Source organism: Schistocerca piceifrons, chromosome 3, assembly GCF_021461385.2.
Source record: "Schistocerca piceifrons isolate TAMUIC-IGC-003096 chromosome 3, iqSchPice1.1, whole genome shotgun sequence".
Classification (NCBI taxonomy): Eukaryota; Metazoa; Arthropoda; class Insecta; order Orthoptera; family Acrididae; genus Schistocerca; species Schistocerca piceifrons.
This window is the reverse complement of record NC_060140.1, coordinates 561,000,543-561,072,631: the sequence shown is the minus strand read 5'-3', so window position 1 is coordinate 561,072,631 and position 72,089 is coordinate 561,000,543. Positions and strand designations below refer to the sequence as shown.

Here is a 72,089-nt window from a genome sequence, read left to right as displayed (position 1 = left end):
TATGAACTGAAAACTCTAAGATTCACGAGAAACTGCTCTGAAATTAACCTGAACCGACAAAATAGTGTATATATTCTCTGAAACTTCAAAGGAATTAGAAAAAGTGACAAAATTTCGTGAATCACACACAATACTGTTAACAATCGCATCAACACTGGGGGGTTTCACCATACATCTACACACTTTTGAGTATAACCAGTGTCTCTTAATACTACGACTCGTAGCAATACAATATCAAAAAACTTTTATTACTGCGTAAAGAGTCACTACGTGATTTGACAGCTGACATTTGTAATTCCCGCTCACGTCAGGAAAAGCACCAATACGGGAATAGCAGCTTTTAGATTATTGGTCAGAACGCAAGCAATTATGGTAGTTGCCGTAATTTTCGCGCGAAGCCATATTTCGCGACAAAATACTCTTATTAGTTACTGTCATATATCTAGTCTCATAACAATACATAAAATAGCTATAATAATTTTGACATGCAAGGAGAATTAGTCCTAATGAGAGGAAGAAGTTTATATTTACTAGTGTTTCAACAATGACTACCAGGCAACTTTTAATTCACTGATTGTAATTTTATTTTCGTTACCAGAAAGCAAACAAACTAAACAAAGAATCTAATTAAACAGAGTCTGTAATTCTTATACTTTTAATAGAGAAAGAAAGTTTCTAGGTCAGGAGATAGCGTTCAGCGAAATCCCTTAGCTTTTTGTTGCATACGAAGCGTTGCGTTCGGCAGCACGATGTCGGCGGGTTACGATGATGAGAGCAGGATACAGACAGTTCCGCTGGTTAATCTTCTCCTGCGAAACGCAAATACAGTTCCGGCACAGTGGTGATTAACAAACCACAGGACACCAGTATACGAACGTTGTAGACATGTCCTCTCTTTCAAAGTACATGACGTAGACATCGCTCGTTTTTAGCCACAAATACACAGTTCATAGAATTGTTCATGTATGTGAAGCACACCGTAAACAATGTCCACTCTGTTCTCGCATTTCAAACTTCTACCACGTCACTGAAAGCCATTTATATTGCACAGTTAATTAGTCTTCACTTTCATGGCTTGATAGAATGTGATATACAACAGTTCCACCACCCAAAACCAATACCAGCAAAGTTCATTCGAATAAAGGCACAGTTCGTGTCGGCCACAACAAAGTAATGTTAGCGGCACTTTCACAGTCCGGTTTATTTGCTCTTAAAGTTCGCTGGCGATGGCATAACATACCGCAGTGGTAAAGAGAATTAACAATCTGATAGTTCGGTATCACTGTCCATACAATTACGTATGCTTTTCATGGAACACAGTACTATTTTTCCCGCGCACGCTTCACAGACACGCCGTCCACCATCCCCTCTACTATGCAACAACCTTTCAACTCTCGATATCACTATCGCTGTCCCCTGTCTGTAGATGTTATATCGTTATCGTAAATTACATAAATTTATAAATGTTATTCACTGCATTTTTCACAATTAATAATATTCCAAAAGAGAACTATAGAAACTTTACCATATGTACAAAGCAAGAAACATATTTATCCATTGGCAAAGGAAATAATCACAATTACATCTTTACATTTAAAAACCACAGTAGAATGTTATATAATCACTATTAGAAATGACCATATGAACAAAAGAAAAAGAATAGAAATCTAAAGAAAATCACGAAAAAAATTTTATATGCGTAATTAGCAATGCCTTCACAAAGTACCACAGTCTTCAATTACGATACGAAATGGTTGCGCGTGTGCGTTCTCTCGGTGGTTTGAGACTTAACGATATTCAAAGGAAAGTTTCTTTGTTATTTGTTCGCCTTATTAAAAAAAAAAAGAAAAGGCCAGTACGTGCGGGGGACCAGCACGGTGACAGGAGAGGCAGTGTAACTAGGTCTCGTGATCCGACGCCTCCACCCAGCCTGAAGCTGACTGCGTCCTATCTTTCCTGCCGGTTGAAGCATTTTCTGTATCTTAAAAAAGTATGGAAAAAATAAAAAAAGCAACAAAGCGTGTGCCTGGAATCCGAGGTCGGAAATAAACGATGACAGTGCTTGGTGGTCGCTCGTTGAACCAGTGTTCCGTTCCGCCATCTAGCCAACATAAGAAAGGGATAGCGTCTTTGATTAATAATCAAAACGTTACAGGTCCAAGGGTTGGAACCCAGTCACTGCTTAAATTTTGAATAAAAATCATAGGCAATGGCGGCTGAAGTCCTCCAGTAGGAAGTGTTACTGTCGCTCTGCCAACGGCCTTCTCGAAGAGGACGAAGGAGGGGTACAGAGTTTCTGGTCGCTTTCTTGTCGTTATGGCGGGAAACTGACCCAAAAAGGAGGAAGAATGAGCAATAATCAACGGCTAAGGATGCAGAAGGTAATGGAAACCACTGTGTCAAAGACTCATACTGTATATCCACCGGACATGTGCCCTGTAATTGAAGAAGTGTCATGATGATCTCTCCACTGACAAGAGATTACGGATTAGTTCCGAAAGGGGACAGCCAATGGGGAGGTGAACATCAGAAAATGACTGAATAACCAACTAAAGGATGGCATTCTAAGAGTTGAAGCACGGAATCCCAGAAGTTTGAATGTAGGAAAGCTAGGGAATCAGCAAAGCGAAATGCAAAGGCTCAGTCTAGATATCATGGGGACAATGAAATGAAATGGAAAATATTTCTGGCCAGACAGCAGCAGCAAACTGTATAACCGGAGAAGCATTCATCATGAATAGGAAGGTATGGCAGAGAGTGTGTTGCTGTGAACACTCCAGTCCTCATGAGGTTCGACAGCAAACCAACGCCGACAAATGTTGTTCAGTTATAAATGTCGACATCGAACCAGAAGGTGAAGTGGTAGAGAAACTGAAGCACGTGACGATACTGAGCGGGTAATTCAATAAGTAAAGGGAGATGAAAATCTAATTATCATGGGGAATTGGAACGCAAGTGTAGTGGAAAGACTAGAAGAAAAGGTTACCGGAGGGAAGGGGGCTAGGCACTAGGAATGAGAGAGATGGAAGATTAACAGAGTTCTGCAATAAATTTCAGATGTAACAGCGAATGCTCTGTCCAAGAATCACAAGAGGTGGAAGTATAACTGTGAAAGACCCGGAGACGCGGGAAGATTCCAAATGAATTACATCATGGGCAGACAGAAATTCTGCAATCAGATATTGGATTGCAGGACATCTCAGAAGCAGATATAGACTCAGATCGCAGTGTATAAATGATGAAGGACACAGTAAATTTTAAGAGAATCGTAAGAAGGAAACACTGTAGAATTGGGTGGGATACTGTAGTACTGAGGAATGGTGATACGTGTTTGTAGTTCGCTAAGGATGTGGATACTGCGATAAGAGATATCGCAGTAGGCAGCTCAGTTGAAGAGGAGTAGACATCTCTAAAAAGTGGAATCACAGCTGTTGGACAAACAAACATTGGTGCAAGGACGCTAATTGGGAAGAAACGTTGGGTGGCAGATGAACTACTTCAAACTGATCAACGAAAGAACAACGCACAAAAATGTTTTTGGAGAGACAGGAATACATAAATGCGAGTCACATAGGAATGGAATAACTGGGAAGTGCAGAGAAGCTAAGGCTAAATGGCTGCATGAAAAATGCAAAGAAATCGAAAAAGACATGATCGTCCAGCGGACTGACTCAGCATACAGGTACATATAAATCTACATGGATACTCTGCAAATCACATTTAAGTGCCTGGCAGAGGGTTTATCGAACCACCTTCACAATTCTCCATTATTCCAATCTCGTATAGAGGGTGGAAAGAATGAACACCTATATCTTCCCGTACGAGCTCTGATTTCCTTTATTTTATCTTGGTGACCGTCCGTCCCAATGTAGGTCGGTGTCAACAAAATATTTTCGCATTCGGAGGAGAAAGTTGGTGATTGGAATTTCGTGAGAAGATTCCGTCTCAACGAAAAACGCCTTTCTTTTAATGATTTCCAGCCCAAATCCAGTGTCATTTCTATGACACTCTCTCCCATATTTCACGATAATACGAAACGTGCTGCCTTTCTTTGAACCTTTTCGGTGTATTCCGTCAGTACTTTCTGGTAAGGATCCCACACCGCGCAGCAGTATTCCAAAAGCCGACGGACAAGTGTAGTGTAGGCAGTGTTCTTAGTAGGTCTGTTACATTTTCTATGTGCCCTGCCAATTAAACGCAATCTTTGGTTAGCTTTCGCCACGACATTTTATATGTGTTCCTTCCAATTTTAGTTGTTCGTAATTGTAATACCTAGGTATTTAGTTGAATTTACGGCTTTTGGATTAAACTGATTTATCGTGTAACCAGAGTTTAACGAGTTCCTTTTAGTACTCATGTGGATGACCTCACACTTTTCGTTTGTAGGGTCAACTGCCACTTTTCGCACCATTCAGATATCTTCTGATGACTTTATTGGTCGATAAACGACAGCGGTATCTGCAAATAACCGAAGACGGCCGCTCAGATTGTCTCCAAAATCCTTTATATAGATAAGGAACGGCAAAGGGCCTATAACACTGCCTTGGGGAACGCCAGAAATCACTTGTGTTTTACTCGATGACTTTCCATCAATTACTGCGAACTGTGGACCTCTCTGACAGGAAATCACAAATCCAGTCACATAACTGAGACGATATTCCATAAGCACCCAATATCACTACGAGCGCCGCGTGGGATTAGCCGAGCGGTCTTGGTCGCTGCTGTCCTGGACTGAGCGGCTGGTTCCAGCGGAGGTTCGAGTCCTCCCTCGGGCATGGGTGTGTGTGTTTGTCCTTAGGATAATTTAGGTTAAGTAGTGTGTAAGCTTAGGGACTGATGACCTTAGCAGTTAAGTCCCACAACATTTCACACATATTGTGAAGATTCACTGCGAGCCGCTTCTATGTTAGAGTGTCAAGACACTGTAAGACAAAACAACCTTCGATGAAATTAAAAACAAGGCTGGTAATGGTAATTCCACTTTTAAACGCTGAAGAGAGAGTGCTTAAACGGGAAGAATACTTTGAGAGCGTCTATAAGACAGAGGAGTCGTCTTATACTTGACACTAGAAGAAACAGGAGTAGATTTCGAACAAAGAGGATATGCAGTATTAGAGTCAGGGTTTTAAAAAGTTCTCCTGAGATCAAATAAGGAAAAGGCAATGACACCATTCCATCGGAATTTCCGTGATAATTGGGGCGGGTGGCAACCAAACGACTTGTCATGTTGGTTTGTAGAATATATGAGACTGGCGACCTACCGTCAGACTTTGGGGCAAATATCATCGACGCACATCTGAGCATCTCAAGAGCAGGTAAGAGCGAAACGTATCGCACAATCACCTTAACAGCTCAAGCATCCAAACAGCTAACGAGAGTGCAGAAGAAACAAAAAGAAGATTAAGGTTCTGTTATACGAGATCATTTTGGTTTCGGGGAAAGTCAAGGCAAAAAATAGGCGGTTCTGACATTGCACTTGATAATGGTAGCAAAACTGAAGAAGAATCAAGATTTGTCGAGCTAGAAATAGCGTTCGACAATATGCAGTGGTGCAGGATTTTCGAAATTCTCCGAAAAATAGGAGTTAGGAACAGCGAAAGACGGTGGTATACAATACGTACAAGTTCCAAGAGAGAACAATAAGCCTGAAAGAACGAGAACAAAGTGCTCGGATTAAAAAGTGTGCAATGAAAGGCTCCAACCCAACACTCCTAGTGTTCAATCAATATACCAAAGAAGCAATGACGGAAATAAAATAACCGTTCTGAGTGCTATTAAAATTCATAGTGAAGGTATGTTAATGATAAGATTTGTGATAACACTGCTGTCCTCAGTGAAAGTGAAGATGAATTACAGGATCTTTGAATGGAGTGAACGGTCTAATATCTGACGAATTAGAGTAACCCAAAAACGACAACAGGAATGAGAAGTAGCAGAAACACGAACAGCAAACAATTTAAGAACGAAATTGGAGGTCACGAAGCAGACGAAATTAATGAATTCTGCTACCTTCGAAGCAAAATCACCCATGACGAACGAAGCAAGGAGGACATAAAAAGCAGACTAGCACAAGCAAAAAGGCATTTCTGGTCACGAGAAGTCTACTGGTGTCATACACAGACCTTAATTTGAGGATAAAGTTTCTGAGAATGTACGTTTGGCGCACAGCATTAAACGGTAATGAATACTTGACAGTGGAAAACCGGAACAGAAGAAAATCAAAGCGTCTGAGATGTCGTGCCACGGAAGAATGTCGAAAATTAGCTGGACTGATAAAATAAGGAATGAGGAGATTTTCAGCGGAATCTGCGAGGAAGGGAACATATGGAAAAGACTGACGAGAGGACACCTGTTAAGCCATCAGGGAATAGCTCCCATTGCACTACAAGGAGCTGTAGGGGGTAAAAACTGCAGGACAATCAACAAATAATTGACGTAAGGTGTTTGTGCTCCTATGGAACGAAGATATTGGCGCAGGAGAGTAGTTCATGGTGGACCGGAAAACAAAACGTTTCACAGCTGTCGTGGTGTTAGGTACTACTGAAGGGCGGGTTAATGTACGATATAGCTTAATTCTGCGCACGCTGGCTCACGTCCATGGCACATTGGATGTTTAGAGTAGCCGTTCGCCTCGATCACCGTGTACCCGTACACGGACATATACCTTCTTAAAAATAAACGACGGGTTTCTATCGATCCACACTCCATTCTGGATTATCCAGTGCCGCTGCAATCTTAATTGACTATGTTGGGCCACCGTGATAACAGGTAAGGATTGTCTGCCAAGGAGCCACACGTTCAACAAAGAGCATTTGACGACCTTGCTCGAAACACTTGGCCGTGCTCCATCATTGCACTCTGCCGTCGGATCTGCCAAGGGTAGCCACCCACTACACAGAGCGGTCAAGCCTCTGACCTACACATTCTGAGTGGAGGGGTGTAAGCCCTACTCGCGGTTTCATCACGCCTCAGTCACTTTCGTTGAAGCTCATGGGAGTATCACGCGAACAGGCTATAGGTTTCACCGTTTCCGCGAAGCTGGTTCCCAGATGCAGGGTCATAAAATCTGACCTTATCAAAGTCACTTATGTCAGGATATTTCCCCATTTGCGGCCCATATTGTCACTAGAACGATTCCCCATTCATCTCTGCTCCGCTTATACAGAGTGTCCGGAAATTCCCGTTACAAACTTATAGAACTTTTAGAGGGGAGTGAGTACGTAATACTTTGAATAGGAAGCCATGACTGGAAAAGTGCCGTTTCCGTGCTAAATCCGCTTGAAAACACGTATGCTAGATAGATTTGCAACAGGGTAGTCATGGGGGGTGGGGGGGGGATAGTTACTTTGGATCGGCGGATTTAATTTGACGTCTTTCCCGCCACTCTGACCTGGTTCGAGCGCCATTCACGCGTTTGTGAGTGTTAGAGCAACATGGTTAAGTACACGTTTGCAACATACAGCTACATGATGCGTCTGAATGGCGAAGGTCACGGTAATGGTGGAGCTGGTCGTCGCCTTTATCGAGATAGTTCTCCACAATGTCCGACTCCATTGCATATCCTTATGGCTACAATTACGCAACGGCCTCGAGAAAGTCTATATTCACCTCCAACAAGCGTGACTGTGGTGCCCCAAGCATACACCACATAACCGAATTGGAAGAAGCCGTACTGCATCACGCTGAAGAGAACCGTCAACGAGTACACGAGCAAATTTCTTTGAGTGTTAATGAGTGAAATTGTAAAACAAGTGACGTGCTGGGTCACGGCTAAACAATTACTAGGAAAAGTGGTCGCGTTACCAATACTTTTTCAATTGGTTGTAGCACGGAAATAGTACGTTTCCGAGCATGGGTTCCAATCAAAATACTATTTACTCACTCTCCTCTACAAGTTCTAGGAGCTAATAAGAGGAATTTCGGAACACTGTATACATTCTTTACCGTGTCATGTTCCGCAACACTACCATGCGGCAATGGTCTTAGTGTTTGGTCTCATCAGTGTAGATGTAGGTAGCATTTGCCAGACATGAAGAAGCATGCACAGGATTCACTAGCGTGAAGACATGCATCGTTACAATCTTCTATCTGTAAACCACAAAGCATTAAAAACGACAGCCTGTGTGACAGACTATTGTTGTTCAGTAAAACGAAAAGGTTCTAACAGACAAAAATTATTTCCATTTTTACTACCTTAATTGTTTAGAGTCAAATGAAACAAAATGAAAAAATCGTGAAACACTATGGGAAAAACTGGAGAAGATCAGAGAAATAATACTGAAAACAAGTGAGACTTTTATCCTAATTAAAGTAATAAGTACAGAAATTAAGCACAGAATAGCAATGGGGAAAGGGGCATTGTGTGAGAAAAGGAGAATTTTTTGCAGCAATATGGACATAGATTTAAGGAAAAGGCAAATAAAATGTTTTGTTTCGTGCTGAAACGTGGACACGTAGGAAGAAAGGTAATGGCTCGAAGCTTTTGAAATGTGGTCGGACAGAGGATGGAGAGAATAAGTTGGATGGATGCAATGAAAAATGAAGAGGTACTGATAAGTGTGAGAGGGAAAAGACGTTAGTGGATGTAATAAACAGAACTAAACAAAAATGGACGTTAAGAACGAAGCAGGGGCTTATAAAAAGTCTTAGAAGAAAGAGGAGGCAAGGGAGGAAGGGATTTTAGCTCCTAGATGACGTGATGAAGGGCAGCACATACACTGGAACCAACGGATCGCATGAAATGGAGACGCAAAGGACATGATAATGTAACAGAAAACTGACGATGATGATGATGAAATTAATAAGAAGCGGAACAGATCTCCCCTGGCAGATACAGCAGATGCGGCACTGTTGCCGAAGTAACGAAAGAAATCATTCCAGATTTAAAAGACCGTAAAATATCGTAGTTTTTTTAATGATTTGCAGATGCTCGAGATTTAGTACGGACCTCGATGACAGACGCTTTTAACAGTCCCCGCAACGAATCTTCGCCTCGAAATTTTGTTGAAGATTCGAAACGGCTTCTGGTCATAAGTAAAATGTAGCAGCGAGAAACCACAATCAATACCTTCACAATGTGATAGTAATGACCATGTTACCGACGAGAGCGCTAGTAAAGCGGAGTTACTAGACACGGTTTTCCTTAGTTGTGTCACCAAAGAAGAGGAAGTAAATACTTCAGGATTCGAGTCAAGAATAACATTTCACATAAATTTTCTCAGCATGTTATAGTCTTAGGTGGAGATTTCAATTTACCAGATATAGACTGGGACACTCAGATGTTTAGGACGGGTGGTAGGGACAGAGCATCGAGTGACATTATACTGAGTTCACATCCGAAAATTACCTCGAGCAATTAAACAGAGTACCGACTCGTGGAGATAACATCTTGGACCTACTGATAACAAACAGACCGGAACTTTTCGACTCTGTATGTACAGAACAGGGAATCAGTGATCATAAGGCCGTTGCAGCATCCCTGAATATGGAAGTTAATAGGAATATAAAAAAAGGGAGGAAGGTTTATCTGTTTAGCAAGAGTAAAAGAAGGCAGATTTCAGACTACCTAACAGATCAAAACGAAAATTTCTATTCCGACACTGACAATGTTGAGTGTTTATGGAAAAAGTTCAAGGCAATCGTAAAATGCATTTTAGACAGGTATGTGCCGAGTAAAACTGTGAGGGACGGGAAAAACCCACCGTGGTACAACAACAAAGTTAGGAAACTACTGCGAAAGCAAAGAGAGCTTCACTCCAAGTTTAAACGCAGCCTAAACCTCTCAGACAAACAGAAGCTAAACGATGTCAAAGTTAGCGTAAGGAGGGCTATGCGTGAAGCGTTCAGTGAATTCGAAAGTAAAATTCTATGTACCGACTTGACAGAAAATCCTAGGAAGTTCTGGTCTTACGTTCAATCAGTAAGTGGCTCGAAACAGCATATCCAGACACTCCGGGATGATGATGGCATTGAAACAGAGGATGACACGCGTAAAGCTGAAATACTAAACACCTTTTTCCAAAGCTGTTTCACAGAGGAAGACCGCACTGCAGTTCCTTCTCTAAATCCCCGCACAAACGAAAAAATGGCTGACATCGAAATAAGTGTCCAAGGAATAGAAAAGCAACTGGAATCACTCAATAGAGGAAAGTCCACTGGACCTGACGGGATACCAATTCGATTCTACTCAGAGTACGCGAAAGAACTTGCCCCCCTTCTAACAGCCGTGTACCGCAAGTCTCTAGTGGAACGGAGGGTTCCAAATGATTGGAAAAGAGCACAGGTAGTCCCAGTCTTCAAGAAGGGTCGTCGAGCAGATGCGCAAAACTATAGACCTATATCTCTGACGTCGATCTGTTGTAGAATTTTAGAACATGTTTTTTGCTCGAGTATCATGTCGTTTTTGGAAACCCAGAATCTACTATGTAGGAATCAACATGGATTCCGGAAACAGCGATCGTGTGAGACGCAATTCGCTTTATTTGTTCATGAGACCCAGAAAATATTTGATACAGGCTCCCAGGTAGATGCTATTTTTCTTGACTTCCGGAAGGCGTTCGATACAGTTCCGCACTGTCGCCTGATAAACAAAGTAAGAGCCTACGGTATATCAGACCAGCTGTGTGGCTGGATTGAAGAGTTTTTAGCAAACAGAACACAGCATGTTGTTATCAATGGAGAGACGTCTACAGACGTTAAAGTAACCTCTGCCGTGCCACAGGGGAGTGTTATGGGACCATTGCTTTTCACAATATACATAAATGACCTAGTAGATAGTGTCGGAAGTTCCATGCGGCTTTTCGCGGATGATGCTGTAGTATACAGAGAAGTTGCAGCATTAGAAAACTGTAGCGAAATGCAGGAAGATCTGCAGCGGATAGGCACTTGGTGCAGGGATTGGCAACTGTCCCTTAACATAGGCAAATGTAATGTATTGCGAATACATAGAAAGAAGGATCCTTTATTGTATGATTATATGATAGCGGAACAAACACTGGTAGCAGTTACTTCCGTAAAATATCTGGGAGTATGCGTGCGGAACGATTTGAAGTGGAATGATCATATAAAATTAATTGTTGGTAAGGCGGGTACCAGGTTGAGATTCATTGGGAGAGTGCTTAGAAAATGTAGTCCATCAACAAAGGAGGTGGCTTACGAAACACTCGTTCGACCTATAATTGAGTATTGCTCATCAGTGTGGGATCCGTACCAGGTCGGTTTGACGGAGGAGATGGAGAAGATCCAAAGAAGAGCGGCGCGTTTCGTCACAGGGTTATTTGGTATCCGTGATAGCGTTACGGAGATGTTTAATAAATTCAAGTGGCAGACTCTGCAAGAGAGGCGCTCTGCATCGCGGTGTAGCTTGCTCGCCAGGTTTCGAGAGGGTGCGTTTCTGGATGAGGTATCGAATATATTGCTTCCCCCCACTTATACCTCCAGAGGAGATCACGAATGTAAAATTAGAGAGATTAGAGCGCGCACGGAGGCTTTCAGACAGTCGTTCTTCCCTCGAACCATACGCGACTGGAACAGGAAAGGGAGGTAATGACAGTGGCACCTAAAGTGCCCTCCGCCACACACCGTTGGGTGGCTTGCGGAGTATAAATGTAGATGTAGAACATGAGTCGGTAAGAAGTTTATGTCCTTTGGTGTAGAGAATGAACTTACGTCACTTAGTGAAGGTAAGTCTTTCATAAATGACACCATCCTTCTTGAAACCCACATTCTCAGTTGTTATAATGATTGAAAAATACCGTCTGGATCACCATTTATTTGCGATGACCAATTTCGATATGAATAGCAGATCATTGTCAGATATGGTACAGCAAGATGCATTGTAAGTAGAGATTTCAGTACTACCAAATTGCATCTAGAGCCACCAAATCTGAAGATGATCTGCTAATGTGATTAAAACTGGTTGAAAAAAGAAGTACTGAATCAGTCGGTGATCTTTATTCATTAGAAAGCAAATCCTTTTGCTCCAAATTGCATTGCAACTAGATTCCTTTCAGAGTATGCAGATGTAGTAGCTCAGTACTTAGCAATCACGTCAATCGCTGACTCGACGAGGGATCCGCACTTAAGGACTGGAAAGTTGCGCTGCTCGCATCAATACATAGGATACGAAATAGAAGTAATCCTCTGAGATATAGACACATATAATTGTCATTGATGTCTTATTGGATTTGGAACGCAGACTATGTTCCAACATTATGAAATACCTCGAGCAAAACCATCTACTCAATTGTAATTAACACGGGTACTGAAAATTGTGTTCTAGAGAAACACAAGTCGCTCTTGATTCGCACGAAATGTGCTATCGACTGTTCAGTCCACATTTCTACGTATTCTGAAGGGTTTTGACACTGTTACTCAAAAGCGGCTTATACTCAAATTGCATGACAACAGTCATTAGAAGATCAAAACGATTTACTCAATGATATCTAAAAGTGGCAATTGACCTAGAACAACAAAAAATATGACGTCTGTTACACACGTACCAAAATAATCTGTTACATTTCGCTTGCACGATACACAGACTTAAACGTTGTCAATTCAATTAAACGTATAGGGATTTCACTTACGAACAACGTAAACTGAAGCAGTCACATAGTAAATGTTTTGCGGAATGCGAAACGAATATTACGTTTTATCGGCATAACACTCAGAAGGTGCAACACATCTGCGAAAAAGGCTGGTTACACTTACGAAGGTTATCGGTCTTCTTATGGAACATTCGTGCTCGATATGAAATCGTTACGATGTAGATTCTCGGAAAAGCTATAAGCAGGGAAGGTCGTTTTGTAATACCACGAAATAGTGGCGACAGTTTCACAGGTATATTAAGGGAGTTGAGTACCAGTCATTAAACCTAAGATGTATTTCGTTACGACGACGATGATGAACAGGTTACTGGTTGACATTTCACTAGAAATTCTTTACCAAACGGAAAAATGAACGAAAAAAATCACCATTACTGCTAATCTTCATACATAAACTTGGATATCATCTTCACAATCATACTAGTAAATAACACGCTCTGGGGACGTTCTCTTGGGACGAAGATTCTGAAAGTATGTTTATGGCGCGTTCTGTGGGACGTAATTACATGCAATAACATGAAAACATGAAGGAGGGAGAGAGACAGTGTAGATCTGTTTAGTTCATAGAATTCACCCACAAACGTTGTGTAATTAGATTTGTGTTAGTAAAAATAGGCCCATTATGGCAGCTTTTTTACCCTAGAAAGTAACTTTACACCGTCTTCTTGCTAAGACTCCTTTGTTCTACTCTGTTCATTATAAGAAAAAACCTCACGTAACCATTACACTTTGTATTCTTCCGCGTTTGCTGGAACCTCATTGTATTTCGTTTCACGTGAAGTGATGTGGAATTGTCAAGTACGACAATGAGGATTCGTTTTATTCCGTACGTTACATGTACATCGATTCGGCGATGATACAGGGAAACCGCTTCTACCGGCGCATTTAACTTGCACAACACTAGCAGGCACGTGATCCAACTAAACTGCATTGCAGTGATGTGAACAGTTGCAGTAATGACGTAAAAAGAGACGAGCGGAGAACAATATAGATTTGAATCTCATTTAATTTTTAAACGGAAGGAAATAATACACGGCAAAACTCAGGCGATACACTTCTTAGGTGACCGGACGGAAAACATAACAAGCTCTCGATCTTAGCAGACATAGTATTGTAATTAAAAACAACAGTGCTGGAAATTCCTGGCTTTAACAAGGGTAATTTTTCTGCATAAGCTATGTGCAGCGTAAAAGCGTCCTACTGATTTCCCATGAAGTCAGTCGTCTGTTAATCTCTAACTCCTTCTATATTGAATCCCGAGGAATACATTTCAGTACTGCTACGTTGATAATGAGGCGATCAGCAACAGAATCCCAAGTCACCAAACAATTTGACGGGCTATTCTGCAATTGGCCATCGCTTGGCCGTGACGTTTCACAAAACTTTGTGCATTAGTTCCAGTACGTTTGGCAGCTTAAATGTTATTTCTCGTGAACTTGGCTCTAGATCAGTTCTACTGGGTTCAGATTGCAGTGGTACGGTGGCAACTATAAAAATGCGGTATTTGTACAGTTTTCCCGACACCGTGAAAATTATTGCTTTCCATGTTCCTACGACATCAAAGAACTGCTGAACAACTCTGTAGACACGTACGAGAGCGAGAAACCAACTTTGATGTAAATGAAGGAGGTAATAAAAAGACTGAAAAATGGGAAGTGTCCAGGCATAATCAGTAGAGCTCATCAAGGAAGGGGGAGATAAGACATACGAACTGTTTTCCGAATTGATAAAGGAGGTGTGGAGGAAAGAAATAATGCCAGACGATTGGATAACCGCTGCTGTATCTCCCATGTACATGAAGGAAGACAAAATGTTGACACAGAACGATAGAGAGATATCTCTACTACGCACATCTTATAAAATAACATCAAGTACTATACTGGACAGGATCAGCCATGCATTAAAGATATATTAGACACAATACAAGCGGAGTTTAGAAAGGATAAGTCAAAACCGACCAAATATTCACACTAAGAAGATACAATGTAAGAAATGGGAGCACAATCGGGTTACCTTCTGTATGTTTATAGACTTCAACAAACCATATGACAGCATAGTGGGAGAGGAGCTGTGGAGAATAATGGTATAGTGTGGGATACCGGACGAGCTGATAGAGCTAACTAAAACGTGTGTGATGGAATCAAAGTATAGAGTGAAAGTTTAGGGAGAGTTCTCAGAAACGTTTGAAGTAAAAACAGGAGTGAGACAGAGATATACTCTATCACCAACCATGTTGCAATTTGGCATGCAACACACTGAGGAATGTAACACAAGAATGTGCAGGAGTTACCATAGGGAAAAAGATGAATGCTCTGGCTTTCGTGCATGATATTGTGGTGACAGGAAAGAGCATGGAAGACCTGGAGAAAATGGAAACTGTGGTGATGGAAGAAGCTAAGAGAGTAGGTTTAATTATAAACGGAAGTAAAACAAAGTTCATGGTAATAGGAAGAAGAGCTCAGTTAGGACCAAACCATCTAACAATCAGGAATCTAACAATGCAGAGGACAGACATATTGACGTACCTCAGTGTTAACATCAAGCAACAAAACCTTATAGAACAAGAGATCGTAACGAGAATCCAAGCCGGAGTAAGATGCCTAGGAGCTATACATAACATCATAAGGTCTAAGTTGAGATCCAGGCAAGCAAAAATAAGAATGTATCAGACCAACGTCAAACCATTAGAGTGCTACGCAAGCGAGACATAGACCCTGCTGGAAAAAAAAGATGGACAGTAGACAATAAGGAAAAACAGCGAACTCAGGAAGTTGTACACACTACCTGACATCGTAGTGAGTGTGAAAACTAAATGAGGTGATACGGACATGTGGGCAGGAGAGGGTAATAAACGCAGTAATAGATGGAGAAGCCGAAGGAAGGGGACCACTATGACGGCAGAGAACGAGATGGATAATACCATGGGAAACATGCAGATAATGGGTCTGGAAGATGAAGATGCAGTTGACAGGAAGGTGTGGAAGGCAGGCCTGAGTGAGGCCAAAGATCGTCTGCGGTTTCTGTGGCCAGTAGAATTAATTATAAGTAAGTAATTCTAAGTAAAGCAGATGCTGGCACATGTGAATATTACCAAACTATCAGTTTAATAAGTCCCGGTTGCAAAATACTGACACGAATTGTTCGTACCAGAATGGAGAAATTGACAGAAGTCGACCTCGGGGAAGATCGCTTTAGATTCCGGAGAAATGCAGGAACACGCCAGGCGATACTGAACTAAGACATATCTAGAAGATAGGTTAAGGAAAGACAAACCTATGTTTGTAGCTGTTGCGGACTTATTGACAATGTCGACTGGAATGCTCTCTTTGATATTCTGAAGGTAGCAGAGGTAAAACAGAGGGAGCGAAATGCTGTTTACAACTTGTGCAGAAGCCAGAAGGCAATTGTAAGAGTCGAGGGACAAGAAAGGGAACCAGTCCTTGAGAAGGGAGTGAGACAATGTTATTCAATCGGTACGTTGAAAAAAGAAAAACTTGGAGTAGGAATTAAAGTCCAAGGAGAAGAAACAAAAAGCTTGAGGTTTCTCGATAACATTGTAATTCTGCCGGAGATAGCAAAGGACTTGGAAAAGCAGTTGAAGGGAATGGACAGCATTTGAAAGAAGTCTATAAGATGGACATCAACGAAAGCAAAAGAAGGATGTTGGAATGTAGCCGAATTAAATCAGGTGATGCTGTAATTAGTTTAGGAAACAAAACACTTAAAGTAGTATATGACTTTTGCAATTTCGCCATCAAAATAACGATAATGGCCGAAGCAGAGAGGACGTATAATGTATACTGGAAATGGTAAGAAAAGTGTTTCTGAAGAAGAAAAATTTGTTAACATCGAATATAGGCTTAAGTTTGAGGAAGCCTTTTCTGAAAGTATTTGTCTAGGATTTAGTGATGTACTTAAATGTAATAGGGGCGATAAGTAGTTTATACAAGAAGAACATATAGGCTTTTGAAATGTGAGGGTAAAGAAGAATGCTGAAGATCAGAAAAGTAGATCATGTATGAAATGAGGAGACACTGAATAGAATTGTGGAGATTTGTGGCACAGCTTGTATAGAAAAGAGGGGGGATCAGTCGATTAGACACATTCTGAAACATGAAGGTATCGCCAATTTAATGTTGGGTGGCAGCGTTGGGGTGTAAAAATCGTTGAGTGAGACCAAGTGGTGAGTACAGTAAGCAAATTCAGAAGGATGCAGGCTGTAGTAGCTATTCGGAGATGAAGTGGTTTGCAGAGGATAGAGTATGGAGAGCTGCATCAAATCAATCTACGGACTTCGCTGAGTTGACAAGCTGTGACACGGAAAATATAGATGTATGAATCTTAGGACGACGCATGCCAATGGTCAAAACCAGTTAGCCTAGTAAGTCATACCAAGCGACCTAGACCGTGTCTGTCTTCACAATAATTGGTCACAGTTGCCGAAGAGGTCTTCGGCAACACCGTGCCTTTAGTTATAAAATCTTGGTTCTTTTCTATAATTCAAGAGCGTTAGATTACAATTTCTGAAATGCTCCACTTGCTTGGCTACATTTTCTTGATATAAGGATGTCCTTTGGAAACAGCAAAAAATTATTCAAACGTATGCAGTTCAGGATTATCTCACAATAGTTACTGTGATCCACATCACCTTGAGATTCATTAAATCTGTTTATGAGCACCTTCATTGTTCATCTAACAAGTGTCAGTTAGTAAAGTGAATAGCATTAGCTGGTAGTTTTGTTGCCTCCATGACACTGGATAATGCGTATTTCAACTGCAAGTTATTATGCTTCGGATCACACGCGTTAATTTCATGTCAACTTTCCACTCGCTTGTTTCTTTTGGCTTCTTATTCAGACACTTAAGGATCGTTACCGATGCATCCGCGAATATATCTTGTGCTGGATCCACAGCATGCTCTAATGTAGTTATTATGACGTGAACATGTCTTATGTTGTGGTACAACAACAAGGTGTGCTTGCTTGTGTATTTAATTTCGATAACTGTCTCTCATATCTGAAGATGACGTCATAAAGCTTTGAAATTGACTGCAAATAAAATAAACGACAAACACAGCTGTAGAAAACTAATATGAAACTAGCCCATGTGATCCAGTAGTATCATTGCAAATCGCGTGACACCTGCTTAATGCCCGGTACAAACCTCGTCTGGAGGTTTCCATCGCCGTGGATACGGGGACGAGGTTCTGCGAAGTGATGTCATTCCCTTGCGGTGCATTGGTCAGCGGTGAGACGTCACCTCGTACGTTGTCTATCAGCTTAGCGCCACCTGCAACAGCTGCGGCACCTCTCACCTTCTGAGAAGTGGTGGAGTTGATATTACCTTTGGCGCTTTCGATTTTGCCTAAATTGGGCGCCAATTGTTTTTCTCGAACCATCGCACCGCGGAAAGCACCATTTACCAACGTGGCAGCACTAAGAAGCGTGGAGGGCTTCCGCATAATACCATAATCGGTAACGTCACCGTGGGTAACTCCCGGCGTGGCAGATGTGTTGGTGGTGTTGACCGTCTCCGACAGCAGAAGGCACAAGAACAGGATCAGACGCAGAAGCATTGTGCCATGTGAAACCGACAGCTCCGCCACACTGCAGCCGTTTGTGTGTCGCCCATTGGCGTACTGAGAGGTCGCGCGCCGCACGTCGAAGCTTTTATCCGGCTGACAGCCGCTGCATCGCGCAGGCCGCGTTGGTGGGAACGCAGCGTGAGCCGGCACCTTCATCGTCGTATGCTCCTTCCGTCCGACTGCAAGGTATGGAGAAGAGTAGGCAGGCGGAGAGACAAGAAATTTGCTCGGCCGTGAAGAAAACACGGAGCACGAGCCTCACATTGCCTAATTTCTCGTCAGGTCTTCTCTTGCACGTCCTACATCTATCTGAGACCTGGAGGGGTAATTATGTGACCTCTGGCTACGGTCCTGACGTTATGTTTTCCGGCTTCTTCGCGAAGGAAAGCGCCCGTTTTGTCCAAGCAACCTGCGTGCCAGAGACAACAGTCTTCCTTACTTGCAAATGACGTAATTCTGGCTCCGGAAACTGACAGTGAAATTACGAGATATCAATAAATTGTACCTTGCTCATTTTCGGGGACCCACTGATTGTAACACCTGTCAATGTTTTAGAACATACCTGACATTGTCAGAATAGCAGAAAGCGATCGTAAGAAGGTAATCAATTGTGAAATTTTGAAAATTTCAAAAACTTGCTATATAACTTTCAAATTTTTTCTGTAGATTGTCTCAATTACATTTAACATTAAAAATTATTTCGAAAGTAGTGACCAGTTTCGGTAGCTTAATTATCGTCTTCAGGACACATTCAGTATTATAAATGCCCTCGCAGTCTTCAGGGCTGTTGCATCGTCTATAATATTGTTATTTTAAATTTCCAGGTAAAATGTGCTATGTACAGCCGCGATATCTATGCCAGCAGTTGACACAAAAAGCCTCTCGTGAAACGATATCTATGACAGCAGTTGGCACAAGAAGCCTTCACAGCGCCGTAAAGGCTGTTTTTTATACATTGAAGCGTCCACGTAATTATTTCCGTTACTTAAAATAAAGAGTTGTATATATATATATATATATATATATATATATATATATATATATATATGTGTGTGTGTGTGTGTGTGTGTGTGTGTGTGTGTGTGTGTGTTTTGCTATTGACTACAGGTACATCTTACCTGGCAGATCTGTGCTTCAAGTTACTGACTGTAACGGAAATAATTACATGGACGCTTCAATGTATAAAAAACAGCCTTTACGGCGCTGTGAAGGCTTCTTGTGCCAACTGCTGTCATAGATATCGTGGTTATACATAGCACATTTTGGCTGGAGATTTAAAGTAAGAGTGTTGTGGACGATACAACGGTTTTGTGCACTGCGACTGCAATTATAATACTACATATGATCTGAAGATGGTAGTTAAGCTACCGAAACTGATAATTACGTTCTAAATAATTTTTTAATTATAAATGCGATTTAGACAAGATATAGAAAAATTGTTGGAAATTTTAAAAGTCTTACAGAAAGTTTTTTTTTAAATTTTTGTAATTTTAGGATTGGTTATCTGTCACTATTTTAGTTGCAACGGAGTCCACAGCGGAAAGCAATGTCTTGAATGACAGTAATCTTCCACAACGGTAGTCATAGTTGGAATTAGAATATCCTTAGCTATGTAACCACTTTCAAGTTTTTTGTCTGACTCTCTGATATACATATTTGGGTTGCAATGAAATCTGATGTATATTATATATTGTTAACATACAGATGGGTGATGAAAATTACGGATTATACCACACACAGAACATGTATAGGTAATGGACGATAGTGAAAAAACAGAATTGAAGGATATTCTCCTAGTCCAAGCTACGAATGTCTGTGTTTCATGTAATATATACAACTATAATAGTGGCAAGTGTCGTGCTGTGAACAAAGAGGCACCTACTAGAAAAGTAGCTTTCCTAATTCATACAAAATATATATTTTGTAAGCAACAGTCCCCTAAATTTTGAAAACAGTTGAAATGAATACGTTTATCTACTGCAGAGGACAGGGACTACACCAAGCCCGTGTGCAACGTGAGGCTATTATATCCTGTTTAAAATATTCAGAAAAGTATTATTACACTATTTTTATTTTTTTTCATTCTATTTGTGCCATTATATATCCTTTTCAAAACTTCAGTACCGGTCTCAGTATTCAGATATTTTCCGACAAGTAGCTCCGACCAAAAGCAGTGTACGTCTTCTGGGCTCCCGTTTCGAGACTTCGTTACCTCTACGCTACAGATGACTCAGTTTTCTAATTCTTTGACTGTACCCGACATTTATTAATTCATATTACCATTTTGATTCTGTTTCCTCTGTATTTAAAAATCTAGATTTTCCTAGTCATCTGCTGTGACTAATTTTTCATTTTCTCAGTCTTCTATTCCAAATCGATCACTATATCAAGCTAATGTATTAATTTTCCGACATGAGTAGATAAAGACTGTAGGATCCCAACTGATAATGTTTTCTTTGCTGAAGCCGAAAGGAAGAAGGTAACTATATACTCAGTAAAAAGTCATGACTCACAGTTAAATAGCATTTTAATGACTCCAGAACAAATGTTTTTGAGAATAGTTTACAAGAGAGGATACGAGACGAAATTTACAATGACTCAAATGACGAAATGAAATGTAATCCATTCCATGATAAGTTCATATCATTATTTGCAAATAGCTTTCCGCGTAAGCTAATCAGAAAGGACAACAAACAACCATGTAAAAACCGAAGGATCACTACAGGGACTGAAGTATCTTATGAAAGGAAAAGGAAAATGTATCTGTTGGCAAGAACAAGTAGAGATCCTGAAGTAGTTGCGCACTACAAAAATTACTCAAAATTACAACGAAACGTTGTTCAAAATTCAAGAAACATGCACATAAAATGGCAGTTACGAGAACAGACTGAAGTCTGTACGGAATGTAGTGAAACGAGAGAAAGGACAACCAACTACAGAAAGGGATAACATCACTACTGAACTGAAAGGAACGGCTGTAATTGATGAGTCATAAGTAACAAATATATTTCATAATCATTTCTTGAATATAGTACAAAGTACAGGGACGAACAGTTCAGGAGAGAAATCATAGCAATATGTTGAAAAGCAGCTTTCATAAAATTCAGTGATGTGAATATATCTACAACTTCTCCTTCTGAAATTATATAGTTATATATTTTCTGTAAAATAAAAGCTCATTCGGATTAGATGATGTTTCCAATAGTAAACTAAAGATTTGTCACCATATAGTAAGCCCTGTTTTATCTGAAACATGTTATGCATCACTAACTCCAGAGAGACTGAAATACGTCATTGTTAAACCCCGTCTTAAGAAAGGTGACAGTAGAGATGTCAATAACTGAAGACGCATGTCACTACTGATACAGAGAAGGACGCGTATTCCGTAACAGTATCTCACCTGAGCAACAATGACATTCTCAGTAAATTACACTTCGAATTTCAAAAGGGTTTCCACTACTGAGCTTGGCATTTACACGTTCACTCACCAAATGTTGCAAGAGTTAAGGAACAAAATAGCCCCAGGTAGCGGGTAGGAACTCCTTCACAATCCCAGTGAAGAATACACCTATTTCATAGATTTAAAGACCCTGCCTACGCTGGTTCTTGGTTTGTCCTATCTTTATATCCAGTTTTCCTCTATAATTCCATCAACAAGAAACCATCTCAATGTTTTTGTTACCAAGAAAACCCCTCATGGATTTGCCTACTGTCAAACAGCCCGGGAAATAAACAGTCCTCCAGTCGGTTCTATGGAGGGGACAGCTGACAGCAAAAGTATGAACATCCGAAGGAATATACACAAGACTGCGATTTGGAATGTACAATCATAACAGCTAAAGACAATACGGTATATTTTTTTTCTGGTAGATCAGATAACCCCATCAATGGTCTTGCCTTGTTACAACACAAGTGATGGAATTCTGCAGTGACTGTATACTAGGTTGTCAGTGACCGAATAATAGTAGCTAAATTCAGCACTAGTCCTTCAAGCTAAATGTAATACACCAACTTCAACAGCTGATGATAAAGAGTTAGAAGAATTTTATGAGTCTGTTTCCAGCTGCCTACAGTCCGTACCCAAGAAGGAAGTTACTGTAGCGCAAGGGGATTTCAATGCTAAGGTAAGGAAGTGGGACTCATCAAACGAACTACTTGGCTGCCATGGTTTGGACAAAAAAAAAAAAAAAAGATCGAGGACACCGACTGACTCAGTTCTGTGAGGAAAATAAGTTTGTTATAACCAGCACCCGCTTCCATCAATATCCACGAAGACTTCGCACCTGAAGCACACCAGGTGGAACATACTGTTCCACCTGGAGCTCACCAAGTGGAATATTCTGTTCAAAATAAGGTTCAAATGCCTCTGAGCACTATGGGACTTAACATCTGAGGTCATCTGTCTCCTAAAACTTGGAACTTCTGAAACCTGACTAACCTAAGAACATCACACACATCCATGCCCGAGGCAGGATTCGGACCTGCGACCGTGTCAGTCTCGCGGTTCCGGACTGAGGCGCCTAGAACATACTGTAATCTGGTAGATTGTTCACTGATTGGCTTAAGAGGAGGTAGTCCATTATAAACATTAAGACTCTTCCTGGTGCCGATTGCGGTTCTGACCATCAGCTTCTATGTCTTGAACTGAGAATGAAACCGTTTAAATGTAAAGGATCACGGCCAAAAGCAAGAAGATCAGAGCGGAAGGATGAAATTGATATTTTTAGGAATCGAATCCAGGAAACGCTTTCGACACAACAGTCAGATAACATGACATCTGCAGAGAAATGGAATTCGCGGAAGGAGACAATAGTGAAACCGCTGAGTAAGTCTTCAAAGATAGCAAAAAGGTGAAGAATGAAAATAACTGGCTTACTAACTAAACCATACAAATCATTGAAGACAGGAAAGTGCTGAAGATGAGAGGATTGCAGGGAACTCAGTAGTGTTGCAAGTTACCGGCGTTAATACAGAGAAGCTGCCAAAGAGACGAAAATAATTACATGAATGAAACATGTAAGAGCATTGTGAAACTCCAGGATTGCACTGAGACCAGAGACACCACCCCTCAAACCAAAGACAGGGTTATGGAAGACGAAAATGGCGCACCTCTAACCAAAACAGCTCTAACTGCTCATCAGTGCAGAACATACTGCAAGTCGTACGTGGATAAAAGCGGAAAGCTTGGTCGTGCAAACATTCCAGCGGAGAAAGAAGGTAATATCTTAAAATAAGAAGTCCGAAAAGCTATAGCTAAATTTAAAATAACAAAGCATTTGGACCTTACCTTATTAATGCCGAAACGATCAAAGCATCTGGAGATTTTTGTTTGAAAATCATGTGTCAAATATGTAACAGCATATGGAGTAACGGAACGTGGATGGAACACTGGACAATGTTGATAATGATTCCGTTACATAAGAAATGGAGTGCTCAGCGTTGTGGAAACTACAGGACCGTTCCATTAATTTAACATTCCAGCAAGATTCTTCTAATTGTCATGCATGAACTCTTGCGAATTTACTTAGAAAAAGAAATTCTACCAGAGCAAGATCGGTTTGAGCACAAAAGAGGAACACGAGAATCGATTCTGAATGTTAGACGGTTAATTGAAAAATGTAGATAATTATGTACTCCATTAGTTCTTTGATTCTTGGCCTATACCAAGGCTTTCGACAATGCTCGATGCGAAGAACTATGGAACGTAGTAGCAGAAATGGACGTTCCTGATCATCTTATTGCGCTTATCAGAAATCTCTACTATGTAGGCATTATTAGAAAACAATTTGTGACGTGATTATAAAAGGAATCGTTTCACATCATTACTTTTCATCGTGCGAATGTGCCATGGAACATGGAAGTAACTAACTTAGTAAATCAAATGCCATATTCGGAAAAGCAGAATTACTGCGCGTATAGCAGATATCCTTGTCAGTTTGAATTACTACGACTTTTTTCTGGTGTTAAAAATCAACAGTAAAGAAGCGAATAGATCAAACATGTTTCCGAAACTAGTATTTGGTTCCAACGACTCGTCTCTTCACTTGTATGTAATAAGAATATTTCCAACCTTGGAAGCGACGTACTTCCGAAATGACTCTTCACGTGCGATTTTTCACCAGGAGTATCCCTAACGACTGCAAGTTCTGAAAGAAGAAACGTTATTATGAATCAGTTCTTGTCACAACTTACGATTCACAATGGTGCATCGGCTTAATGTTGCACGTTTGCGTAGGAAATATGAAATGTAATAATGTATTTTATATGATCTTCAGTAAACCAAATAAACACGGAAGTAAAAGAAGTACACCGTAACCACAATTTCTGCGTTCATACTGACACTTAACGTACATAAAGCTGTCATTAGAAAAATATAATCCACTTCTTCCGTAAAATGTTTACAATTAGTTTAGAAACTGTCGCGGTATGTATGGATTTTCTTCCTCCTATAAGTGGAAACAGGCCATACGGGCTGCGTGATACCTGGTTTAGTAGACTGTTAACGAGCTGCTGAAGAAGTACCGGACACAGGGACGAGGCGATCTTAATTACAGTACTAATTGATTGGTTAATGTTTCGAGAACAGTGTGGGAGAGTGTGGGAACAGTCTTAGCGTTCCCTTGTGAGATGTTCATTGTGAGGAGCATGCACATGTCAGTACTTGTAAGAACCAATGTGAAACTTCGTCGTCCCGGCGGTAGGGGACACAATACGCCAACACACGGATGGCCCATCGCGAGAGCACGAGCCATGTTGTCTGTCGATAAATCGCGCTTTTGTTCTCAAGCGTCATCAATGGACGGTTCGCAGAGGTTTCAGCGGTTCATTAAAGATGAAAAGTTTTGTTAAATGAATTGGCGAGAGCAAAATCCGAAGCCAATGGGTTAAAGCTTGAAGCACAAAGTGACGATACATCACAAAGACAGAAAGCACTGTCAACAAACAATGGCTCTCATTCAAAGGCCTAGCTCGTTTCAGCCTCAGTGGTTACGCCTGCGTTGCTGCACCTTTCCTGAGCAGATGCTGACGACGTGGTCGGATTCGTAAAGAAAAGGCCGTGCTTTTCTCATTTCATTCATTTCGAGATGCGCCACCAGTTACATACAAACTGTTGGCGAGTAATTGGAGATATCAAGACCGAAATTAAAAATGGCGCGAAATCACGCACACACACACACACACACACACACACACATCCGATGCGTTTGTATCAGTCTCCTGACTGGTTTGATGAACGCGGCCACGAATTTCTCACTGTGTCAAACTCTTCATCTCAGAGTAGCACCTACAACTAACGTTTTAATTTTTTTTGTATATATTCCTTACAGTTTTTACCTGGCCAGACAAACACGCGTTTACTCGCCGCTTCTGGGATTCGGTGAGGCGCGGCGGCATTGACTCGAATTCGCTCGTTGGATTAACGACGAGGCCCGGTGTGCCGGTCCCGCAGCCTGGATGTGATTTTTAAACGGTTTCCAACATCCTACAGGTGCCTACGTCCCATATTACACAATTCTCAAACTCTCCGAAAACATTGTTTCACACCGGATGACATTAGATGCAGACAGATGGGTGCACGATTTCCGTGGCGTGGGAAAGGGGTGTCGACAGAAAGGGCATTCGGCTAGCCTCTGCCACTAACATTGCCAAATGGTGATTAACATTTCGATCACTTGAGATACGCAACAAGGCAACCCCTAGGAAACTTTCTAGTAGACTGGGAGGCTATTGCCTCATGTCCTATCATTCTCTCCCTTTTTCAAGTAGCATTTTCCGTAATATACTTGCACTGCCGATTCAGCATAGAGGCTCCTAAATTCTTATCAGTTGACTTCATAGTCAGCATCCCTCTGTAACACCACATCTTAAACGCTATGATTCTATTTGTTGCCAGCTTCCTCACAGTCCATGACTGATTGCCATTACAATGCTGCCCTCCAGACGTACATTTTCAGCAATTTCTTCCTTGTTTTAAGGTCTAAGTTTGATATTAATAGACTTATAACGAAGAATGTCCTTATTGCCTCTGATAGTCTACTTCTTTATGTATAATTTCCTTCATCCGTTGTCTATTGTTCTGCTTCCAATGAAATCTAGTTATTTAGATTCACCTTCTATGTACACGGTCCCGAATTTTCAGTTAAGTTTAAGGCTCTCATTTCTGATATTTAACATTGCTTTCGCCTTTATTTGGCCTACTCTCAGTAACAAATTAAAACCTCATTTCCATATTAATTCCATTGACAACTTCTGTAAGTCTTTTACACCCTCACTGCGGATTGCAATGGCATTAACGAACCATATCACTTATATTCATTCACTCTGAATGTTTATCGGCACTCTTCATCTTTTATTTATGTCATTATCTGTGCGATATACTAGTTGAGCAGTCGAGGCGAAAACAGTGTCCCTCCCTTGTGGCCTGTCTAATCTGAACACTTCTGCCACAGTTTTACATTATTATTGTTTCTTTTTGTCTCATGTACATATATTTGAGTAAGGAAGACTAAGATGACGAGAAGTCTAAGATGACGAATATTTAATTTAATGGGATTGCCGAGAGAGAGAAGCACGTGAAAGACTTTCCTTGTTAGATGGTAGCGCTACACCTGTGGTACAATAGGAACTAAAAGTGCCGGCTGGAGTGGCCGAGCGGTTCTAGGCGCTACAGTCTGGAACCGCGCGACCGCTACGGTTGCAGGTGCGAATCCTGCATCGGGCATGGATGTGTGTGATGTCCTTAGGTTAGTTAGGTTTAAGTGGTTCTAAGTTCTAGGTGAATGATGACCTCAGCAGTTAAGTCCCATAGTGCTCAGAGCCATTTGCACTAAAGGTAACTGCCCCCATTTAGCTATGAGCCACCATTACACGCAAGTTCGTTGTAGTATTTCAGTGCATCGAAATAACATCCGGACTACAAGTGGTAAGTTTCTCCATCCTCCTTTCATTTTTTCGTAAACTATGAACTATGCTGTGCCTTTAATGTAAATAGTAATTACCTTTATGGCCGGCCGGGGTGACCGAGCGGTTCTAGGAGCTTAAGTCAGGAACCGCGCTGCTGCTACGGTCGCAGGTTCGAATCCTGCCTCGGGCATGGATGTGTGTGATGTCCTTAGGTTAGTTAGGTTTAAGTAGTTCTAAGTTCTAGGGGACTAATCACCTCAGAAGTTAAGCCCACTGTGCTCAGAGTGATTTGAACCATTTTTTGTTGTTTTTGTGTTTAGATTATAAATGGTCACTTCGGATAAGTTGACGAATTTACTTGTCGGACCAGATGACGAATTCGTCACTTACCAGAACATTTTGTGAATTATTTTAGTAAGATTTTTAGTTTCATTTGCAGCATTCAACATGGCTAACAAATAGAAAACAAATACCCGTAGACAGCAATGGCCACAGGAATCTCTGACCCCAGCTGTGCAAGAGGTAAAGAAGGGTACGGCAGTGCATGTAACTGCGGAAAAGTACAATCTTCCAGAATCTACATTGCGGCGTTACACCAAAGAACACACGAAAGAAATAAGTATTTTTAAATGTAATACCTAGCGTTTAAGTTGGAGGCTGCACAGGAGCTAAATATAATGGTCTTTAATTAATGTATTACGTTCGAAAAAATTAAATTTTATTTATTTTCCAGACTACGCCGACCAGCGCCGGACGGCTTCGATGCACATTCACTGATGAGCAGTTACAAAAGCTTAGGAATATCTACATCTACTACATCTACATCTACATTGATACTCCGCAAGCCACCCAACGGTGTGTGGCGGAGGGCACTTTACGTGCCACTGTCATTACCTCCCTTTCCTGTTCCAGTCGCGTATGGTTCGCGGGAAGAACGACTGTCTGAAAGCCTCCGTGCGCGCTCTAATCTCTCTAATTTTACATTCGTGATCTCCTCGGGAGGTATAAGTAGGGGGAAGCAATATATTCGATACCTCATCCAGAAACGCACCCTCTCGAAACCTGGACAGCAAGCTACACCGCGATGCAGAGCGCCTCTCTTGCAGAGTCTGCCACTTGAGTTTATTAAACATCTCCGTAACGCTATCACGGTTACCAAATAACCCGGTGACGAAACGCGCCGCTCTTATTTGGATCTTTTCTGTCTCCTCCGTCAACCCGACCTGGTACGGATCCCACACTGATGAGCAATACTCAAGTATAGGTCGAACGAGTGTTTTGTAAGCCACTTCCTTTGTTGATGGACTACATTTTCTAAGCACTCTCCCAATGAATCTCAACCTGGTACCCGCCTTACCAACAATTAATTTTATATGATCATTCCACTTCAAATCGTTCCGTACGCATACTCCCAGATATTTTACAGAAGTAACTGCTACCAGTGTTTGTTCCGCTATCATATAATCATACAATAAAGCATCCTTCTTTCTATGTATTCGCAATACATTACATTTGTCTATGTTAAGGGTCAGTTGCCACTCCCTGCACCAAGTGCCTATCCGCTGCAGATCTTCCTGTATTTCGCTACAATTTTCTAATGCAGCAACTTCTCTGTATACTACAGCATCATCCGCGAAAAGCCGCATGGAACTTCCGACACTATCTACTAGGTCATTTATATATATTGTGAAAAGCAATGGTCCCATAACACTCCCCTGTGGCACGCCAGAGGTTACTTTAACGTCTGTAGACGTCTCTCCATTGATAACAACATGCTGTGTTCCGTTTGCTAAAAACTCTTCAATCCAGCCACACAGCTGGTCTGATATTCCGTAGGCTCTTACTTTGTTTATCAGGCGACAGTGCGGAACTGTATCGAACGCCTTCCGGAAGTCAAGAAAAATAGCATCTACCTGGGAGCCTGTATCTAATATTTTATGGGTCTCATGAACAAATAAGGCGAGTTGGGTCTCACACGATCGCTGTTTCCGAAATCCATGTTGATTCCTACATAGTAGATTCTGGGTTTCCAGAAATGACATGATACGCGAGCAAAAAACATGTTCTAAAATTCTACAAGAGATCGACGTAAGAGATATAGGTCTATAGTTTTGCGCATCTGCTCGACGACCCTTCTTGAAGACTGGGACTATCTGTGCTCTTTTCCAATCATTTGGAACCCTCCGTTCCTCTAGAGACTTGCGGTACACGGCTGTTAGAAGGGGGGCAAGTTCTTTCGCGTACTCTGTGTAGAATCGAATTGGTATCCCGTCAGGTCCAGTGGACTTTCCTCTATTGAGTGATTCCAGTTGCTTTTCTATTCCTTGGACACTTATTTCGATGTCAGCCATTTTTTCGTTTGTGCGAGGATTTAGAGAAGGAACTGCAGTGCGGTCTTCCTCTGTGAAACAGCTTTGGAAAAAGGTGTTTAGTATTTCAGCTTTACGCGCGTCATCCTCTGTTTCAATCCCATCATCATCCCGTAGTGTCTGGATATGCTGTTTCGAGCCACTTACTGATTTAACGTAAGACCAGAACTTCCTAGGATTTTCTGTCAAGTCGGTACATAGAATTTTACTTTCGAATTCAATGAACGCTTCACGCATAGCCCTCCTTACGCTAACTTTGACATCGTTTAGCTTCTGTTTGTCTGAGAGGTTTTGGCTGCGTTTAAACTTGGAGTGGAGCTCTCTTTGCTTTCGCAGTAGTTTCCTAACTTTGTTGTTGTACCACGGTGGGTTTTTCCCGTCCCTCACAGTTTTACTCGGCACGTACCTGTCTGAAACGCATTTTACGATTGCCTTGAACTTTTTCTATAAACACTCAACATTGTCAGTGTCGGAACAGAAATTTTCGTTTTGATCTGTTAGGTAGTCTGAAATCTGCCTTCTGTTACTCTTGCTAAACAGATAAACCTTCCTCCCTTTTTTTATATTCCTATTAACTTCCATATTCAGGGATGCTGCAACGGCCTTATGGTCACTGATTCCCTGTTCTGTACATACAGAGTCGAAAAGTTCGGGTCTGTTTGTTATCAGTAGGTCCAAGATGTTATCTCCACGAGTCGGTTCTCTGTTTAATTGCTCGAGGTAATTTTCGGATAGTGCACTCAGTATAATGTCACTCGATGCTCTGTCCCTACCACCCGTCCTAAACATCTGAGTGTCCCATATCCAGGACTTGCACAGAAGAGCTTTCGGCTTAACAAGGGAACGGTATGCAAATCTACACTAGAACACTGCAGATTCCACACTGCTTCAACAAAGCAAAAAAGAAAGTGGGTGAAGACTTCATCCAGAGCTTTAAGGACAAATTCAACTTTTCGCTCGGAAAACCAGAAGCTACATTTGCTGCCGGACTGGCAGTTTTTAACAAAACTAGCGTTGAAGCGTTCTTTAGTCTCTACTGACAGATTGCAACTGAGAAAAGGTATAGGCGTCATCAAACTTATATTGTAGATGAGACTGGCTGCTGAACTGTTCCCACTAAAGTTTGAGTGTCTTAAACTGGAAAATTTTGTGGTAAGGTTATGGGACCAAATTGCTGAGATCATCGGTCCCTAGGCTTACACACTAGGTAAACTAACTTACGGTACGGACAACACACACACCCATACCCGAGTGAGAACTCGAACCGCCGACGGGGAGAGCCGCGCGAACCGTGACAAGTCGCCAAGACCCTGTGGCTATCACGCGGAGCACAGCGTCTTAAACCCAAAAGGAAATCGTAGGGTTTTCAAATTGTGTTTTTCTGAAAAGTGTTCACCATCATGTCTCACCTTTCTTCATATTTCCCAGGGTGCGGATGCAGCAGCACTTCAACAACAATTGAACGCCCGGTTCTGTAGGTGTTTATAATAAATATGCGTGGATGAGCATTGCAACCCTTATCCTGTGGTTAGAACATTTCATACACAGCGTAAGGCCAAACAAGGAAAACCCAGTTCAGTTGTTGATGGGTAACCACACACCATATGTTACATTACATGCTGTCAATTTACGTCGAAAAAATCATATAAGTTTACTGGGTTTCCCCCTGCATACCAGCCATCGTATGCAACCGCTGGATGCGACTTTCTATAGCCCATTTAAAACTGCCTACATCAGGGGTTCTGATAACACGTTAATGGGACAGTCAGAACAAGTAATAACTATTAAAGACGTTGCCGGGTTATTTAAAGTAGCATACCGCAAGGTTGCTACAATAAGCAACGTCGTAAACGGCTTTAAAGAAGATGGCTTGGTTCCAGTGAATTCCCAAATATTCAGTGATTCTGAGAAGGTACCTGGATTCGGTTAAGAATGATTTTGAAGTAATAGGCTTAACATCAGAAGAGGCACCAATGTTAGCACTGAATAGCGGATCATGGAGGAATTTTATTAGGGGGACTATGCTCCAGACTGAAAGCTGAAAGGCATAATCAGTCTTAAATGATGATGATGATGATCTGATTTTGAGCCAATAGGGACACACAATGTCTCAATGGTTAGGCTGGATAAAAAAGAAGTAGCTGGACCATTTGATGCCTCTGCAGTAATTCAGATGACGCCACAGTAGGCCTAGCTGAACCGACTTGTGCTCCTGAAGTTAGCACTGATGAAACTGCAAAGCCTGGACCATCTTGTGTACAATCATCCCACTTTATACCGCTTTTTTACCTAATGCTATCAGCAAAGAAAGGAAACAGAGGAAAGAATTGCCCTCATCCCACATCACAAGCAGCCCTGTCAAAAGAGCTTTACATAATAAAGAATCTGAGCAGAAAGCCAAAGGAAATAAGAAACAAGAAAATCAAAAGAAAAGAGATGAAAACCAGAATACCAAGAAATGGCTAAGAGTAAAAGAAAAAATAAATGTGATAAGGAGCACTTTTTGGAAGACTCTTCAGTTTCCTCGATATCACTCACTTACAATGAAGATGACGACGATATTGATTTCGTCGGAGAAAAACTTTGTACCATCTGCAATAACTATGAAAAATCAGACTTGATATGGTTGTTCTTGCTGCCACAAATGGGCCCATGCTGCTTGTACTGGGATCACTGCTGCGGAAACAAAGCGTAAAAGCATACGTATGCGGCTTACCCGAGGGCAAGATGACGAATTTGACATCATTTTAAAAACGTTGAAAAAATTGCCATAAATGTAGATTTCGAAAAATTATACAATCAGTGGTTGAAATGAGGGTAAAAAATTTCGAGAGCGTGCTGTCGTCACCTTACCCTCCCTTCCCCTATTCATCTTCCACAACAGCCTACAATTCCTATCTGAGAATTTCAGACATTGTTAGACGTTTTTTATAGCTTGTCAAATCGTATGAAAGTACCTTGGTTGTTATTAAGTCTTGCTTTCCTTGTGAAACATAACCTCAAATCGGCCTTTCTGATGCATTTATCATTCTTAATGTAAAACGGACCGTCATCTGACAGGTCTGTAATTACGTTTTTCCATTCTTAAGCGTTCTATTCTTATCAGGAACTCGGATGAAGAGCTCTTAAGCTGAATTTATCTGTCTTTGCTGTTATCGAGATTAAGCAAATGATATTCCTCCGAAAGCCCTACATTTTCACATATCCTGCACACTAGCTTGAAAAATCATTTGGTTGCCGCTTCTCACAACGATTTCTGAACTTTTTAAGGAACGTTGTCTACCTTTCCTCAAGCAAGCGTTCCAAAGTTGTCTCTGACTTTGCATCTAATCACTGATGCCTTCCAATACCGGTACCTATCCGTTCTTCTACCACGCCAGCAGGCAGTTTCTTCCCATCACGCCCTCATTGCATCCCTGTCACCTATCCACCTATTTGACGTTCCTCTGTACGCCCAGTTTACAATTGAGACTCCAGCAATAAATTTACTTTGCGCTTTCAAGGGCCGCACCTCACGAGCTGCAGAAATCGCGAACTTACGTTCGGCGTCGCGTTTACAGCTGGAGTGTACACAAAGCGTTACGCTGCCACCAACCGATCAGCGGAACATAAAGCCGGAATTGTCATGGCTAAAGCGTATACACAGCACTGCTAGGACCGGTGACGCAAAAAAATGGCTCTGAGCACTATGGGTCTCAGCTGCTGAGGTCATTAGTCCCCTAGAACTTAGAACTTAGAACTAGTTAAACCTAACTAACCTAAGGACATCACAAACATCCATGCCCGAGGCAGGATTCGAACCTGCGACCGTAGCGGTCTTGCGGTTCCAGACTGCAGCGCCTTTAACCGCACGGCCACTTCGGCCGGCCCTGTGACGCAAAGGCGATTTCTACAGAGGCAGGCAGTGTCATCGTAACTGCCGTCTGCTTCACGTCTGCTGTGCAGCGAGCTACGTTAATTTAAGTATTAACTGTATTTTTCTTACTTGTCACTTCTTCTTCCGTTTGTTTTTGCTTTTAGCAAGCTTTAATTGTCGAGTGCTAGTAATAGTGTTCCATAGATTTCGTGTTTGTTTTGAATACAGTCAGAGTCCCTTTAGCAGTCAGTAGTGCTAGTGATTGTTTTGAATACAGTCCAGAGAAGGTAGTGCTATTCTCATTGTTTTCTACAAGAAGTGTCTAGTAACCCCAGTTTAGTCAACTATCAGCCGCATTTAGTGAATTAGCAGTCTAGTTAAAAGTTGATAAACTCTCAACAGTAAATTGATTTCTTAGGATGGATAGGATGTGTGACTGCTGTGTACGGACGCAGGAGGCGCTGGACACTGTTCGTGAACAGCTGAATGTGTTGATGGCCGCGGTCAGCCGTCTTCAGGCTGCTGCCTCGGAATGTAGCGGCAGTGGGGAATCTGGTGCATCGCATGGTACACCCCAGGTGTTACATGTTTCACCCACTGTCCCTGCTGTCGAGACATCTTCGCGGGTACGGGGCGCGGTTGGGCCACCCTCTCCCCAGGGGGAGTGGTGGGTTCAGCGGCGTTCGCGGCGCACGAGGCGGAGGGTCAATGTGGAGGCTGGCCGTGTAGCATCGCCCGCTCTGCCTGTGAGTGGACATGTGGCCGCTCCTTCAGCAAGGTCCGGGCAGGCACAAGGGGGGAGGGGTTTATTGATGATTGGGAGCCCCAACGTTAGGCGGGTGATGGAGCCCCTTAGGGAAATAGCGGAAAGGTCGGGGAAGAAGGCCAGTGTTCACTCTGTCTGCTTGCCGGGGGGGTCTCATCCGAGATGTGGAGGAGGCCCTGCCGGCGGCGATAGAGAGCACTGGGTGCACCCGACTGCAAATTGTTGCTCATGTCGGCACCAATGACTCCTGCCGTCTGGCTTCAGAGGTCATCCTCAGTTCATACAGGGGGTTGGCGGAGTTGGTGAAGGCGGAAAGCGTCGCTCGCGGGGTGGAATCTGAGATAACTATTTGTAGTATCTTTCCCAGAACCGATCGCGGTCCCCTGGTTTGGAGCCGAGTGGAAGGCTTAAACCAGAGGCTCAGACGATTCTGCGGAGATCTGGTGTGCAAATTTCTCGACCTCCGCTTTCGGGTGGAGAAATGTAGGGTCCCCCTGAATAGGTCAGGCGTGCACTACATGCAGGAAGCGGCAAAAAGGGTACCGGAGTACTTGTGGAGCGCACGTGTGGGTTTTTTAGGTTAGACAATTCCCTCCCTAGGCCCGACAAGACGCCTTCTGAGACGCTCCAAGGTAGGAGTAGGCAAAATGCAACATGTAATAACAATATTAATGTGGTAATAATAAACTGCAGGAGCGTCTATAGAAAGGTCCCAGAACTGCTCTCATTAATAAACGGTCACAACGCCCACATAGTACTAGGGACAGAAAGTTGGCTGAAACCAGATGTAAACAGTAATGAAATTCTAAACTCAGATTGAAATGTATACCGCAGAGACAGGCTGGACGGTGAAGGGGGAGGCGTGTTTATAGCGATAAGAAGTGCAATAGTATCGAAGGAAATTGACGGAGATCCGAAATGTGAAATAATTTGGGTGAAGGTCACGGTTAAAGCAGGCTCAGACATGGTAATTGGATGTCTCTATAGGCCCCCTGGCTCAGCAGCTGTTATGGCATAGTACCTGAAGGACAATTTGGAAAATATTTCGAGTAGATTTCCCCACCATGTTATGGTTCTGGGTGGAGATTTTAATTTGCCGGATATAGACTGGGAGACTCAAACCTTCATAACGGGTGGCAGGGACAAAGAATCCAGCGAAATTTTTTTAAATGCTTTATTTGAATACTACCTTGAGCAGTTAAACAGACAACCGACTCGTGGCGATAACGTATTAGACCTTCAGGTGACAAACAGACCCGAACTATTTGAAACAGTTAACGCAGAACAGGGAATCAGCGATCATAAAGCGGTTCCTGCATCGATGATTTCAGCCGTAAATAGAAATATTAAAAAAGGTAGGAAGATTTTTCTGTTTAGCAAAAGTGACAAAAGGGAGATTACAGAGTACCTGACGGCTCAACGCAAATGTTTTGTCTCAAGTACAGATAGTGTTGAGGATCAGTGGACAAAGTTCAAAACCATCGTACAATATGCGTTAGATGAGTATGTGCCAAGAAAGACCGTAAGAGATGGAATAGAGCCACCGTGGTACAACAACCGAGTTAGAAAACTGCTGCGGAAGCAAAGGGAACTTCACAGCAAACATAAACATAGTCAAAGCCTTGCAGACAAACAAAAATTACGCGAAGCAAAATGTAGTGTGAGGAGGGCTATGCGAGAGGCGTTCAGTGAATTTGAAAGTAAAGTGCTATGTACTGACTTGGCAGAAAATCCTAAGAAATTTTGGTCTTGTGTCAAAGCGGTAGGTGGATCAAAAAAAATGTCCAGACACTCTGTGACCAAAATGGTACTGAAACAGAGGATGACAGACTAATGGCCGAAATACTAAATGTCTTTTTCCAAAGCTGTTTCAGAGAGGAAGACTGCACTGTAGTGCCTACTCTAGATTGTCGCACAGATGACAAAATGGTAGATATCGAAATGGATGACAGAGGAATAGAGAAACAATGAAAATCGCTCAAAAGAGGAAATGCCGCTGGACTTGATTGGATACCAGTTCGATTTTACACAGAGTACGCGATGAAACGTGCCCCCCTTCTTGCAGCGGTGTACCGTAGGTCTCTAGAAGAACGTAGCGTTCCAAAGGATCGGAAAAGGGCACAGGTCATCCCCGTTTTCAAGAAGGGACGTCGAATAGATGTGCAGAACTACAGACCTATATCTCTAACGTCGAAAAGTTGTAGAATTTTGGAACACGTATTATGTTCGAGCATAATTACTTTTCTGGAGACTAGAAATCAACTCTGTAGGAATCAGCATGGGTTTCGAAAAAGACGATCGTGTGAAACCCAGCTCGCGCTATTCGTTCACGAGACTCAGAGGGCCATAGACACGGGTTCCCAGGTAGATGCCGTGTTTCTTGACATCAGCAAGGCGTTCGACACAGTTCCTCACAGTCGTTTAATGAACAAAGTAAGAGCATAATGACGATCAGACCAATTGTGTGATTGGATTGAAGAGTTTCTAGATAACAGAACGCAGCATGTCATTCTCAATGGAGAGAAGTCTTCCGAAGTATCAGTGATTTCAGGTGTGCCGCAGGGGAGTGTCATAGGACCGTTGCTATTCACAATATACATAAATGACCTTGTGGATGACATCGGAAGTTCACTGAGGCTTTTTGAGGATGATGCTGTGGTATATCGAAAGGATGTAACAATGGAAAATTGTACTGAAATGCAGGAGGATCTGCAGCGAATTGGCGCATGGTGCAGGGAATGTCAATTGAATCTCAATGTAGACAAGTGTAATGTGCTGCGAATACATAGAAAGAAAGATCTTATATCATTTAGCTACAATATAGCAGGTCAGCAACAGGAAGCAGTTAATTCCATAAATTATCTGGGAGTACGCATTAGGAGTGATTTAAAATGGAATGATCATGTAAAGTTGATCGTCGGTAAAGCAGATGCCAGACTGAGATTCATTGGAAGAATCCTAAGGAAATGCAATCCGAAAACAAATGAAGAAGGTTACAGTACGCTTGTTCGCCCACTGCTTGAATATGATCAGCAGTGTGGGATCCGTACCAGATAGGGTTGATAGAAGAGATAGAGAAGATCCAACGGAGAGCAGCGCGCTTCGTTACAGGATCATTTAATAATCGCGAAAGCGTTACGCAGATGATAGATAACCTCTAGTGGAAGACTCTGCAGGAGAGACGCTCAGTAGCTCGGTACGGGCTTTTGTTGAAGTTTCGAGAACATACCTTCACCGAGGAGTCAAACAGTATATTGCTCCCTCCTACGTATATCTCGCGAAGAGACCACGAGGATAAAATCAGAGAGATTAGAGCCCACACAGAGGCATACCGACAATCCTTCTTTCCACGAACAATACGAGACTGGAATAGAAGGGAGAACCGATAGTGGTACTCAAGGTACCCTCCGCCACACACCGTCTAGTAGCTTGCGGAGTTTGGATGTAGATGTAGATGTAGAGTGGATGGTACAACATGAGCCGATCGTAGGCATGAGTAGGGTCGCTGTGGAGGCACGAGACCGGTGATTTATCACTTTTATGTAAACCAATCGCACCCGTCTCCCCTCCCACCTCTCGCCTGCCGCCGCCTTCCCTTCCTGCTCCACACCCCTCTCCCCCCCTCACCCTCCCTCTCACCTAGTTGGCCGGTTGGGCTGTTATCCTGCCTTCTTTTACGATCAAATTTATGATCTTGTGAAGTTATCCTAATGGTTGGAGGGTTGATGTTGGTGTTTATTTAGCATTTAATTTATTTCTCATTTTATTATAGTTGCCAGTACCAAGACGGAACCTCTATGTTCGTACCACACTTACCCTAATTAACATAAATTAATACCCAATATGTCTATCAGAGATATTTCCCTATCACCTCCCATCACTAAAAAAATAGTTTCTGAGATGCTGCAGTCACATACCATAACCCCTTCACTCCACTGGCATCTGGGCATACTAGGGAAGGTCGATCATCCTGATCATCATGAAGCACTGGCAGGCATCTACCACCTCCAGACAAAAATAAGACAAAGTAAACAAAATGCACACACACACACACACACACACACACACACACACACACACACACACACACACACACACACACACAGTCATTTACTATTATTTCTCCCACAACACAGTGTTACCTGATGCAGTGGATCAGAAATCAACACATCTTATAGTGGGTGGAGCAAATAAAAGTGGCCTGGAGAACAGAGTTCCAGGCTACATATAAAAACAGCAGATGAAAGCTATAGCTGACGGTGAAAGTGAGTAACCACATCACTTGGCAATTTTGGGACTTGGTTAGAAAGTTGCTGAAGGCTGGTCAAAGCTGAACTACTGGAATTCCTGCAGTCTCGCCCAAAATATTCTGCTGCAGTTCTTGAAAACTATGAAGCTTGTTGGAATACACCTTAAACTTGAGGGTTCCCCACATAACGTTATCGCCACTGACAGATCAGGTGCCATGGGTGACCAGCTAGGGTCGCAACCAGACTGACCTTTGCTGACAACTCTGTCAGTATGATGATTCTGTAAATATGCTCCAAGGTTTGGTGGCTGTATCGGCAGTTGCTCCATCTTGTTGGAAGTAACTGAATATCTTGTCTCCTTTATTAATACTGTCACAAATGTTATCCACTTGTGTGGAACATTTTTATTTGCCTTACCCCACAAGTCAGAGCAGCACACACATCTGTATCCAGACACTGAGGTTCCCTTATCTGGACTACACTCATTGAGCGAAAGTTAAGTGTATTCAGTGTACTGCTCTTCGCCATTACTTATCAAATGACTGCCAGTATATCAAAATATGTAAATATAGGTGTAGCACTAGATAGTGATTGTGAAGTACTAATAGGAATTGAAAACATTCACCATGATGCTTAAGTGCAGTTTACTGAGATGGAGTGGGATCACCTACAAAGCAAGATTAAATATGTCAAAGGTATGATGACTACAAAGTACGACCTGTCGCAGCCTCCTTCAACTATTTACAGCATTAGCAAGAATGTGTCCAGCATCAAGATGTACAGAACTTTAACACAGAAGTTAACGTCTGTAGACACTTCACTGTGCAATTATTTACATCGTTAAAGCATTATGAATGTGTGTGGTCTAAACTAGGCATTATGGATTGTGAAAGACAGGATAAGCAGGATTTAGTTAAATTTTTAAATATGTGTATTCAAACTGTACCAAACTCTGTTAAAGCTCTCCATAGGTATTACATCCTTACAAACAGAATTTGCACATGGATGAAAAAAATTATTCACAAAACTTTGCAGTAGATGATGAGTGCATATAAATAATTATATCAAAACACACACACATTATATATATACAAAATATTTCTATTTCCTGTGTAAAATATTGTCTTTTTTACTTGTAATGTGACTTTGTAGTTTATAAAGGTATGCAGTCAGTAAGATAATTTCATGGGTTCGTGTATATAAGATAGGGTAGTTTCATTGCTTTCCTACCCCAAACTGACTAAGCTATAATTACTGCACATTATTTGTAAGGATGTTTTAAGAAACAAAGAAACGCATAACATCAAAAAAATAGTATTTGTTCCATTTTATAGCCCTCACAGTGCAATTTCATAGGGGGCACTCCATAAAGTTGACGTTCTTCATCAAAAGTAAAATTCTTATAACAGAAATCATACTTAGAAATACGACCATTAATCTGTAACACTTACAGAAACTTGTGAATTTTGTGCGAAATATTACATAAAAAGAGCATCAGTTGTCTAGAAAACAAATAATAGTCAATTAAATTCAAATTATGGCACTTTCCTGTAAGTTTTATAAATTTCAAGAATAAATGTTTAAAGAGTTTTAGTCTAAGTCACTTGAATAAGCCTTACCACACACTCTCTCTAAACGAATCAAGCGAAACAACAGTTTACAGTTACGGCATCATGACGTATTCAGGAATAATTTGTTCCAGAATATTTGGGACGACTAGGTTTAGAAAATTTCTTGGGAAAAAAAGAAAATGTCTTGCACTATTCACGCTCTATTAACAACGACTTAATGGATGAGTTCAAAGTGCTGAAAGCTGCTTCAGTGTTCAGAACACTCGTTACCATTACTTAAATTAACAACTTATAGTATCACTAATTACTGCATTTGGTGTAGAGAATCATAACCTTATTCATTTTTTCCACAGTATCTATGGTGATGGTATGAGCGATAGAGATGAATTGGTTGTAGAGCCCGTTGTATGTTTCTTTTATATCCAAAGCAGAGGTGGTATAGCTACATATTATTTATCTTCAGGTTCCATACATTCGTGTGCGTGTTATATGTTAACAACATCTAAAAATGCTTCCTCTAAGTTGCATCAGAACTGTCAAAGAGTGAACATGTCAAAACGTGCTGCAGCAAAGCAGCTTCTTTTCTCAGTGCAGCCTTCATTTAAGTACTAATGACAATGGTGATGATGGTGGTAGAATGTAATTGTATGTAATTATGTGTGACTCACTATTGATATTTTCTTTTCCTGCAGATGAGGCAAAGCCATCACGACCACATAATGTGAAAATAATTCTGTTTAATTCAACATACTGTTAAAATGTGACAGTAAATTGCGTTAGTGTGGACATGATATCAGATCCTTATTTCTACCCAGTGGTGGCTCTCGAAAATCCGTGATATAGTGATACGAAAGTCTTATTATCACTGGATGAGTGACTTCATGTATGCAATACATCAGCACAAATTGCTGCCATATTTAGCACTCGTGCTCAGATTTCATCAGTGGTATTAGATGATCATACAATCTCTGCAGAGAACTTCCTACAAACTGTTAAACTACTTGATATGACAGTGCAACTATCTTCACGAGCAAACGTTTAAAAATTCGAAGTATGTTGGTTACAGAATCCCGCATTCTCTAGACAAGCGTCTAAACTGCAGCCATTTGCGTACAGATTCTACAAGAAACTATGGACCATTTGATGGAATTAGCTTGCAAACTCTGCAATTATCTGAAGAAATGTGTGTGAACCAGCTACGCCAGATGTAGGCGCAGAACTACGACAGCTGGACAAAAATATGGACCCGCTGTGTGAAATGTATGCTTAAACATAAACACAGCTTCTATCCAAGCATGCAAGCTAAAGACGCTGTGCAATGTCCTCAATACAGTACAAGTGTCGGTCAGGGTTAGAACGTGTCCTATGTAGCGGTGAGTGCATTATGATGGAGCTGGGGGAATTCGAAGACAGGCAAATATTTTGTGTTAGTATGGTGGGTGCTTCCGTGGCCTAGGTAGATGAAATGGTGTTTCAAGAGGCACTGTATGGTTCAAATGGTTCTGAGCACTATGGGACTTAACATCTGAGGTCATCAGTTCCAGAGACTTAGAACTACTTAAGCCTAACTAACCTAAGGACATCACACACATCCATGCTTGAAGCAGGATTCGAACCGCAGCGGCGCGGTTCCGGACTGAAGCTCCTAGAACCGATCGGCCACAGCTGCCGGGAGAGGCACTGTATCAAAGATTTATACCACTTACAGGGAAAGTGGGAAAACATTGTCAATTAAGTCACAACGTGGATGAAGGTCTGTTTTTATAGATGGTCGTTGCATAGATTTATGACGAAAAATAAGAGGACGACAGCTGTAGAAGTCACTCCAGAACTGAAGTCTCACACGCGAATCCTGTCAGCACCAAAAACAACACAAAGGCACCTCGATAGGCAGCGGCGAGCAGGAATTCCAAAATCACTCAATAGTTCAAATGGCTCTGAGCACTATGGGAGGAATTTTGGATGGGACTTCACGGAATGTAATGTTCTCGGAATACGACGGCCACTCTCACCTGGACAAATCGAGGATCGATGCCATCATTTTGGAGTCTGAAGCCTTGCAGCCACGCCTTCACGGTACTTATGTTGTGGCATGGAAATCCACTGGCCTTCAATCACGCTACGCTCGAGCTAGGAAAAACAGTGCTATCAGTGAAAATAAACAGTGCAACGGGTGAACATGCCCACACATCGGTTATCAAATCTGTGAACAGTGTCGTTGCTATGCAAACGACCGAAACAAAGCTTACCTTTGCGTTGTTATTGTACGTATTGTGAACATGAACTGCAAACGACCACACGTCATGCGAAGACAGCTGATGTGAAACAGAGACATTTTAAATGCAATACTGTCCATGAGATACAATGCCCAATAATGAAGTGTATTTTGCTTTAACATATGTAGTGGTTTTCAGATTATTGTACCAGTTTTAATGTTAGTTTATATTTTTTGTGAAAACTTCATGGAATGTCCTGTCATAGTGATGAACATACGAACTATATATAATCTGTGATCACCATGTCGCGAATTCAACTAAAACTGTAAAGGTTACCGCGACACTGAAATGCACGCGACTGCGCATGCGCAGCAAACGCAATACTAACATTGGAATGTTCTGGGCGCACGCGCCTCATTCAAATATTGTAGACCATGAATTGTATTTGAATATGTATATAAATAGATTTCTGAATGAGTTTTAGGGTGAATTGCTCGCTTGCAGGTGCGTCCTTTCACCTCGCAAACCAGGGGCAATTTAAAGTCACATTTGCAGGATGGATGTTGATATACTGTACTGCAAAAATTTAGATGTAATTTGACAATATAAATAAAGAATTACTTAAGATATTGATTAGCACAGGCGGTTGTATTAATTGTGCCGTGAAACCGCTGAAACATTAGAATAGTTACGCAGTTCAATTGTCTTACCGAGAAGACGGCACATTTTTGTACTCATAGAGGTCCAAATCGGACGTATATCTGCCATCACCACAGATAATTATTTGGCACACTATTTTACTGAGATGCAATCTCACTAGGTGGTACTCACAGTTGCACACAGTAACGAAATTAATATGTCTATGCAATTTAATTTAGTGTAATATTTTGTGAATACAGCGATTTTTTTAAATCTTGTATTCCATTTATGTTGCCAGCTATTGTCCCAATTAAACCGCGTCTTGGCTTGGCTAAAGGTTCCGTGTTACAAGTATTATGAATGGCTCAGCACGAGCTAACGCTTTGAGATTATTCAATCTATGAAGTCAGATAAATTAGTATTTTTAGAAGAGTCACTCACAGTCAAACTTACAATGAACGGACATTACTCAAAAATCCATTGTCAAGTGCTCAAATTTTTTATTACGCACCGTTAGAAATCTATACCCTGATCGCGTACTATTATCATTATCTATTACTATTTGTCTGTTGTCCGATAGTCTCAAACCAGACTGGAAAAGCCATTAAATTAACGAGGGTATAGTAAGCAGTGGTGCTATTGCACTTACTGCACTCCCCTGACTTACGTCCTCGTTGAGTTCAACTCGATTTCTAAACTGAAGGAAACACTCCATGGCAATCGCTTCAGAACTGCGACAAATTCGTCGCGCAACAGACCGTGTCGCTCTAACTGTCAACACAAGTGGCACTACCAAGAGTATCCTTGTAGGAGGTATGCGATGTATGAGCTGCCTGCAACAAGCAAGACTTAGGAGAGTCTCTGACCAGAGAGCAGTATGTAGTTAGTTGTTGCTTGTAGTAGTCTGCAGTAGTCTGCGTGAGTCGGCAATAGTGTGCGGTAGTCTGCGCGTGTCTGCGCGTGTCGGCAGTCTGCTCTGGTCGGGACTCTAGAGGATGAGTATTATTGTAGAAGGTAAAGAAGCAGCCTTGCGCATATCTAGTAATGTATGTTAACTGTCATCCAATTTCTTTCAAAAAATGCCCCAATAATAATTTTTATAATATAAAGTAATTTTTTTTAAAAACAGGCAATCATTTCAATTTAAAGATTTTATCCAATGAATAATTATTCCTTTCACGAATCACAAAGCATAGGCCAGCATTGCACGGAGCTGCGCCGAAAAAATTTGTAGGTAAGAGCAGATATATTCGCAGTTTTTATTGAGGTAAGAATTTTTGCTTTTTTTTATTCAGAATACAGGGCCGAGGCGCAGCGCTGCTGTTGTCCTAAAATTTACCAGGTTACTGAAATTTTTTTATTATTTCGGGGTTTAGGAAAAGAATTTTGTGGGTACATCAAATGTGAATGCATTTCTGCACGGAGATTATAAATTGGAACCAATTTTGTTCAGAGGATACAATATTTAAAATTCATTTAATTATTATTTCTGTGGGGAGGTTACACTTGGTTCATATTATAATTTAAATATTTCTGTGGGGAGGTTACGTCCCACGATTTCCATATCGCCGGCAACGGGTTATACACAATGCTCGTGACTACTTTGAAGGTCAGTAAAACTTTGAAACACGTATCTATTTTGTACGAGCTGTAAATAAATAGTTGCCACCATTAAAGTTCCAACCCTCGTACAAGTTACAATGTACCCACTTACAAAAATTAAAAAAATAAGATGTTTCCCATGGCACATTCCAGAGCCTATCTTTTACATCCCTCGCAGTGAACTCATGTTTTTGATTGGTTTCAAGTAGCAAACACAAAGACAATATTCGTCTTCTTCATCAGACTGCTGCAGGTTTTAAGAGAAGAAGAACTGAAGGACATTCGTTGCTAACAGACGCTTTGGAAGGACTTGTCAGTGAAACGAGATGGAGTGAAATGAGGAGATACAAGATGATAAATAGCGTGAAGGGGAGCGCGAATTGCGCGGGCCTGAAGAGGATGATAGAACACGGAAGAGCATGGAGAGTTCCCATGTGAAAACCTGCCTTTGGACAGAACGCTAATGATGACTTCACAAGTAGACCTGTCCATTTCTTCCATCTTCTAGTTTTTGGAAATATCTATCATTTATCAATCCTTGCTCTCATTGAATAAATAATTTCTGTTTGAGGTTTATTAGGTTGAAATAGCTTTGAGCAGTTTCTACCATTTATTCTCTTTGTCTTCATTTTTTAGATTCATTTTGGAGCTGTTGTTGTCTTAATGTTTCATTGACTGCTTAAGACAATTCCGCAAACATGCCCCATCATCAAGTTTGAATTACTTTCGAAATTACTGTGGTATCTGTCATGCTTTCAGGTTATAAAATGTGCTCTGTAAAGTAGAGTAATCTTTTATAAACGAACATCCGTTTATCTGTTCTCAATTGTAGATGCTGTGCTTCCTGGGAACTTTGATATTTGATTTACAAAATGTAGTCACCTAGCACAAAAACGAAAATATTTGGTTGGCGCTAAGACGCTCACTTAGCTGGTCCCGTTAAGTTTGTGAGAGGTCCCAGTAGGCGCCGGTAATAGTATCCCATTGTCCGTATCGCTGTAACAAGAATGACTCCCGAGGAAAGTCCTCTGCGTAAACGTGCAACGTGCGTAAACATGACCCGGTCTCCCCCAGTTATCAGGATTGAGGATTCGGCATGTTACATACTCCTACGATCTGATGTTATTCACATTTTCGGATGACATGAGTGACGCAAGGAAAATGTTTAGTTAGTGTAATATTTTGGCTTGTCCTTCTCTGTGCGTGAGTGGTCAGCGAGGCTGACTGCCGTGCGGGAGAGACGTGTTCGGTTACTGGTACCACCATTTTTCCTTGGTTGGGAAGACTGGAATTGGTGCACTCAGCCTCGTGATGCCAGCTGAGGAGCTACCGCAACAGGCAGTAGCGACACCAGGTCTGCAAAACCGACAACGGTAGGGAGATTGTTGCGCTCACTTCCACCGCCGCATATCACATACAAATGACTCCATCGACATAGGATGACACGGCGGTCTGTTGTCCCCGATTGGCTCATCTGTGGCCAGAACAGCAGTACTGACTTACTTAAGAAAATTTTGGCATAAGCTAGCAGTATGGTATACTTGATTGATTACGTTGTTTTTGTTTCCATTTCCTTAAGTTATAAGGAAATGGCTCGCCCCTAGCAGCTGAGTGGTCAGCGCCACGGAATGTCTAATCTAACGGCCCGGATTCGATTCCCGGCGGAGTCGGAGATTTTCTCCGCTCAGGGAATGGGTGCTGTGTTGTCCTTATCATCAGCATTTTATCCCCATGGAGACGCAAGTCACCGAAATGGGGTCAACTCGAAAGACTTGCACCAGGCGAACGGTCTACCCGACGGGAGGCCCTAGCCACACGGCATTTCCATAAGGAAGTAGCATTATTTTATGCCTTTAGCGCTGTCTTGTCAACTGGACAGTGACTGATGGTTTCGAGTATTATTGAGTCAAATCTCTTTATGAATTGTGACTTGTGCTGAGTGATTTAGCTCTATTGTTAGTGAAGTATTGACAACGTTATTTCTTCCTCTTACTGAAAAAAAGGGGTGTTTTTATTTTGGGTATTACATTATTGACCTCGAACCAGCAAGTTTTTGGTTATATGGTTCAAATGGCTCGGAGCACTATGGGACTTAACATCTGAGGTCATCAGCCCCCAGAACATAGAACTACTTAAACCTAACTAACCTAAGGACATCACACACATATATGCCAGAGGCAGGATTCGAACCTGCGACCGAATTGGTCCCTCGGTTCCAGACTGAAGCGCCTAGAACCGCTCGGCCACAGATGCCGGCTTTTGGTTATATTATCCTACTCTTATTAAAGTAACTGTTTTAAGAGAATAATTCTAAACAGTTTAGGAACTATGTTCAACAGTATGTTGTCAATAAACGGAATCACTTCTGTATTACTATCGCGCATTCACAACCGTGAGCGACCTGCACGCTGCAGCCTGTGTTGCCGCAAAATTCCATTTATACCTCGTGAATTATCAAATCCGTATCTCATGTCCACACCATAGTCCATAGACAATGCACTCCCTCTCAGTGGAAGGTACGGGAGGCAGTGAAATATGCCACCCTGACACTTTGAAACTGGAGCTTTTTGGCTAAGGGAGGCAATCCTGAGAGAAAAACCGGTGGATTCGTAGGCCTCAAGATGGCACCCCCGCCATCTGACAACCTCACCAGTTGACTAACCCAGCTATGAATTGGTATTCCATATTGGAAGGACATCTTTTTATTCAAATAGTAAAAACCAACGGATACCGGATGGTCGAACCAGGCAGGGCATAAAAAACAAGATTGTAATAGGTAGATGGAATGTACGACATAACAAATTTAAAAATTAGAACTCAGCACGATAATGAAGAAGCAAATACAGGATGACTGAGTTGCCCCTACCGACGTCGTTTTATGCAACATGTAATATCCTATCTGGCCTTTAGAAACCACAATTAGTTCTACACTAGAAACGAACAAAACCCTTTCCCAGGAAATTCAGTGTAGTTAAATTTTTAACTGGGATACGTTTTCGCCAGATGTTGTAGTATTCAAGTTATTCGAGAAAATCGCACCAAAGTGACCTTCAAACGCATCCCCATTCGCACACTCGGCCCGCACTCGTCAGAATTTCTAGTAGTGTTGTTCGTGGCATTCCCTCCTACAACCTTGCAAAATTTTGTGATTGCGCGAATTACTTTCGGCAATCGACTCTTTTGGTCTTTATTGACTGGCCTTTTTACACCACCGGCTAAGTCGACCATTTACATATAGCAAAACTGACGTTTGTGTGAGCTTTACCAAACAATTTTGTGAATTTTAATAGCACAAAATAATTACATCGTTGTATTCGTCAGGGCTTTTAACTGTGAAACTATTGTGCTTCTAAGGATTAAGTTTGCACCGAATTGTCAACGTAATTAGTTTCAGCGTAGCGTGTACAAAAGTCGTTTTTCTTTAATTACTGTCGAGGGCACGTTTACATCAGTAACGCTAACAAAGTAAGCGACTTTGGTGATGACGTAATAGCCCAATCAGTAGCGGTCAAAGAAGGTCGAATATCCGAAACCGCAGGTGCAGTTAGAAATTTTTGTACAGTGGAGGAGCGAGTGCCCCAAAGAACATACTGGTAATCGTGACTGGCGAGGGATGAGTGTATGGTTGGAGATACGTTTGAAAGTCATTTTTGTACGTTTTTCTTGAATAACTCGAAAACCGTGGTCTCCAATAAAAACGTATCCCAGTAGAAAATTTAACTACATAAAATTTCCTATAGAAAAGTCCTTTTCATTTTTTTTTCTGTGGGACTAATAATTTGTACTTAGAAAGTGAGAGAATAAGAAAATCTAAGACTTTGTTTTTGAAGGCCAGAAAAAAATATTGCGGGTTGTATAAAACAACACCGGTAGTAGTAGCTGAATCACCGTGTATAATCATTGGTGTTACAGCTGAAACACAGAAAAAGTTAAAAGGGTCTAATGATCTAGACTTAGACGGTACTGTGATTTGCAACAGAGTACCGCAAAACAGAAGAGATTGTTGTGGAATAGTTACACTCAAATCAAAAAGAAAAATAATGAGCTATATCTACTTAAATGAAAGGATAACGGTGCCAAACCTAGAATGGTGGGAGCCTTGAGGAAAGTCGAATGAACGACAGATCAGAAGAGTTCAGATAGATCACAACACCCAACAAATTAAAATTAACTGGTACTTTCTTCCGGAAATAAGATTATCATAAATACAGCAGGAGGGCGAGTGGGCGGAATTCAGTCACAGACTATATAATCGCAAACAGAAAATGTAAAGCATCTTGTTCAAGATGCACACGTTCGTAGAGGATGTGACAGTCGTTCGGACTCCTATCTACTAATGTTTACATTCGCTATTCAGATAAAACATATAGAGGCATTAATCTGTAGGATGTTGCATACAAGATCTACTCGCGGTTATTGAACAACAGAATAACATTTCTAGCTGAAGCATTTCCCCAAGAAGTTCAAAAATTAGGAAAGAACGTTGGGATAGTGGCCTTATTTTTAAAATAAAAAGATTTTGCAAAACTGTGATGATATCGTGACTATGTAACGATGTGGGAGTTAGATAAATAAACATGAACATGACAGAAAACACAAGCTGCAGAGATGAGATTACTGAGGAGAGAGAGAAGGAATCTGCTAGAAGAAATTTAATGAAGAGTGAAGACGTTGGAAATTAGCTGAGTGTAGACTATGAGAAATGAGGAAAAAACCAGGAAAAGGAAGAGGTGGTGTCACCATGTGAACAGAATGTGAGATATCAGACTACCCTAGAAAATCTGAATTGCGTCCGAAAATAAGGTGACACACAGGTCGACCAAGGAAACAACGGACGTAATCCTTGTGAGTAAGGAAGAACCGTTCGCCTAATCTGGGCATGTAAGACAACGATGGCTGCAGGGTAGAAACATGTCATGTCCATAAACCCTCTGAACTGTATGATCTCTTCCAAGTGCAAAGCGGCACAAAGCATCTATAAACCTAGGAAGGTATCTAGACAAGTGAATAAAAAACCTTTAATTTGAGTCGAAGACTTGCACAGTTGGTGTGTGAATGAAATACCAGAGAAAAGCATGAATTCTGGATCGAGTCCGACTGAGGGACGAAATTAAAATTTGTAGCAAATATGTTTGTCCCGTTAAACAGCAGAAACATGTGCTCTGTAAAGATGTCAATTGTTCCGTGCTTTGGTGAGGCTAACTTTATGATTTCTTTACATTACTGGTACACTTACATAGTTAGTTGCCTTTTGCCGCGTTCATTTATTTCAGAAAGTGGCGTAAAGAGATTCTTTCATTTTATTGTTTTCGTTTTGTTAAGAATAAATACGGATACATGTCCGACCTGTTGAAATGCTTAAGCAAGAAAAATGAAATCTGACACGGGAATTAGAATCCCGATTTTAACTTTTTAAATAGTTCGGCTTTTAGTCCAAAGATAGTGGCATCATTTCGCGATGCACAATAAACTTCCTGGTGTTTCCTCCTATCAGCCAGTTACATTCGCTTTTGACACTAACGGCAAAGATGGACAGTGGCTTTCCTGAATAAGGCTCTGAAGTATCCAGCTGACGCATAATTGGGCTGAAGTTGTGTATGGATACTATTATGTATGTAACGCAAAATGTGATGATTTTAAAACTGACTGCTTTAGAATATAATTAGTAGACAATTCTCCTGATGGAACGTTGCGCTATCTTCAGCCGAACGCTAGAGTCCCCTTGAGTGTTAAGCATCTGTCGATCCAGGTACAACTCTGCATTTCTTATGGGTATATCTCACTGTTGAACTCTAGTGAAAGTTCCACAGTTACAAAAGTAGGAAATTGGTAGTCAATTAAAATTCATAAAATTTTTCATTGCTCAGGTATGCTTTAATAATCATGAAAGAACATATATTGTAAACAGATATAAGAACAAATAAATTAAAAGTCTATACATCATAAATAAATAAATAAATACAAATAATACAGCACGTGTCCGTATAAGTGTCAGTTTTGTAATATATCTCCGTTGTCGTCTTGTTGATGGTGGCTTAGAATTGTTATCGTTATGTGGTCGTTTTCCCTCTCTACCGCTATTTTCTGTCTCCAGTGTATGTTGTCGCAAACGATAGTAGGTAAATAAGTCATTCGTCATCGTATTCTTATCGTCTCATTATGTAACTGGTCTGCTCTCATTATGTAACTGTCTTAGCGGTATGCGTGTAAATTGTCACAGTAAGGTCATTCATTTACAGTCAGAGTAGTCATAACCGTCTTTCGCGAATAGGTGTATCGGCATGTATAGTCACTGTACTCTGTCAGTCACTGAGTACGTCTACAACAGGTCACTTAATTGTAATGCGTGTTTCTATACGTCGGTACTGAGCGTCGCTGAGAGCCACGAGGGTATTAGCCCTAGAGCTCTGGGTCGTAGTCGCCTACCAGTCGTCTACCAGTTGCCTAGCAGTCGTCTACCGGTCGTCTAGCAGTCGTCTACCAGTCGTATAGCAGTGGTCGAGCAGTCGTCGGTGCTGGGCCAGTGGTCGCTGTCTGCAATCGTTACGTGTTCGTGGTGTCGTTGTTGTGTGATCGCTGTCGTTATGCCCCACGGGTGTTGTCCACGATGCTGCTGTAGGCCCTGTACGCCATTGGCTGCGCGTCTGAGTTGCTACTGTAGTAAGGCATCCCGCCTGGTACGTAGGAAGAATCACCAGTGGAGTCGTACTCTGTCGCTGACTTATTGATCGCCTCTGCAAACAGACATAGTACGTGACTTGCTGGATGCCACCACTATAATGCTAACTTCATCTAGCCTGAAATACTATATACTACAATATTTTAATATGAAGACTGTGCTACAAGTGAATTTTCAGCAAAGATGTTATGTTGAGTATTTACATTTGTTTATGAATAAACCACAATTGAAATGCACCCAAAGTTGTTATTGCAATATTCTTCTTTAACATAGTTTCACCTTCTATGAAAGTAAAATAGAGATTAATTTTAGCATGGTATCTAGTTTCCACGTTTCACCAGATATCTGAAACAGTACTCTCTTCCACTGATTATTTTAAGGTACCGGCGTACTTTGTTCTTAGAGAAATATTGTTGTTGAAGGATTGGTAACTTTTTCTTTTTGAACTACTAAGAGTTTCAGCTTATCCAAATTACAATAAATGTCTATTAAGACAAAATGTTGATAGAATGAAGAACGAAGCTGCAATATCCAAAACGGTACAGCATAAAACTTTGCTCAATAATGACACATATTTGGGCAAAACTGGCGGATTGACAGTTGTGAAAAATTGCAGAGTCGTAACACAAGAACACTGTTTTCGATAAATTGTATCCTTTAGGGCATAGGAAAATAATTAGAAAATAAAAACACCACAACCTGTGGTTTTTTGTCTGTGTGAAGGAGATATCGCGTGCGGGTTTGTGATTAATTGCAAACAATATGAAAACTACAATTTCAGATAGTGTGGATGCTTTTTTATACCAAAAACTTTCTCTTACAAAATGAAAAGTTCTCAACTCGTTTGGCCTTTCTTTGCATTCATTTTCCGAGTTGAAAACAAAAGCACACTCTAGTTTATGCAAAGTATATTGTTATAAACTACATTTGGCATTTTGCTTTCGGGTGCAAATATGAATGAATTTTATGTTTCGAATGTTTGTTATTGATAGTCATACTACACCCTTGTCATGCCGGAAGCTAGAGCACTTCAAAGCTGAATGCTTAGTTAACTGAAATGTATTTGAATACCGCCTTTTTCCTTTCTGGTTACTGTTTTCGCATCTATGATATTTAAAAGCTTCTTTATGTGGACACAACGGTAACACTGAGCGAAATGAGGAATCATGTTGGGAAATTTAAACTTTCATTTTCGCTAATTACTGTACCAGTAGAATGAAATATTTTTTCTTCCCACTGGAAGCATTTTCTGTAGTCTCTTTTTGTTTGGTGAACTACAAAATTTATTTGTTTATGTGCTTTATCATTTAAGCAGATATAATTTTTTGATTAGTTGTTCTTCTGTTTTCAGTAAGTTGAAATCATCTGTTAAAACGATTTAGTGCGATATGTTCGATTTCAAAGTTATATTTTATGTCACTCCAGAATGTTCTAGAAAGTTAGAAAAACATTCATCAAACATTCTAGAATGTTTGCGAAAGCTCGAGAACGTTATAGAACACCTTACATTTTCTTCCCTTGAAAAATACATTGATTTGGAACCGACAACATGCCCGCCTCTTCAGACACTTAAATCCCACATCTACATCAGCTTCTACCGCACAGCCTCTACAGAGCACAACAGGAGCACCAAGAGCGGCACAAACATAAAATCCTGAGTTTAGCAGTAGCTGCTTTCGAAGGTAATACTTCAAATTCTCCGTAATGAGTTTCATTATTCGTTGAAATAACTTCCTATGTTTCATTGGTTTTCTTGTGGCGCTGATGCATCTCGCAGTTCAGATCTGTGCAGTTCAATAGGAATAGCAAGAAACATTTTCTAATGGAGGCAATAACGCTCACGGGTACGCAATCTGAATATCCCATATTTATTAGTAACCAATTGATGAACTGTTCACACATGAAACGTTAGTTATAATGTCGTAAATTGGTGGGAAGCGCTAGCATCCTATTACTTTTTATTGGGATTTGTATCCTAGATTTACTAACATTTTGTGTGACGTGTTGTATTATTAAGCAAGAAAACCTCAGACTGTTGCCAATTGGTTGTATCCCGACTCCTAACTTACTAACATGAGCACGTGTAAAAAATTTTTAGCTCCATACTGATAGCGGCAGCAAGCCAGAAGAGATATCCTGCTAAGGATCGTTGGCAAGAGGAAGGGACGATTACCAAATGATATGGATGCTGACTGCTCAGTCGATCAACTAAAATATTGAGAAAATCAAACGAATCCCTGATTGGATAAATCTACTGTAGAACATACGAACTTCTACGACAAACCACTCCATCACCTGCTATCAATTGGCGTTGCAATTATCCGATCCTTAAACTTTTTGTACTTAGAAAGACTACAACGCAATACATTTTCAAACAAGGACTTCGTCTAGTGGTCCTTACATCAATTTCATGCTTAAATGATAAATTACTTGAGAGGAATAATTACCCACCAATTCATGGTAGGCGATAATTACCAACACTATTGGATTACCTAAGGTATTCATTGAGCAGATGTTGAGCTTATCTTGTAGAGGGAAGAAATTAGATTCTATGTTCATATCTAAAAAAAAAAACAAAAAACTTGGAAACAAAAAAAAAATAGGAAGAAAATGGCGAAATCGGAAAAGATGGTTCCGGAAAAATTTAACATAATTTCTGAATAAATAACTAGTAAATACTTAAATTTAAGTTGAATCAATGAAAGACCTAACGGGGGAAGACATGAATGAAAAAGTGACGTTCCGAAGGAAACAGCGAAGACAAGGCAACTGAAATTGAACTTCATGTACAGGTGATCAAGTATGGAATAAAGGTACCTTCATGTATAAGAGACGAAAACGAGAGGCTGATCTTATTAAAGTCCTTATAGAGGTATGGCCGCGTGGTATTACAAAATATTAAAATGATAAAATGTCAAATATCCGACACTTCGCCAATGTTATTAGCACCCACTAGTCGTATTTTCGATCCAATAAAAGATTTTGGCGTCGGTAGTCACCTAACATCTGAAAAAACGTAATACATTTAAGCACCCACTAGCCACCTGAATCTTTCTACAGCCGAAGGAAGGCCGCTGCGACACCGTCGAAACGTTGGATATTGAATATCTTAGCGTTTCGGTATTTCAGAAGCTGATGCATCAGTAGAGATGAAACGGTTTTAGTGAGGTTGATACTGGCCTCGGGAGCGTACGTATTTTTAAATTGAGGAGGAGTTGTTTCCGATTGAACAAATTATTGAATTCACGGTATTACTGAAAGTTATACACAAAATAACATACAAAGTTATCGGAAAGCAAACGGCAGCTACGTAGTTCGGCTTTAAAAATGCTGTCGTAATTCGAGAGGCTCTGTTCTGTATTTAGATTTTATTCCAGAGGTGCAGAGACGTGAACTGTGATGTCCATACCTGCTTTATCGATTATCGGAAGGATTTTGATAGAGGACAACATAAGGAAATCGCCAAGATGTTAAATTAATAGCCGAACAGATGACGAAGACCTCTGGATCATAATTATTCTATGCTGATATCAGTATGCTGCAGTGAATATAAAACGAGAAATCTGACATATTAGAGATGTGACAGGGAGTTAAATAGAGCTCTCTTTCGGCGCCACTGATATTTCTTCTTTGTTCAGAATACATCTTCAAAGAAGCGCATGAACACGTCAATGAAGAAATCGAATGGAGAGAAGCTACCAGTGTCCACTAATCTGATGGCACTGCAATATTTGTCGACAGCTAAAATAGTCCTCTACATATTGTATCCCGAATCAGCTAAAGTAGTGAGCGTTATGCATAGAAACGAAAACAAGTAAAAATTGATGGTCATCAGCAAGAAAGACATACCAAACTGTCAACTAAACATTAACCGTAAAGTTATTGAACAAGTAAAGGAATACAAATATCTGGGAATCAACATGAACAACTAGTGGTGCATCTCGCAAGAAATATAACTCCGTATTCTGAGAGTCAGGGCTGCGTTTTCGAAAAATATTTTCAAGAACCAACACCTCTCTATCAACACAAAAATAAGATATCTACAAAGGAACATTACCCATCCTTTTTCCACAAAATGTTGGGGAAACAAAAAGTTCAAAACATATTAAAATGGAAAAACCTACATGACCTTTACCAGGTAATATGGAACGGAAATATAATAGAATACTGCAGCGTTCTTCAAGGGAAGATAACCTGGTGAAAGAGGACAGGGAAGAAGAGGAAAAATAATGTGTGTGAAATCTTATGGGACTTAACTTCTAAGGCATACACACTACTTAACCTAAATTATCCTAAGGACAAACACATGCACCCATGCCCGAGGGAGGACTCGAACCTCCACCGGGGCCAGCCGCACAGTCTATGACTGCAGCGCCTTTGACCGCTCGGCTAATCCCGCGAGGCGACTCAGAAACTTACGGACGTGGGATTAACGCACGAGCGAGGAACGTCTTAGAACAAGCAAAAGTGGTTATAATTATAGTACGGTTACTCACAGATGTACAGCGTGGGCTGTAATTATCTTATGGCAGCGAAAGTCGGTATATATTGTAATGCGTTAATGCGGAACCAGTATATGCTGAAAAAAAAAATAGTTCGAGTTTACTACACCAGATGCAAATCTGGCGCAGTACAGCATTCGTCGGTGTCACCAGTGCTCATATTGAACAAATTGTGTAAGTGGCGAGTAATAACGACTTCAACATTATCCTTCTTTCAATTGATTGACCTCCTCTGCCCATGTCCCGTTGCTAATCCTTTATGTATGGGAACATTTCCTTGCGTTCACAGTGCCAGAGATGATCCTGGTGGCCAAAATGGGAACTAATTAATTTTATATCCTAAATCGGTTCCCCATTAACGCATTAGAATATTTACCGAGTTTTGCTGCCATATGATTATTATAGACCATACTGGACCTGTGCGAGTAGCTGCATTTTAATTATAACCACTGTATAACTGTGATGGTCTCCTACATACGAAACAGATGCGCGCTGAAATAAGAAGAAGAAAACAAGTTGTGTTTGAAACGGTAATACAGGGGAGTGTCGTCGGGATGGGCCGCTGCGTGTTCTTTAGGATACTGACCGACTGGGTCGACGCTGAAGCTGCGCCCGTAGGAGGAGTGGCCGTAGCCGTGGCCGTGCTGCACCTCGGAGGAGTGCGTGTGCTCGTGCGAGTAGACGGGCTTGCTGACGATCTCGTAGGTGACGGACTTGCCGCCGCCGCCGCCGGCCAGGCTCTTCAGCCCGACGATGGCGGCCAGCATGAGCGCCAGCAGCGCCGTGATGAGCGCCTTGCCCGCCAGCAGGAAGAGCAGGCCGCCCGCGCCCGCGCCCATCATCGCCTTCATCATCATCATCATCAGCAGCAGCTGGCCGCCGCCGCCCTTCTTGCCGCCCAGGCCGCCACCTCCCTTGCGACCTATCGCAAGGTGCAAATTTGAATCAATGACAATGTTGTATTCAAATGACCCTGAACAACACACCTCAAGATTCAACTCATATGCTACGATTCACCGGTACCGATAGTCATGCAGCGCCGTTAGTGACACTTTTGTTTTGACACACGAGCGGCTACACTGCACAAAGGAAAAAGAAAATGAAAATGTTGCACCACCTGCTGAGATAAGCCGTCCCACAACGGTTGCAACCGGTCCCTGATATCCTGGGTACTATCACTGAGACTCAACTGACGAAGGAACATATCCCACACATGTTGTGTTGGGGGCGGGTCTGAGGATGTTCCTGGCCACTAGAGTATCGCAGCATCACATAAACTGTTTACAGACAATTGTAACGTGTGTGGACGAAGTTGTCCTGTTGAAAACTGGCAGCATAATACAGCCGCATGAGGGGTAACACATTACGACGCAGGATGTCCAAGTCGTACCGTTTTGGTTCTAGTACAGTTTGATGAGTATTTCAGCATCATTTTCGTGCTGACTGAATAAACACATTACGAAACATGCTACTATTCGTTGAACCTTCTTTGTCCATTCCGTTATAGCAGTTTGGTAAGTAGAACAAGCACTATGACAAACATTTAGTGGCAGTTCAAAAATTAGCCTAAACTAAAGAAACCACAGGAAACATAAGCCTGCGTGATAAGGAGGAGCCGGCCGTGGTGGCCAAGCGGTTCTAGGCGCTACAGTCTGGAACCGCGCGACCGCTACTGTCGCAGGTTAGAATCCTGCCTCGGGCATGGATGTGAGTGATGTCCTTAGGTTAGTTAGGTTCAAGTAGTTCTAAGTTCTGGGGGGCTGATGACCTCACAAGTTAAGTCGCATAGTGCTCAGAGACATTTGAACCATTTGATAAGGAGGATATTTGAGTACACAGGTGGTGGGGAGGTGAGCAAACTAAAAATGGCCCGGAACATATTTATGGCACTGACATGGAGTTAATGCTTGTTAATGATAAGATAACTGCTCATTACGTAAAATGCTGGAAACCGATTTCTATGCACCAATGGGTTGCTGTCACATGCCTGCATATGTGCATCTCCCGCATGCCGTGACCTGAGTACTTCGCTGTGTCATCGCGTTTGAGTAAGAGGATCAACCAGATGGTTATACCACAAAATGGTGCTCATGATAAAACAAAACGTGTTCGTTGTGAGTGTTGCCCGAAGCACAATTTGTGGAGAATGTTTACTGACCTCTTTGCGTGGGAGTGTTGCGAAACGTCCAGCTAAGTCTACAGTCAAAACTTAGTGGCAAAATGACGTGAAACGGGACCTTTACCAAATAAAAATCATATCCGAAAAGAGTTAGAACACCAGAAAATATGGCTCAAATGAAATCTGACGAAACCTCAACGACATTAAGCTGTGCAAGTGGGAATTAAGAGATCATGTCGAAACATTATTAGGGAAGGCCTTCGCCGATAGCCTTACAAATACATTATTGAGAATACAGACGAACTTCCACGTGTTGTGTTCTGCCAGTGGTTTCTGAGTGAAGTGAGTCCTCAGTTTTTCATTTCTTCAGACGGGGTCTGATTCAGTCTGTCAGGGTACGAGAACTAACAGAACAGGCGCCATTATGAATCAGAAAATCGGCGTTACTGCTCTGGAGAGCCGTTGTATAATCTCGGAATGGTGACTGTTACACAGTGTTTGATGTCAGCATCGTAACACGGTTCTTTCAACAAACTTCAAATGCTAACCGACTTTTCCAGAAACTGTTTAATCCCAAGGAGTGGATTAAGTAACAGTAGATGAACGACAGCATGGATATTTTCAGCAAGACGTAGCAAGAGTATAGCGCCTTGACAATATTGTCACGAATGCATGAGTTGCTCGGTGAGGAGAGGACAATCAGCAGAGGTAATGCAATCTCCTGGTTACCTTGAGCGCCTGATCTCTCTCCGTGTGATTTTTACCTGTGGGGCAAATAGAAGGGTCAAATTTGCTAAAATAATCCTCACACACTGAAAGAGCTACAGAGCACTGAAAATGCTACTCTGATGTGGGTTAAGCATTACACAATCTCAGCAACTGTAGTTTCGAAGTTCACAAATTAATCGTCAGTGATTAACATCTTCCATTCTGTTTTTGTATACCAACATATTGTTCCAAAAAAGATACAGACTCACGACGATTGAGGTAACCTGCAGTATCACTTGTTCAGGTATGACTCAAGGCCGCTTAGCTATCTCTTAATGCGATTTGGTTGTGGATTTTGAATATGACATTACAGTACATGTCGTATGAATTCTTTACCATAACATACAATGACTTAGAACTTCTGGTGCGGTCTCCGTTAAATAAACTAGAATTTGTAATCCACTAAATACTTGCAACTACGGCTCTTGATCTCTGACTAGAAACTGGGATTCAAAGGAAACATAAAACAAAGGACAAGGCCTACCTTATATGTTTAATTCAACGTCTCCAATTGCCTCTACGTCGATGAAAGGTTGACCTTCAACTTCCCTTTGCTGTTAAAACGTTGAATTATTACCGAGTAGTTCTAGGGTGTGACAGACGAATTTAATAAAAACTGAAGGACATCTAAACAAAATTATGTCACTCGAGGTGTCTCTATATCCAGTGATAACGCAGCCATAAAGATCGTTTCTCAGGATTTCGGCATTCGAAAACTTCTGAAAGCTCTTACTGACTTACTGACAGAATTTGTCGCTAACTTACAGCACTGTTTTGCTGGGGTAGGTTTTTGACAGTCTGTTTGTTCAAATTTGTCTGAAAATTCGTCTAAAAACATTCAGGAAAAATGCAAAAAGTGAAAGGCATGCATACAACGTGTGGAACACTTTTAACTTTGTTGCATTTTCAAGGCAGTTTCCAGACACTGCAACTATTTTTTAGTTTCTAGGCATTGCCACCATCATACCAGGTTACATTTAAAAGATGTTGTGTGCTCGACATAGTTTTCTGTAGTCCTTTAAGTCACTTAACAATATGTATGTGGAGAGTCATGTGATTTTCTATTAGGAGAAAAAAAAACTGAAAAGTAGAAGAGAAGTAACGGGGGGGGGGGGGGGGGGGGGGGGATACATCTGCCAGCTTTACGTGGATTGTACAATACCTGTGAGTTGCGTGCTTTGAATCTAAGGCAGAAATGAGGCAGAAACTCGAATTTTTATGATTTGGTGTAACGGCTGAAAGGCGCCACCTGCGATATCTGGAACCGTCTTCGAGTTACGATGCCCATTTTGAAGAAATGATGATTACTCGTCCTGTGGAATATAGGTTCATTATTTCCCTCGTCATTTTTGTGCCAATGGCTGCGTTGTGGAATGTGTGGCTCACCGGTGTTGTGCGGGCAGTTGAGGTCGCGATTTCTGACACGTTGAATTAGCTAGCTTATTGTACTTCCTGCAAATAAATGTGTTTATCATACGCCTAGAGAGATAGTGCTCTTGTCAAGTACTGCAAGCCTATGTTTTGTTTATTTTTCCCTCTCTTATTGGCAGCTGTTTTGTCATTTTTGTTACACGAAAACCGATGTAACTTGTTTTTTGATATACTGGCAGGCTGCCTTACAAATTTAATGGTTTAGCCTTTCAGATCAGGTATTATTCGAGTCCATTTAAGCTGATGTAACATGTTGCTCTATCTTGTGGCTAATACTAAATTATTTCAGATTAACATTTCAGTGGTTAATTATGATGTGAAACTAAGAATGCTGAAAAGGATTGAGTGTTTAGCGGCCTACATGAGTAATGAAACCAGGTTTAATAGCATAGGTGTCAGTGAATAATTATGGAAGGGAAATGCTGTTCCTAGTCATTTTACTTTTATGTTATAATCCTTTCGTACTCTTGTTGAGATGTTACATTTGCTGTCATTAGCTCGCATCCCGTGGTCGTGCGGTAGCGTTCTCGCTTCCCACGCCCGGGTTCCCGGGTTCGATTCCCGGCGGGGTCAGGGATTTTCTCTGCCTCGTGATGGCTGGGTGTTGTGTGCTGTCCTTCGGTTAGATAGGTTTAAGTAGTTCTAAGTTCTAGGGGACTTATGACCACAGCAGTTGAGTCCTATAGTGCTCAGAGCCATTTGAACCATTTTTTTGCTGTCATTAAGCTGTTTTTTGAAGGTACTCTGATTTTTAAGTATGGTCTTCTCATAATTGCTAACTTCTCAGAAATTGTTAGTCACACTAGCTTTTACAGTGGGTGATGAGTGTTACGTTGTTGTTTGTGAGACGTTTTGGGTATAGCTGGGCCTAAGTTTTTGATTGTTTGATATCAAGTGAATTTCACGTCTGAAAACTGTTTTCCAAATTTATTGTGCAAAATATACGTACAAAATTTCACCCTATTTGCAACTCAATAAATCGGACCCAGCGTAAAAGCCTACTGTTCCAGTACCACCACAACTGCAGAAATTCCACATTGTCCATTGATTTCTTCTTCTGTTTCTTGTATTTTTGTCCTGCATCGACGCATTGTCAGCGTGGTTATTTCAGCATTTGGCTTGGTTAATGTAAGGGGTGGCCGATGCCGTCCCTGTCGTCAGTCTCCCCCCACCCCTCACGCCCCCATTCCCGCCATCCCCCACACCCCGCAGGGGCGGAATATGTGACCCTCAACTGTTCGCATGTACTGTTATTTACATGGAAGTGAGGGAAAAGTTTCAAATTGCGAATCGCGTAACTGAGGAGGGCCTTGGATACCAGCCCAGTATTGCCGGCCGCGGTGGCCGAGCGGTTCTAGCGTTGCAGTCCGGAACCGCGGGGCTGCTACGGTCGCAGGTTCGAATCCTGCCTCGGGCATGGATGTGTGTGATGTCCTTAGGTTAGTTAGGTTTAAGTAGTTCTAAGTTCTAGGGGACTGATGACCAAAGATGTTAAGTCCCATAGTGCTCAGAGCCATTTTTTTTAACCAACCCAGTATTCATCTAGTGGGATGCGGGAAACCGACTAAAATGCACTTCCAGTCTGGCCAGTGCACCGGTCCTTGCCTGTGAGCCGCCGTGCGGATTCCATCTGGCACTGGCGCAACTCCCCGTTCTTGCAAGCGACGTTCTAACAAGCACGGCTACCCTGCCGAGTTCGGATATTTTGTTTGTGTTCACGAAGACTGTTACTTACTGAATAGACAGCGAAAACATTAAAAGAAGGCAATGTCATGTCGAAACAGTGTTTATACTTTACACTGAAATTTGGGTCGTGTGCCGTTACTTTAAGTTAAGCATAGGACGCAGTAACAATGTTAAGTAGATCATAAATGTATAACCTCAACAATACATTTTAAAACAAGTTTCTTGATTCACCGTCCAATAACCACTCGTCTTTTACGCAGCGTACTGTTTGTTTGTGATTTTGTGCTGGTGGACTGCAGCTGCAACCAGCTCGCACGAGTGCAGGCCGTGAGATGACTCTGCAGCCTCCAAACGGATGCCATTAGCTGCGAGTGCTTCTTAAAAGATCTTCCTTTAATTGGGATTCTGTCACAGTTGTGCCCCTATACGTGGTGCTCACATGCGTGACGTGTATTTCTGCAAATTGCGTTTGTAGTTACGGAGCATGATAAAAAATTATTTCTACAGGCCTCCTTTCCAAGTGGGTGAAGTAGTCTGTAATATCATGACTTTGCACTTTCATTGTGCATCCTGTCGGAACAGAAGTGAGCTGTACTAGTTCCTGAGAGGACATAGTCTTTTATCTAACTTCACCTCTTCCACAAGTGCAATACTGAAGTAATGCGCTCTTTTCAGATCAAGTCATAAAGGCTGCGTAGACGGAACAAACTGCTCGTACTGGTATCCGTTGACAGCCTCAGTAACTGTCATTATCAATTCTGAGGTTTAAATTGAATATCGTATTGCATTTAACAAATTTTGTTCACTTTTGATATCTTCTCACGCTTATTCTTCAGGTAATTCTACTGCGCAGAGAGTGCATTTGATTACTTCTGTCCCTTTGTTCCTATAGATCCCAGATATGTTTGAAATGTTCTACGCCCAAGTACTCGCGAATTTCGGTTCCTTTAGCAACATGATTCTCCATATCGGGTTTTGAAGAACAGCTCTCTTCGCGTATTGCCTTCAGCGCCAACAAAAGTATTTTTTGATTATTTCTAAACAGCATAGCACTGATTTTTCTACTGCCTCTCATTACTAACCCAGAACTGAAAACGAAGGTTTTTCTCAAATATTTTTCTGTCTCTTATATTACTTATGATGAACCTCTTCCCATTCTGTATTTTCTCTAGTGATTTAGGAATCGCATTATCGTAATGTCTTCTATGTTCGTCTATCCTTCTACGTTTGCCTGTATATCATGCCGTTTGTCAGTTATTTTTGGTACATTGTTGTTTAATTCACTGAAAATTACCGGTTTCGGACAGTGTCACCCATCTGCAGATCATTATCATAGCTGCAGAGTGACGAGTCTTAACTGAAACAGAATGATTTTCATTTTCATATGTTGTTGTTGTTGTGGTCTTCAGTCCTGAGACTGGTTTGATGCAGCTCTCCATGCTACTCTATCCTGTGCAAGTTTCTTCATCTCCCAGTACCTACTCCAGCCTACATCCTTCTGAATCTGCTTAGTGTATTCATCTCTTGGTCTCCCTCTACGATTTTTACCCTCCACGCTGCCCTCCAGTACCAAATTGGTGATCCCTTGATGCCTCAGAACATGTCCTACCAACCGATCCCTTCTTCTAGTCAAATTGTTCCACAAACTCCTCTTCTCCCCAATTCTATTCAATACCTCCTCATTAGTTATGTGATCTACCCACCTAATCGTCAGCATTCTTCTGTAGCACCACATTTCGAAAGCTTCTATTCTCTTCTTGTCTAAACTATTTATCGACCATGTTTCAATTCCATACATGGCTACACTCCATACAAATACTTTCAGAAACGACTTCCTGACACTTAAATCAATACTCGATGTTAACAGATTTCTCTTCGTCCGAAACGCTTTCCTTGCCAATTCCAGTCAACATTTTATATCCTCTCTACTTCGACCATCATCAGTTATTTGCCTCCCCAAATAGCAAAACTCCTTTACTACTTTAAGTGTCTCATTTCCTAATCTAATTCGCTCAGCATCACCCGACTTAATTCGTTTGCATTCCATTATCGTCGTTTTGCTTTTGTTGATGTTCATCTTATATCCTCCTTTCAAGACACTGTCCATTCCATTCAACTGCTCTTCCAAGTCCTTTGCAGTCTCTGACAGAATTACAATGTCATCGGCGAACCTGAACGATTTTATTTCTTCTCCATGGATTTAAATTCCTACTCCGAGCTTTTCTTTTGTTTCCTTTACGGCTTGCCCAATATACAGATTGAATAGCATAGGGGAGAGGTTACAACCCTGTCTCACTCCCTTCCAAACCACTGCTTCCCTTTCATGTCCCTCGACTCTTATAACTGCCATCTGGTTTCTGTACAAATTGTAAATAGCCTTTCGCTTCCTGTATTTTACCCCTGCCACCTTTAGAATTTGAAAGAGAGTATTCCAGTCAACATTGTCAAAAGCCTTCTCTAAGTCTACAAATGCTAGAAATGTACGTTTACCTTTCCTTAATCTTTCTTTTAAGATAAGTCGTAGGGTCAGTATTGCCTCACGTGTTCCAACATTTCTACGGAATCCAAGCCGATATTCACCGAGGTCAACTTCTACCTGTTCTTCCATTCGTCTGTAAAGTATTCACGTTAGTATTTTGCAGCTGTGACTTATTAAACTGATAGTTTGGTAATTTTCACATCTGTCAACACCTGCTCTTTTTTTGGATTGGATTTACTATATTCTTCTTGAAGTCTGGGGGAATTTCGCCTGTCTCATACATCTTGCTCACCAGATGGTAGAGTTTTGTTAGGCCTGGCTCTCCCAAGGCTGTCAATAGCTCTAATGGAATGTTGTCTACTGCCGGGGCCTTGTTTCGACTTAGGTCTTTCAGTGCTCTGTCAAACTCTTCACGCAGTATCATATCCCCCATTTCATCTTCATCTACCTCCTCTTCCATTCCCATAAAATTGTCCTCAAGAACATCGCCCCTGTATAGACCCTCTATATCTATCTTACCCCTCGTGAGATAAGCCTCTGAATCTTTACATTTGTCCTCTAGCTATCCCTTCTTAGCCGTTTTGCACTTCCTGTCGATCTTATTTTTGAGACGTTTGTATTCCTTTTTGCCTGCTTCACTTACTGCATTTTTGTATTTTCTCCTTTCATCGATTATATTCAGTATCTCTTCTGTTATCCAAAGATTTCTACTAGCCCTCATCTTTTTACCTACTTGATCCTCTGCTGCCTTCACTACTTCACTCCTCAAAGCTACGAATTCTTCTTCTACTGTATTTATTACTCCCATGCCTGTCAATTGTTCGCTTATGCTCTCCCTGAAACTCTGTACAACCTCTGGTTCTTTCAGTTTATCCAGGTCCCATCTCCTTAAATTCCGACCTTTTTGCAGTTTCTTCAGTTTTAATCTACATTTCATAACTAATAGATTGTGGTCAGGGTCCAAATCTGCCCCTGAAAATGTCTTACAATTTAAAATCTGGTTCCTAAATCTCTGTCTTACCATTATATAATCTATCTGAAACCTTTTAATATCTCCAGGATTCTTCCACGTGTACAACCTTCTTGCATGATTCTTGAACCGAGTGTTAGCTATGATTAAGTTATGCTCTGTGCAGAATTCTACCAGGCGACTTCCTCTTTCGTTTCTTAGCCCCAATGCATATTCACCCACTACGTTTCCTTCTCTTCCTTTTCCTACTGTCGAATTCCAGTCACCCACGACTATTAAATTTTCGTCTCCCTTCACTACCTGAATAATTTCTTTTATCTCATCATACATTTCATCAGTTTCTTCATCACCTGCAGAACTAGTTGGCATATAAACTTGTACTACCGTACTAGGCATGGGTTTCGTGTCTATCTTGGCCACAATAATGCGTTCACTATGCTGTTTGTAGTAGCTTACCCGCACTCCTATTTTTTTTTTTATTATTATTAAACCAACTCCTGCATTACCCCTATTTGATTTTGTATTTACAGCCCTGTATTGACCTGACCAGAAGTCTTGTTCCTCCTGCCACCGAACTTCACTAATTCCCACTATATCTAACTTTAACCTACCCATTTCCCTTTTTAAATTTTCTAACCTACCTGCCCGATTAAGGGACCTGACATTCCACGCTCCGATTCGTAGAACGCCAGTTTTCTTTCTCTTGATAACGACGTCCTCCTGAGTAGTCCCCGCTCGGAGATCCGAATGGGGGACTATTTTACCTCCGGAATATTTTACCCAAGAGGACGCCATCATCATTTAACCATCCAGTAAAGCTGCATGCCCTCGGGAAAAAATTAGGGCTGTAGTTTCCCTTTGCTTTCAGCCGTTCGCAGTACCACAACAGTTGCAACAGTAAAATTCAAAAGATAGAGAGGAGTAAACGTCTGGAGAGACCTAAATTGGAAATACCACTTGATAGTGATTAGAGCAAAAGCTGATGGTTGGCTGGGATTCATTGGGATTATGTTAAGGAAATGTAATTCACCTACGAAAGAAATGGTTTATAAAACACATTTGCAACACCGTTGACACGTATCAGGCTGGATAAGGAGAACAGATCAGATCAATCGAAGAGCGGCACGTTTTGTCATGGGACAGTCCAGCAAGTAATAATCATCCATCAATAGTCTGGCAACGTATTACTTCCTCTCACATGTTTATCACGAAATGGCCACTACAAGGAAATCAGAGAACTCAGAGCTCAAAGGGAAACTTAGCGATTTCATATTCCCACGCACCACTGGCAAATGGAGCAGAGAAGATAAACTGGTAATGGTACTAGAAGTGCCCTGCCCTATTCTCCGTAAGGTGTCTTGCATGGTAATAAATGCCTCGTGATAATATATGTGTCGTTAGCCTTCCTAACGTTCCGTCCAGACCATGGGAATATATCTCGAGGGAGACGTCAGCCATCCACGTCTAAATAATAAGCTAACCAATACACTATCTGTCATGTATCTACTTCAAACTGCCTCCCGCCAGAAGCTACCATTGAAAGAGGACATCACAGGCGTACACAAACCCCTTTAGAAATGAACCGGACAAGTGCGAGTAGGACTTGGGCTCTGGAAGTTCCATACAAACTTAATTACGTATATAGACAACAATAATAGCAATTTCGTGGGCTCAATTGCCTCGTACAGCCTTTGTATTAGTTGACGCTCCTGCGACATGCGTGTACCTAACCTACCACAAGGTGAAAGAAAGCTACTGTTTAGCTTCGAATCTGAACTATGTGTTGTTTCTGGTGGCTCCTCACATCGTTTGATGTTGAAGGCAGGGTGACATGAGGACTCAAGAATCCGTGGTCAGAGCGAGATTCGATCCTGCGACCTCTCGCTTTTCTAGGCATGTGCTTTCCTATTAGATGACGAGAACCAGCATGCACGTACATCATGCGTTTCTAGGTTTTGATGGGCGAGTTTATCGAAATGTGTGGCATAAATGACCCTATCTTTTGACTGCATTGAATTACACGCTTAAATTGTTTATTTCAGCAGCGGACTGTGCACGTTAGTACTTGACATGAATTTCTACTCAATACATGCAACCGTTCCTGAGAAAAAGGAGTTTTAACAGACGGATGTACAGGCAGACACTCGAACAACAAAACGACGCTATGAGTATATCGTTTTCACTGATCGAGGTACGGAATCCGCAAAACGATTTTGATACCAACCTGAAGAAAGGCGAAAAATGTAATGTGTACTGACTGCTAGCAAATGAAAGCAGAATAATATGTCGTTAAAGTGAAGAAAACAGCATTACAATTTCCACCATAAATTTTGAACTCTTTATCAAGTAGCAGGTCTCCATGTTAGATCATCCTCAGGCCCCTTGAGAAGAGTAGAGATCTGAGGACACCGGTTATCTTATTACGGGTCCTACAATGACAACATACAAGCGGATTATATCCGATCTCTTTTTCTTAAGGGGCATGATGACGATGTAATGTAACATAGAAACCGATGGTTTAAAAAAGCGTGCAAAATTTACGGGTGAAGGTGCACTGCTGTTTATTTCAAACTGACCAGCCGACATCCAGCCATCTTCTACAAAGACAGGCATACAAGGCATTATCGTCAAATCACATTCAAGAGTATTTCGCCATTCACTGTGAAACTAATGTGCAACCCCGCCCTCGTTTCTACCCCGGCTCCTGGGTACGCTGTTAGAGGCAATGATGCAACATCTACATCGATGTACATCACACTCCGCAAGCAATCCAACGGCCTGTGGTGGAGGGTACCTCTGATACCACTGACTGATCCACCCTATCCTATTCAGTCGTCAATGGCGCGTGGAAAGAATGATTGTTGGCAGGCCCCTGCATTGGCTCCAACGTCTCGAATTTTCTCGTTGTGGCCATTCCGTGAGATGTATATGGGAGGAAGTAAAGTTGTTCGACTCTTCACGGAAAATGCTCGCCCTCCGTGATGCACAACGCCTCTCTTGTAACGTCTGCCTGTGGAGTTGGTTGAACATTTCGATAACGCTCTCGCACAGCCTACACAATTCCGTGGCGAGACGCACGGCTATTTGTCGGATCTTCTCTATCTCTTCTATCAACCCTACGTGGTAAGTATCCCACATTGGTGAACAATCCTAAAGAGTCGGTCGAACATGCGCCTTATAAACAATTTCGTCCGTGGAAGAGTTACATCTCCTTAGGATTCTTCCTGTGAATCTCAGCGTTCCACCTGCTTTTCCTACTTTTCGCAGTGACGAAGGCGTGTTCGCGATACTGACCTGTCTCCTGAGAACCCTCGGCGGCGGGTAGGCCGAACACCTCGTGGCTGAGCTGGCGAGCCGCCGCCAGGCTGTCGGCGTCCAGGAGCTTGACGCTGATGGCGTGCGTCTGCAGGTAGCGGGCGACACGGCGCGCCAGGTAGGCGTCGACGCGAGCCTCCGAGTCGTGCGGGAAGTCCCTGGCGACGGATGCCACCAGGTCTGGGGTGGAGGTCGTGCCCTCAGCTGCCGCGCCGTCCCCATCGGATCCGTTAGTGCGCACCACGGACACGCCGGGCATCAGCTGGTACTCCCTGGCAGAGGACATGCGCTCCACCAGAGCTGCCACGTCCAACTTGAGGCACGTCAGAGTGAAGCGCTGCGCTCCGGTGCATCCCTTGTTGATAGCCTTGCGGGGAGTGGACGGCGCCGCTGATAGGGTGTCATCGCCGGAGGGAATTTGGTTGACGGACGAGAGTGGGAACTGTCGGGCGTGTCTGGGGAGTAGCAGTGAAGCGACGGTAGCAGCGGCGGCTGGAGTCGCCACGCTAGACGGAGAGGTAGCTGCGGTGCTGCCGGCGACATCGGCACGTAGCGCCGGGGACAGTAACACCAGGAGTAACCACACAGGTCGTCGCAACGCGCTGTTGGTACCTTCCATTGATTTACTTACACAAGACGGTTAAATTCACTGTTTAACGAACACTGTTGCTCCCTTCACGAGACGGAACGACAAGACACAGCTGTATGTTATCAGCGCCGCTGGGTCCTTAATGCGAGAGGCCGTCCGTTCTCAGTGGAGAAGGACGGTGCACTGCGATGTTCGGTGGTCGGCACCTGCTCTTTTGTACCCCTCGCGCCGATTCACTGCCAACGGCGTGGCACGCGTACAAGAACTCTGTTCCTGTTGGGAGAGGGGGCGGGGAAAGGTAACAAAAAGGACAATAATAAAGTGACGCTAGTCAGTCCGCATTATTATCTGGGGCACGCGAAATAGAGTACCGTGAGTTGGCATCTTGCGCAAAGTAAAAGGCAAGACTCTTCGCAGCGGAGGAGGTGGACTCTGAAGCTATGGTCTCAGTGGTAGGGGGAGAGAGAAAGAGAGAGAGAGAGAGAGAGGGGCTCGTTGCCGCGTCCATACAACAGGCGGCGGCGCGAGGTGAAAAACCTTCGTCTAGGCGACTGCTGCTGCTGGCGTCGGCGGTCATTAGGCGGCAAACGGCGAGAGGGGCTGACCGGCTACTGCCCGTCACAGCTCTTAGTGGAGCATGACTGCGGCGCAAGAAAGAAAGGGCTGGCGAAAATAACCCGGGGCCTTTCACGGCCGCCCCGCTGCCGTTTGTCACTGCCCCCTCCCCGCTCCCTTCTCCCACAATACTGTCGCTGTCTTCGGCGGAATGGCAGAATCAGAATGTTGGTGAAGATTGTCGCCAATTAGCGCCTGCTCTTCTGTCACCGAAATACATCATTTCACCTTCATTGGACATTCACTTTAGGATGCAACCAGACAATGGAGTGGCTGAAAGTATCAAATAAGGCCTATAAAACGTCAAACGATAAGTTATTATACATAGGCAACAAGCAGATTTATTAATGAAGAGATTAGATGTTTCTGCCATCTTACTCTGCACAAACGCGTGAGACACAATACAGTCTGTAAAATGTAAACACTTGAGGTTGCAGTCGTCTCAATCTCAATAAATCAATCGAACTAGTTGCGTGCTCCCCTGGAAACATTTCCATCGAAGATATCCCACGTATCTTGGGAAACTAGATCAATTGAAGCGATTGTCAAAACAGACCACCCGGCGGTGGTTACAACTGTCGGTAACTCGAATTACTTTGTCAATTGTTTCGCTAATTGTTTAGTCATGTAATTTCTTGAGAAATTTCCTTGTTTACTCATCGTCATTATGTATCAAAATACATAAATCAGTTGAAAAAGTGGCTTCAACGAAGGACATTTGCTTTGGTGGTCGCAGAAAGAGACAGATTCTTGAGGTCGCATAATACGGACTGAAAAAGAAAGGACACAGCGAAAACGTTTCGGACCCCTCCATCGACGTTGTTGACCACCCCGAAGCAGAAATACTGTATTGCTGAAAAGTGATCATACAAAGGGAGGAAGCGTATACGATGAGTTCTCACGCCTTCTGTAATATTTATTGAAATTGCTTAGTCAACCTAGCGGGAAAAATCTGTCGATGGTTATATGCTTACTTTTATACGTTTTGTCAAAAAGAAATTGTGACTGTGATAATGGGTGACTCTGAAAATGGTCCTACGCCCAACGTAAGTTTTTGCAACGATGACCATGACTGATAACAAATGGAAGAACGATTTCGAACTGTTTCATCAAGAAACTACAGAATCAACAGCAACAGTATTAGTGCGAAGAAATAGATTCGGGCCTATTTTATGACTCGATGATGATCTCGTATGTCTTGACAAGCAAGTTTGTGGTGCCTTGACTGAAATTTTGCATGTTTGTGAAAAGAACGAAGACGAAACAAAAGAGGATTTACGGTATACCCTTTGAACGAAAGTAGGCGACGGTCTATTCCAGCTTTGGTCGCAGTAGTGCGCCTCAACAAGGACGTCGCAGAAGCAGGGACAGATCTCTGATTTCACTGAAAATTAAAACTGAACCTTTCTCGTGTACTTTAGTAAATCTGTAGATATCATTAGTCAAAAATGGTTAGATAAAAGTTATTGAATCATATAAAAATCTAAATTCTTTTCATTGCTATCTAAATGTCACTTTATGGGTCCCATTGCAAACAAATACTAACTAAACTAATGTATTTGAATATTTTTGGTTAAACTCTGATTTTTACTTCCTCCTGATGAGGCCTCGCTCATTCGAACTCTGGTTAACTTGATCTCTGAATTATTCTGAACTTTTCTGAGGTCTCGTGAACTTCGAACTATCGAGAGTCGGCTGTATTTCCATACACCAGAGTCATTAAAATTCATATCATTTCCACAGCCATAGTACACGGAGGTCAAGGAATCAGTGGAAATAGCTCCTCGACGCAAATTAAACGAGGCTGGTCGCTTTACTAAGGAAGTGTTCGTTGTGGTATAATAGCGCGCAAGTACTTTTCTGCCTTCAACTGTGTTTTATGCAGACACATTTTGGCAAAATCGAGCTTCTCAGTCACAATTGAGGACCATATCACCAGAAACCACTTGTTGCACGGCTGAAAAGTAAGTGCTTGCGGACTTTACTTGAAACTGCACGTAGGGATCTTGTTGGTCGTGGAGCCACTGCCTATAGGTTGGTACGGACGCAGATAGATTGCTGTTTAACAACAGTACAATCTGCGAACTTTTGAATACACAACGTCGATGTTTCCTTTGTTTGAGACTTCGAATAAACGTTCGGGCATTCCAGATCGGAACTAATATACTGGGTGATACAGTGACGCTGTTATAAACTTTCACGGATGATGGAGTAGGCTATATGTATCAATCTGAAGGGACCTGGTCTGGAAAAACGGGTCGAAAGTTACAAGCGAAAATAATTATAATACCTCTGGCAGTGACCCTCTTCTGCTTCAAGCTCCTTGCTTTTCATATTTTTGGAGGAGGTAGTCAGGACCAAAACAAGAAAAAAATTGTCCAGTAAACATGGGCCCCAAACTGCATACCTTAAGAACTATGAGCACTTGTTCACCTTTGCTACTGTGTAATACGTATTTTCTCTTGAACGAGTGCTCATGACTCATAAAGTGAGCATTTTAGAGCCCATCTTTACTGGACAATTATATCTTGTTTTGGTTCATACTGCCTCGTCCAAAATATGGAGAGCAAAGTGCCT

General features: G+C 41.9%; 1 protein-coding gene across 1 annotated transcript; it reads right to left on the bottom strand.

The window, feature by feature from the left end:
• Positions 1 to 50,226: 50,226 nt before the first annotated feature.
• On the bottom strand, positions 50,227 to 69,070 carry LOC124789607. Its single transcript, XM_047257021.1, has 3 exons — positions 68,288 to 69,070; positions 56,127 to 56,462; positions 50,227 to 51,093 (listed from the first exon to the last, which is right to left on the bottom strand). Exons 1-3 carry the CDS (start codon positions 68,925 to 68,927, stop codon positions 50,942 to 50,944), a joined length of 1,128 nt encoding a protein of 375 aa, XP_047112977.1. The 5' UTR covers positions 68,928 to 69,070; the 3' UTR covers positions 50,227 to 50,941.
• Between the last annotated feature and the right edge of the window lie 3,019 nt (positions 69,071 to 72,089).

What these genes read in the sequence shown, in the direction of transcription:
- LOC124789607 (XM_047257021.1), bottom strand. Translation starts at nt 68,927, where the DNA reads ATGGAAGGTACCAACAGCGCGTTGCGACGACCTGTGTGGTTACTCCTG. An exon ending in CGAGGGTTCTCAGGAGACAG is followed by an intron (nt 56,463 to 68,287) that starts GTCAGTATCGCG and finishes ACCTTGCGATAG; the next exon opens with GTCGCAAGGGAGGTGGCGGC. An exon ending in CTTCAGCGTCGACCCAGTCG is followed by an intron (nt 51,094 to 56,126) that starts GTCAGTATCCTA and finishes GTCTGTTTGCAG; the next exon opens with AGGCGATCAATAAGTCAGCG.